The sequence below is a fragment of the Platalea leucorodia genome, assembly GCF_965183815.1.
Source record: "Platalea leucorodia genome assembly, chromosome: 1".
Lineage (NCBI taxonomy): Eukaryota > Metazoa > Chordata > Aves > Pelecaniformes > Threskiornithidae > Platalea > Platalea leucorodia.
In genome coordinates, this window is record NC_138823.1 from 66,972,490 (window position 1) to 67,033,437 (window position 60,948).

General features: G+C 46.0%; 1 protein-coding gene across 1 annotated transcript; it reads left to right on the forward strand.

Annotated features, from left to right (window-relative positions):
* Nucleotides 1-23,065: 23,065 nt before the first annotated feature.
* On the forward strand, nt 23,066-53,033 carry NR4A3 (nuclear receptor subfamily 4 group A member 3). Its single transcript, XM_082305653.1, has 8 exons — nt 23,066-23,454; nt 25,991-26,140; nt 28,776-29,662; nt 31,892-32,021; nt 32,984-33,156; nt 38,553-38,752; nt 39,960-40,138; nt 49,919-53,033. Exons 3-8 carry the CDS (start codon nt 28,778-28,780, stop codon nt 50,179-50,181), a joined length of 1,830 nt encoding a protein of 609 aa, XP_082161779.1. The 5' UTR covers nt 23,066-23,454; nt 25,991-26,140; nt 28,776-28,777; the 3' UTR covers nt 50,182-53,033.
* The last annotated feature ends 7,915 nt before the right edge of the window (nt 53,034-60,948 follow it).

The window sequence follows — 60,948 nt, forward strand, 5'->3', positions numbered from 1 at the left end:
ACAGAAATCACTTGATACGGTGCTCCCTAGAGACCTAGCAAGTATGGAAACAAAGGATGCCAGGCTTAGAGAATCACTCTTTGAGGGAAGGGGGAAGAGTAAGTGTTGCTATGAACAGGTGTTTATTACAGCTAAGTGGTAAGTTTATCTTACAGTAACCCATGGGCTATATTTGAGTCATCGCAAGGTATTTATTTTTTAAATTCTATTATCCAGGAAGAAAACTACTGAAAGTCTTGCCAGCACTCCCAGGTTTGCACTGAATGAAAACACCACAGAGAGATACAGCCTCAACAACCGCGCAGATCCATACAACCCTGGCCTACTGTTTGCTTGCCTCCGCCTGTGGCAAAGTCCATGGAAGAGCAAGCTTCTCCTACATTTTGATCTTAGTTTCCTTTGTAAACTGGCCATCTATTAAATGAACTTACAGATTCAGTGACAGTGACTAAGGCTGTACAAAATCAAGACAAGAATAAACTTAGTGGGGGAGCTCCACCTAGCTGGCAAAATTTCTTTATTTGGCCCAGTTTAGTTTCATACACGGTGAGAGATACCACTTCACTGGGCAAGTTGTTTCCATACAAAAGCTCCCTGCAGAACCCACAAAGCCAAACAGGCGTCCTCCAAACGCACAGGTGGGACATCATGCTATTGAGGCATCAGAGTCCTGAAGCAGAAGGTTCCTCTATCCAGAGGTCTTGTTCAGGAGACTATCAGGGAAATCCAATTCTGCTGAGCACGTTCTTCCTCTACCTTCCTGCCCTCTGGACTCCCACTCAGAACTGGAAAAAGAAAACATAAAGGAGCAAGCAGACCAAAGAGAAAGTGTTAGAAACACCAATGCCAAGTGCACATTGCCTCTTTGATCCTTTGCCCCTGTAGAAAGGACTTGGCAACTTCATAGTCCTTTGTGTTTCTGATTTCAAAAAAAAAAAAGTTTTAGATTGAGTTGCATGTGAAGGATCAGCAAAGGCAATTTTTATTGAAGACATCCATTTTACAGACAAGTACAGAACGCCATGAGGTTAATAAGCATTCTCCTTCCTCGACAGGCTGACTACTAGAATGAGGTCTACGAAAAAAGACCTGGGTCTTTTCTCACGAGCTCCCTAACCTTTGGGTTTATTTGTTGGTCTAGGATGTGGGTTTTTTACAGTATTTTAACTACAGTGTAATACAGCTATTGTCAGAAGTCATTTTTATCGGGGATGAAGAGGTTTATAAGGCCAGTGGAATCCGAATGCTAGGACAGAAACCTGGAGTCAGCTGAATCCTGTGTTATAACAGGTCAGGACAAAACTAGAAATGTAAAGGAACTTTTCCCCACATCACAAAACTATCATGTCTGTCATGTAACCTATCATTTCAATCCATTTCAGCTTCTGGAAATGTGAGATACTAAACATGAAAAATTTTTAATGGCTTGAAGAAGGATCCTAGGAGCCAAAGACCAGTACGTCTGACCTCCCTACCAACCAAACCAGTAAAAGCTACTACTAGAAGAGAATTGACTGAATTCTTAAAAGACAAGAAAGAAAGAGAGAGAGAGAGAGAGAGAGAGAGAGAGAGAGAGAGAGAGAGAGAGAGAGAGAGAGAGAGAGAGAGAGAGGGATAGTTCATCTGTTTTAATAATGAAGAATTGGTGACTCATGGAATAATATTTGAAGAGAAAACCAGCTTTCTTACCAGCTCATCACTTCCTTAGCATTGCAGGAAGGAAGACTTAAATGGATTCTATTGGTCCAGCATAATTAAATTTGACCAAATATATGCTAGCCAGTTTCTTGACAGAAAATCTCTAGTCGATGCATGAATAAATGTGCAAAGCAAGCTTTTGGCAAAGCCAGCAACATACTTGGGACAAATTGTTAGCTTCCATGCAAAGAATGGGTTTGGGATTTTTATTTATTTATTTAATATACATAATTTAAAGAGTCTCAATAAGTTGTTTCAAATTCTGGAGACCCCCAAAGCATTGGTGGGCTCAGGGACCACAAAACCACAAGACAACTCTCCCAGGCTTAAATTTGCTCTAACAGATATTCTTTCCATCACTGCACATTTTTCTGGGCCTTCAAACTGAAAGGTTGAAAATCACTTGCCTAACTGTAAAATGAATAGTTAAAGTCCTCAGCAAAGACCTAGCTACAGGAAAGAGTAACACTGTGTGTACACCAAAAATAAATTCCGTCCAGTAACTTGAAGAAATTACTCAAACCAGCATACATATACCAGATTTTTTTGTATTTTGAAGAGTTAAAAGCCACTTAGCATTGTTCATTAATTGTAAAAAGTGGAATATTTGCATGGACCATCTCTGCTCCTTGTACAGACTATTCTCCTAGTTACCTAATTATTGTGCTTTTTTTGAAGATGGGAGTTGGAACACCGAGACTCAGAACTTTGTCATAGGCAGACGTTTTAACCACAGAATCTCTATTATTGCCTTCAACCTGATTCAAGAGATACTTTCCATGGGGACACCTTGATATTTTCTATCAGATGCCGAGCAGACTGGCACTAGAAAACATGTATTTCAGCATTACCTCACTTGCTTTGTACAAGGTGTTATTTAAAACAAACAAACAAACAAACAACAAAAAAAACCACCCCAAAAAACCAACAAAAAACCCACAAACAAATATTGGAAAGAGTAGAGTTTTCTTTCACATCCAGTGTGAGTGATTCAGTCTTGAAGAGGTAATAAACAATAACTTTCTAAGTTTCATTTTCTATTATTAGACTGTAGTCCAGCAAATGCACCTGACATACTGTACATATATGTATTCATAAGACTGTCTTAGTTATGTTGTGCCTTGAGTCCATAAAGTTAACAAATACAGAAAGTTCAGTAAAAACAACTTCTTCATTCCTGTCTTGCTTTTTAAAGGCTTGAGGGATGAAAATAAGCCCTCTCCACCCCAGGACCCACTCTCATGGCTGTTATGACCAGCTGCTCTTCCATAGACAGAAGTGGCTTCTGTAAAGTGACTGGGAGAACTAGTCAGAGAGCTTTGGCTACAGTATCACCAAAACACAGGCAATACCCAACTTCTGAACTTCGCTACCTCAAATTTAGACAGCGCCATCTCCCGTGTCTCTAAATCTCTCAAAGAAATTGGTACCTGGTTGAAAAATATATCACTAAGACAAACTCAGGGAAAAAAAAGAGGCTTTGCAGCGAGAAATAAGAAACCGAAAAACATTCTTTCATACTACTAAGGTGCACCTGAGACTATGTGCCCTCAGACCACCCGCAGATCATCTTCCCCTAGCTGACTGAAAGCTTATAAACATTCTGATATTATAATCACCCATGAGATCAACGCATGACAGGGAACAGACCAGGCCATGGTTTTCTGTATGTTTTTTTACATTGAATTTCAATTATTTCCATCTTTTTATATTCGGGAACAAAGCCTTCCTTTTCTCAACTGTTACATGCACACACCACGTCCTGCGAACAAAACGTTTCACCCGCGGCTACAAGCCACAAGCCGCACTGCAGAGCATCGCAGCGACTACTCCCGACGGCAGGGCTGAGAACGTAAGGCACGCTCCCTGCGTCAGGCCGTAATTCCCCATCCCTGACAGTGGCCCACGCTGACTGCTTTGGGAAAAGCATACCGCCACCCCCCTTCGGCCGCAAGCAGTTCAAGGTCTTTCTAAACCAGAAGCAGCATCACCACCTTTGTGTTTCGTAATCCTTGGCGTACCTTTGTCCCACGAATTTGTCAGTCACTGCTTTAACCTATTTATTCAAACCACCTGCAGCAACAAATGCCACAATGTAATTATTTGCTTGGGGTTTTTTTCCTTTAAAAGTACCTCCTCTTGCTTGTTTTTAAGCTTTTATCCTGAAGACTTCATTTTCCTTTATGGTTTATTACTGAGAAAGGAATGATTTGCTCCATGTCCTCCCGTCCACCATTTATTCCTCTGCAGAGGACTATCATATTCAATCCCTCTCCCCTGAAATCTATTAAAGTGAAAAACTTTTCTGTCCTTATACGAAAACCATTCCAACGATCCTTGTCCCTTTGCTCAGTTTTTTTCCAAATTCTACTCTATCTTCCTTTTGATAAGGTGGCCCAAAATGCATGCAGTTTTCAAGATCTCCGTGGATTCATATAACAGCCTGATGGGTTTTTCTTTTTCTTTTTTTTTTTTCTCCTTTTTACTCTTTCTACCCCTTCCTAACATTGCTCTGCTTGCCTTTTTGACCCTCATTGAGTACCAAGCTGACATTTTCACAGAACTATTCACAATGAGTCCAGGATCCTTCCTGAGTGATAATAGGTAATTTAGAGCGCATCACTGTGTATGTATAATTAGTTGTTTTTCTCCATGTGCATTATTTTGCATTTATCAATTCTGAATTTCATCTGCCATTTTCTCACTCAGTCACACAGAACTGCAAGATCTTCTGCACTGCTTTACAGCCAGCTTTAGTTTTGATTTCTCTGTAAGCTTTGTCATTCCCTCCATTCTCCTCAGACTGCGTTTAAACATAAAAACACAGAGACAGCTGCACAGTGTCAGATCAGTGATCCCCCTAACCAAGCATTCTGTGCAACATTGACTAAAAAAGATGCTTAGGCAGCAGCGTCACAACACATCCCTGGAAGACTTTCCACTCTCAACCACTCCTGAGTTTGCACGCTGTGTCTTTACAGTTACTAGCTCTCGATGGCTTGCTTTTCCGTGCGGCTGTCTTCTTGGACCCAGGCGAACTTATAGTACTTGTCATATCCTCAGGCGAGGAATTTCAGAGCTTCGCCACACACTGTGCAAAGAACCACCTCCTCTTGTTCTGAACCTGACACCCACCAGCTTCCTTTGGCACCTCAGATGCTCGGTCTCTAGTCACCCTCTGATGACACCCATGATTCGGTGGACTTCTGTTTTTGAAAAACTGAGCCATTTGTTAGCTATTTCAGAACAGATTTACAGTTTCTTTAGGCTCAGGCCCAAAATTTAACTATCGAGCAAAAGGACTACAACAGCCAGATGAGCCATCAACATTGACCAATGCTTTTCCTGAAAAAAAATTGTAGTGGGTATTTTCTCACTGCTATTGCATCTCTTTACTCTCATTCAAACGCAAGCTACAACAGATCAGTGAGGTTCTCGTCCCAAGAACAGCTGCAACACTCCTGCAACAGTTAATAAATTTTACTGTTGCAGTTCAACAATAACACATCTGTAAATAAAAAGTGTCTTAAGAATAGATGTGCAGAGGAAAGAGGGAAGCAGAAAAAATGAAGCTAAAATTTTTAGAAACATTCTTCTGTGTTGCTTTTCTGCTTGGCTTTCTATTGTCTCCTCTTCGATTGGGATTTTTCCTCACCCAAAAACCAAGCCTAAGTAGCATTTTTACTGCTGGCCAGCAGAGTCAGAGTTCTGAGGACAGGAGTCATGAGGAAGACTACCAAAAACTGCACAGGAATAGTGGACAAAATTTACACCGTTTTTTCTATACTTTTGTATACATTGTTATTTGGGCTTTTTAAAAAGAAACTGAGATCATCCCTGTCTACACCCTAGGGATTTTTTTTCCCTGGTCATTGTGGAAAGTCAAGACTGAAGCAAGTGAATTTTACACTTAATTCCGAGGACAGGGAGGTTTATAGTCACTCTGATGTGTTCCAGGAATGAATCCCTCAGTTGTGGGCTAGCTGCAGAAGCAGTTTGTCTCTCCCATTCATCCCCCATTTCGCCAACAATGCCATTGTTCCAGTGGAATGCAGCTGTCATGAGCAGCCGTGACTGCAGAAGGTGTTCCCTCAGGCAGCTTGGGCCATCGCCATCATGCATTGTAAAGTCTAAGACCAAAACCAAAACCTCGAACTTGTCTTGGTACTCAGCGGGGTTACAGTGCAATGAGCAGAGCTTCAGGGTGATATGCTTTCAGCAGCCTGTATTATGGAGGAGATGAATTGCTCCATTTTGCGTCAGCTTTGCAAATCCATACCATATGACTGGCTACTAAAAGTCAGTAGCCAACTAGAGCACAAGGATTCGCAGCTTCTAACGTTATTGTGAAATTATGGGGGGAGGGAGTGGTTCAGTATTTATACAAGCGAGAGGCACAATTTGAATTCAGGAAACTGTTTAAATATAAATAAATCTGTACAATTATGCATCCATGACTCTACTGAATCCCACACACTGTTCAGCCAAGAATTTATTTTAGCTTAATACTTAACATAACTCCTTTCTTCAGTTTTAAGAAACAATTAGGACAGTTTTCAAAAAGAAAACATTTACGGTTCATGTGAAAGCGTACATGCAAGCTCACATCTTTACATCTATACAATTTTTTTACAAGGAGAATTCAGGCATCACTCAGAAGCAAAGATTAACATAGCCAGTTTTTGTCTACACTGCAGAAACTTGCAAAAACAAGCTCTAAATCAAAGTCTTTATTCTTGAGTTACAGAACTTCAGTATGACATTTCCCGTATTTTCTTCAGGTTCCTCAAAACCAAAAGTCTGCCATGCAATTATTCCAGCCTTTACAACTTGTAAGAGATCTTATTAAATATTAACAAGACTTCTTACCTTCCATTCCTCCTGTTTTATCAGTCCTACCAAGTTCTATCAACAATGATTTCCAAATCATTTATCTTCTTCAGCCACACTTCCCCTACCCAACCATCTCCACCAATAACTGGCCCAATGTCCAAATGATCACAGCCAAGAAAATCACTTGAACCCCCAATCACCCATTTTCTAGCTTTTCCCTGTCATTGACTGAGGAGATTCAAATTAAATTAAAACATACTGCAGATGGCTGCACTGGTTATTTCTACCTTTCATTATTTTTACAGCACTGCTTCCACAACTAAAGCACAAGCAGTGTTAATTAGTGCATCATACCCTTTTAAAGTATCAGATTAATTAAAAGAGAGCAATAAACTTATCCAAGTACGTGTCTGTAAATAAATTACTGAGAATGTAAATAGTATCAAATCACTTAGACACACAGGATTACAAGGGCTAACATGATAGTAACCAGTGCCCCTCCCACAAAGAAAGACCACATTGCCTTTCCTCACATCTCTACAAGCAAAATAGAGGGGATTAGTCTTTCTCCAAATACTTCCGATCACCTTGGGGGAATGGGAAATGGAAAGCAGTCGCCACTCCTCCATGACTACTTACTGCTCTATGACTCTAGAGGCCTTAATAATATTAAAGGCAGACTGATTCTTATCCTCAGAGAAGAGGGATCATGTCTCAGGCTTGCGTCTCTTTCCCAGTGCAAAAGTCTTGGCTTTGCCATGGAAGACTGAGCAAGTTGCAGACCAATTAAGGGAAGGAAGGAAGATCTACTCACTAGTAGAAAAGACCACCATAAGGAAAGGCATACACATATTTCATCGTACGTAAGTAGTTCTGTCTCCGTTACATGCCAGATCTCAGAGCAGAACTCCTTTCTAGTTTCTATTCATGACCGAAGTCAGTTCTGAACGACAAAGTCAATAGCACAAGAGTGCCTAATGAAAACCACATGTCAAAAAAATGTTTAGAAAAAGGCTGAATGTAGCACAAGAAAAAGCCGCATGCTTTAGACATTAACAGGTTTCATTAGCACTTCTTCCACAAGGAGACCAGCTTGAAAAAAAAAGTAAATAAGTTTTACTAAAACCCTAGAAAGCTAACATGAAATCACTCATTTTTAATACATAAATGAACAAAACTAGTCAATTAGGGAAATGTGAAGCGGGAAAGTCCAGAACTGGCCTATTGTGGAAGGAAGGAGACCCAAAACACAGACTGGAAACTCTAGAGGTGTAAGGCAGACGAGAGATTAGAGTGAAAAGAAGAACAGAAGGCAGAGAAACCAAGAAGGGCATTTTTAAGTGTGACCACAGACGTAAGCCGAAGGCTGACATTAACAAACCACATTATCTTGTGCTCTTCTGCTTACAATGTCCCACTCAAATCATGAAGTTAGCCCATTTTTGCTTCTCATGAAAAGAAAAACAAGGGAACAAGGAAAACAATGCCAATTAAAACGTTTTTAGAACATGGAACCCCCGCACACAGGATTGTTACAATCATATTCAAGAACTGTACCAAGCCACACTTTTTATAATTCAAATACCAAACTGGATGTTAATACAATCATGCGCATTGTTATATTCCATCCAAACATGTTTTTCTAACTTAAGTTTCTTCACTTCAACAAATGAAACATTTCTGGAAAAGAAGCAACAAGAATTTGCCCAAGATAAACGTTAGCAAATTTGCTCCTAGACATACATCACAGAAGTAATAGAATGCTTTTCTTTTTCTTATTAAAAAAATATATCCAACACACTCAATTCTGTAAAACAGACTGGAGTGGCTTCACTGACAAAAGTATCTCAGTCTACCTGAAGTTACAGAGCAAACCTTTCAAAAAAAAAAGATATCCCCCAAAAGTATGATTTTTTTTTTATAAAGTACTAAAAGAGTGTATAATATCGTCACATTAATATCAGATTTTCTTATGATCAAGTGTTGTTGCAACAATATTTTTACTGCTTACCATCTGCAATGACAGAAACACAAGCAATTAGCCCGATCACAGACAGCATCACTATAGAGGACGTTTACTCCCAGCACTGAGAATTAAGAGATGTCTGAGCCTGGGGAGACAACTATAAAGGAGACTAGGTTTTTTTGCTTCGTTACTGCACCCGACAAAGCCATTATGGCTTTGTGTCATAGTCATCTTTCTCTGCTTTCCCCTAAGCTCTACCTTTGTTCTGTTTTAACTTGTCTTCTATTCAAACAAGTCACTGCACTGGTAGCATTACTGCCCATGCATGTGAACTGAAAGAGTCACTACTATTTTTTTGGTTTAGGTTAAGCCCCACCAAGATTACCTTTAACTTCCCACCTTTTTCATCCTCCTTAATTGAAGGTCTTGGGACCCAGCACTGAGAAGTGACACAGCGTTGAAGTCAGTTTTCCTGGGACCACTGTCAAGTGTCCCAACTCTATTCTTTCTCTAGGAAGAGAGTTCACTGCACACATAAGTGCTTTTGCTATCAAAAAACCTTTAAATGGCCAACTAGTAAAACACTTGAACCCTGCAGGAGACTTTTAGGCACCAAATGGCACAAGGTCCATTAACAAAAAGCTCACGATCAAACTGATCTTCAATGGAACCTTGCTAACACTGTTTTTGTTCAAATACACCTGAAGATCTCATTTTGCCCACCACTGGCACTGTAAGCTACCTCTCCGCAAAGTTCTCTCCGAAGTATCACAGGGTGGCAACACGAAGGCAACTTTCCCTGGAAAGACAGTGCTGTGACTTGACTCCACCACTTTCAGAGAGGCAGGTTAGTACGAGGGCTTGTTCCTAACTAGATCCTTTCATCCTCTTATCCTCTTCACCTGCCTCTAGACAGCCGCCAATGGCTTGGAATTCATACTTTGGGGATGACTAGGTAGAGGCAAAGATACCAGCCGTCCCACTGATGATGCCGTCCCACTGATAACGTTGCAGGTAATCTATCTTATTGCAACAGTGGAAAACATCAGAGGAAATATGTCACAGATAACTGAGCTGCTGCTAGTTTCAGCTCACCTGTGCAGCCATGTGTCCTGCCTTGGAAAATTCTCCAGCAAACTACAACCTTACAGATAAAGAAACTGCAGAACCACCAAGGTTTCTCTCCAAGAATGCAATTACGGCAGAAGCAAACCATTTTCCATGAGAACTGAAGCTGATATTACCATCAAATCCGAACTCCCAGAAGGCTGACATAGTCTCTGTATGACATTCCAACAGACCATGTACATCAGAGAAAGGTATACCTCCAAAAAACTGCAAGACTAAGAAATGCTCCAACATCTCTAAGAAATTACTATGTCCAATATGCCCTAGAAAGCTGACCAGAGGTTAGAAATTACAAGTACCACTATTCAACCCACTCTTAGTTGTAAAATTGTCACTTTATCTGCGGAGAGACAGAAATGAATCTGTCTACTCAACCAGGGCTAGAAAATACATATGAAACTCCCCAAATGCACAGAACTCAGTGGAAACCCTGAATCACTGAAATGGCTAATTGTCTTAATGGGAGAAGTTATTTTTTAAATTCCATTGATATAAAAGCACAAGACAAGGAAAGTGTAACATCAAGCCATTTATAACCCATAATTCAAGCAAACCAATCAAGTTTCACATGTTGACCTACAAAATGAAGCACAAAAATACCATGCATGAGAAAGCAATTAAGCAGGCTGGATTTCCTGAAACCCCAAGCACTGTAAGAGCCACATTAAGTAAATCTGCTATTTACACTTACTTTGTTACGGCTTTGCAAAGACTCTTAGGAAAAGAAAAAAACACACCTTGGTGTAAGCAATAAGAGGCATGAGATGGCCAATAACTGTCATGCTCCCCTGCCTAGAAAGCTTACCATCAAAAATAGGTAATAATTTAATTACCAGGCTATTTAGCAATAGTTTAAGTACTAGAATTGGATTTCTTGTTCCAGATTGTTTTTTCAATAGGTTGTTCAGCCAGTTGAGCAGGCCTATCTTTGAACCTGGCCCTATACATTCAGGATGCAAGTGAGATGCCCGGACACGAGAGCCAAACACGCTGCCTACGCTTTCACCAGAAGAGGTTACTCAGGCATCTAGCACTGCTGTGAACAGACCCGGAGATATCACCATCCAGACTGACCCGAGCACTCGTCTACCCACCTTAAGCCCAGAGATACCAAGCACTCACAAGAAAGCTGTCCCAATGCCTACAACAAGAGGCAGGTACCTTCTTTCAAATCTCACCGTGTTAGGTGAATGTATTATTGCCATATGATGCTGTCATCATCTATGTGCCATAGATAACCAAGGCCAAACCTCTCCCAGCAAGAGATCGTAGGAATCCTCCCTAGTGTGCTTCAGGCAAAATTAGTACAGTTCACCCAGCTGCTCACTTATCCAACATTAACTCAACAGCTGTGGGGGCGGTAACTCTGGCAGAGGAAAGGCAGCGCATCACTGGGGGAGAGTTGCATCTTCAGCCAGCACAGCTGCTTGCAAAATGAATTATCTTGCTACACCCCTAGCCCTGAGGGGCCCAATACGTACTGACGACATCAGGACCAGCCATCGCAGCCACTTTTACACAGCAGACAAGTGGTTAGAGCACTTGCCCAGGCTGTGAGAGAGCTATGTTTGCTTCCCTCCTCCACCTAAAGGGATCCAAAAAAGCATTGCCTACTTCCTAGGAGTTTGTTGCAGCTAAGCCTATGAGATACCTGTTGTGTAGCAAGAAGCACATCACCGCTATTTCTACCAACCAGCTAAAATATATATGGATTCCCTGAAACGCTACCTGGGATCTGGATCTCAGACTAGAAGGAATACAGCAGGACCACTGAAGTTACCGTTTCTGCTATGCACTCCATCTCTACCGCACATGGACTCGGGCCAACTGCAGAGCAACTACTGAACTACTAATTCACAGCCAACACTTGAAGACAATGATTTAAAACACATGGCTGCAGACTGCCGCAGCTTGGGACTTGCTATGCAGCCGGGTGAGAGGAGAAGGGGGGGAAAAGGGCTGCATCACCTGCTGTGCCAATGCAGGCCACCCCTCCCAAGAGGCGGGCTGCCCTTCGGCACGCAGCAACCCTGCTCAGCGGGGCTGAGAGAGGGGCGCGGGCGGACAGGCCCTGCGGCTGCTCCCCTTCCCGGCCGAGAGGAACCTCACACACCACCGCGGACCCAGCACCGTGCCTCCGCCCCGGCCTGCCCCAAAAAACCTCCTGCCCTGGCAGCAGGGAAGTAATTAGAAGCAGGTAATCAAGACGTGCACAGCGAGCCGCGCCGCACCATCACCTCAGCAAGAGGCGGGGGCGGCAGCTACAAAGCGCGACCCAGGTGCGCCGGCAGGGCCGGCCCGGCCCGAGGCCGGGGCAGGCCCACAGCCCCCGCCCGAGGCCGGGGCCTGCCCGCAGCCCCCCGGGCGCTGCTCCCCGTCCAGCCCGCGGGGCCCGGCGGAGCGAGGCCTGCCGAGGCGAAGGCAGCTCCGGGCCCGGGCCCGGGCCCCCGCCCCCCCCGCGGCGCCGCCCAGCAGCCGCTCGAGGAAACGAGGCTGCGGTCGCCACGGCAACGGGGCCGGCCGCTCCCCGGGGAGCGGCAGCAGCGGCAGCAGCGCCGCCGCGGCCCGCGCCCGCCCCTGGCACCCGCCGCCGGAAGTTTATTTATAGATTGGCCGGATACGTGCTGACGTCACGGAGCGCACCGCCCCCGTGCGTCAGCGTAAGGCGTACGTAATGGGAACGTGACACACGCACGGCGCGAGCTATTTATAGCCGGAGAAGGCGGAGGGGGGGGAGGGGGGAAAAAAAAAATAAAGAGGTGCGCGGAGCTCCGGCCGTTTGTTTGTCGTCCGCACGCGCTGGGGGGCGGGGCTCCGCGCGCGCGCGCGCGACGTAGGCGCCGTCAGGTGAGGGGCCGGCCCCGCCCCCGCGGAGAACGGGGGAAGCCGGGCGGCGCGCGCCCTGGCCGGCGGCAGCGGCGCGTGCGGGGCGGGCGGTGGCGCCCTTCCCCGGCGGCGCGAGGCCGGGGCCGGGGCGCCGAGCGGGGGATTCCCCCTCCTACCGCCCCCCCCCACCCCCCATCCCGGGGAAAAACCCCACGGAAAATAAAAGCGTAAGACCCGGCCCCGGGCTTCCGGGAAGCGGAGTCGCCGCCCGGGGCCCGGCGGTGCCGTTCTGCACCCAGAGCCGGGGCTGGGCCCGCTGCTCCCGCGGGGTGCGTGGGCCGAGCAGCGGGGCCCCGCGGCAGCTCCGAAACGCTTCTCCCTTCCCCCCGGCGGCCCCACGCGTGGGAGGAGCGGGTCCCCGCCGCGGAGGGTGGCGCGCGGTCAGCGGGCCCCCCGTGGAAACGGTGCCGAGGAGGCGCCGTAACGAACGGCGGCCGCCCGGTTGCGAGCCGAGCCGAGCCTCCTTCCCTTCCCCCGGGAGTGGCAAAGCGGCTTCTCCGAGTCCCCCCCCGCTCTGAGGACGAGGAAGACGCAGGCGAGCCCGGTGCCCGGGCCGGCGCTGCTGCTGCAGCGGGCGGCCGCCGCGCGGCAATGCCCGTTAAGAGCGGGGAGGCGGAGCGGCGGGGGAACCTCTGCCTTGCAGCGCAGCCGTCCCCGCCTCGGAGCCGGGCCAGGGGCCGCCCGGGGTCACCGGCCCGGGGAGGGGGGGGTGCGGGGGTGCCCCGGCGGCCCCGGCAGCGGCGCGCGGGGACACCTGTTGGCGCCGCCGCCGCAGTCACGCGGCGCTCAGCTGCGGCGGGCGCGCGGCGGGACGGGCTCAGAGCCCGCCACTATCACGGGACCGGGCGCGCGTGCCGCGCCGCACCCCTCGCGCCCCCCCCCCCCCCCCCCCCGGCTCCGTCACCTGCCCGCGGCGCGCGCTGCCTGCCGGCGGCGGGACCCCCTCCCGCCGGGCGTCTTCACCCCCGGGGGGGAAACGGCGCCACGAAGTTTCTCGACCAGGCCCGCGCCAAACGGGGCCGGGGGGCGGGGGGGTTGGCGGGAGTGGTCGCACCTGGCGGGCCGCCGCTGCCGGCCCGGGAGTAACCGGTTCCTTAATCCCGGCTGGATCTCGCCGCTGGCGAAGAGGAGCGCGGGGAGCCGCTTGGCAGCTGGTGCAGCGGCCGCAGCCCCGCCGGGGAGGTTCACAAATCCGCAAGCGGCGCCTTCCCCGCACGCTTACCGGCACAAGGGAAAACTGAATGCCGTTTAATAGACTATCCTGTCGCGACACACCGCCTGCAGGTAACGTGGGGCCCTCTAGAAATGTCCGCAATAGAGCGAAGCGATTAAGAAGTCAACTGAGCAGGTAGAAAGGAAGCGATCGGGAAATGACATAATCCTTAATAAAAGCCTGTTTACGATACTGTTTCGTGTTCCTGTCATTAGAAAAGAAAATACCACGCTAGGAAGAGGTATAATGAACGGTAAAAAGGTGAAGCTCAGAGGTGCGATCCATCTCCTGCAAACAGGCTGCTGTGTCTTTCTCTTAATTTAAGGAGAGCAGCATGGAAAATAAAGGGAATTGCCTGAACTCTTAAGGGTACAAGTACTGCAAATTTAAGTTACTATTTCATAACAACAAAAACAATAAAGCGGGGAAATAGAATAGGAAAAGCTATCTAATTCAGAACAGATGGCAGGAAGCTTTTTTCCCCCCTTGCATGGAACCACAAATGCGCAGAATGATCAGTGGGGAGTTTTGGTAGGGTGAAAGCACCAGAGTTATTCTGGCACTCAGCACATAAAAGCTTTGGTGAAGGGAAAATGGGAATGAAATTTGTTCATTAAATTGCCCGGAACTTCTAATTATGCTTTGGTTTTTATTGCCAAATTTAACTGCAACATGACAAAGCTTTTGCCTCATCATCCTCAACAAATTTCTTATAAAAATACAAAACATAACCTAGTAAAAAATGTTCAAACATTCATTCTCTTGCTGCACGATGTTCCATTCGCTTCCTGCAAGGCAGAGTATGGCGATCCACCAAAACTACGCAGAACGATGCCGACTAAATAGTCTTTGCGAAGACATTTGCTGGTCTTTTCTTTCAGAGTCACAGGAACGTACAGAGAATCTATTACGACTTCGCTACTTTGAAAATGGGGAGGTCCTTTTACTAGAAAAAGACCTGCACCTAGTGCCACAGCGGCGAGCAGCTCCGCTGATTTTCAGTTCCACTGCGGTGCTTCCCGTTTGCCTTTGCGAAGCTCCCACGCTCAAGGGAAGATCACTTAAGCAAGCAGAAGACGAGGCGCGGAATCTCTCTTCTCTGTCATTCTCCCCCTCGTCTCCATCACTGAGACACGTAGCTTTTCTACAATCTGGGATCCCTGCACTAGGTGCCCCAGAAGCAGCGATGGTTGTTTTCTAAAGCTGTATTTAGATGGTCTTGACTTTCACTTCTTGGTGTTTTGAATTTTTGCTATTTGAACCACATCACCGTCTCATATAGCGCTCCACCTGTAAGTTTTTGCATAGTGTACAATTATAATCAGGTGAGACTGTGTTCCCTCTTTGACACGGGAGGGAACAAAGTGAGGAATTCAGCTTCTTTTTTGATTTAGCTTTCAAGATGCACTTTCCAAGACACATTTCAAAGCTCAAATGCTTTCCTGAAGAGTGTGAGGCAATAGCATCCTCTCTTGCCTTTCTCACAGCTTCTCCTGCAGAAACGGCAGCAGGCTCCTCCTCTTCAGTAGAAGAGGAACGGCCCGGCTTCCCTAAGCTGGTCCGACAGCAGCACACCTGCGCTCAGCGCACTTTGCTCCTTTTGTTTGTACGTTTGTTTTGGCAGTGCTCGCTCCCGCTGTCTCCAGAGGGGTGCACAGGGGAGCACGCGTAACGCAGCTCCAGGTATGACATTTCCAGCACGCTATGGGCTCGGGCAGCCATCACTTGCCAGCTTCACTCAAGTTTGGATTTCAAGATGATTTTCACAACCCCGAAGACTAGGCTCTGAGCTCATCACCCTACTCCCGGAGCTGGGGCCGTTAAGTTCAGGCCTAGAGTGCATACACCACGGTCTGGTCCTTCATATACAGTGCGGGGAGGGGAAATGGAACTGATTTCATCAGCTCGCTCTAACAGTGTGTCTCAGCTGATTCAGAGATGCCAGAAGTTTTAGTCATAATTGAAGAAAGCTGATGCTGAAACCTGTGACATGATACTAGAGCCCGCTTCTGATCTTTAAGATGTGATAAGCTTGAAAGAAACAGCCCAGGTCTTCTCAGGTAAATTATTCATTTCTTTCTATAAGGAAAAAAAGGAATTATTGCCATTGAGGAGTCTGAGGCCTTGTGCGTTAGTAAGACATAAACAATAATAGTAATTAGTTTTCATTTCTGTGCCTTTATTTCTTAAGTCCCCTGTTGTAATTTTACAGATGGGGAATCAAAGCATGCAGAGGTAAATGGGAGTTGTGCAAAGGCACAGGCCAGGACAGAGACAAAGCAAAAAGCAGAACCTGGACAGTCGGCTGCCTTGGCAGCTGGACTCTCCCACTGTCCTCTCCTCGAACCCTTCGTCCTGCCCCAGCTGAGGAACTGCTGCCCGATGGCTCTTGGAAATGGGTGGTTTGGGTAGCACAGTAGTGAGAAGGGAGAGAAACGGACAGGGAAATAGTAGGAAGGAAAGAAAATGCAGTCCAAGAAGAGGTGAGAGAGTCGGTAAATAAAACACAATGCCCAGTAACATAGGTAAATGGTTTAGGGATCAGTAGGAGTAAAACAAACAGGGTAACCGGAAAGATGAGGTAATAAGAACAGATGGAATTTAAAAGGTTCTGCTCATAGAAAGATGTTAGGAAAAGTAAATAAATAACAAGTTGATGCTTTTGAGGAGCTATCCTTTGTCAACAGGAACAGAAGGTATTAGTCTGCCAGCACGAAAATGCCTGCTGAACAAGCCTAAATGATTACCTAGTATAAATGGCTGTTTTCTTTACAATGATACAGTTGCATTTGTGTAGTACTCCATGAGGTAAGTAAAGAGACTCCCTCTTAGGAGTAAAGATTGACAATCCAGTCAAGAATTAAATTTAGAAATTAAGGGCTCAGAAGGAAGCCATGGGAAAAGAACTTACAAAATAATAATGATAATTTCTATTATTTTATTAATTATAAGGTAGAGGGGAAAGAAATACTAACTTTTGGGGTTTATAAACCAACCCCACGGCCTTGATCCTTCGTTAAAATCCATCTCTCCGTCATAAACAACATTACGCTCTTCAAGACCTTTGCCCAGGATACAATGAGCTTGAGCTCCCCCCCCCCCCCCTTTTTCTTTAAGTGAACACAATCAAATAAGATTGTCCTTCTGAAAGAATCAAGGCCAATGCGAAATGTAGTTCTTGTGTATCCATGATAAATCCAGTTTAAAGCTGCTTCATTATTACATAATTAATATACTTAAGATCCCTCTGAATGCTTCTTCATCTCCTTATTTAATAATCTGCTATGCTTGCATGTCTGAACCTTGTCGGGTCCTGACTTCTCCCATTCCTAATCAGCTCTTACGTGGGCAGTAGGAATTATGCTCTCAACAGCCCCTCTGCTTAATATGATCACCGTTCGGTCTGTGGGTTTGTCTGAAAGGCAGTCGTTCTTTTCATTAATATGCAACCTCCTTTACTTTTAATTTTGGATCTCCACGAGCAAGAAAGAATCGCCTATTGTCTTACAAGCCAGGCAAAGTGAACAGGCTGAGTCAGTCCAGGAATATTCAAGCCTCCCCATCTGTGGTATTGCAGAATTCCAGGGCAATTCCACCAGTTGGTGGAGCTTCTGTCTGGGAAAACAGAGCTACTGTGAACAAAGCATACTGTGCATATTTCTAACATTCATAAAAGACTGGGTTTGAATCATTTGAATCTTTCTCAAAATTTCTTCCTTTGGGGCACAAATTTCCAATGCATGGCCTCGATCCAGCGATAGTCATTTGGAAAATCTGAGCATAAACCACCCGACCATTTCTTTAACTAGTTGGGAAAAGAAAATATAAACTTTTGACTGTAAAAGTATGACAGCGGACTAGATTAGACTGGGACTTAATTTAGCCAAGACTAGGACTCAGTTTTGTCAGGGTCGACACACCTGCCAAACATACCGCCAAAGGCTAAGCTAGGGCTTTCCCTCTTCCCCATCACAACCTCTGTATGACACGGACACCTTTCTTTCCCACTGGGAGAAGCCAAGTAGGCGGGATGAGTTCCTCTTTGACTTTGGAATCACAGTGGTGATAAACTGGGTGCCCTGAGCACCTATTGTAGCATGCTGCCTCACATATAGAGACTTGCTGGCCTAGCCATGTAAGGCAGCCGAGGCAGAGCTGCTGTCCCAGGCTCTCCAGAGTCAGCTGGGTGTCATTTTGACCAGGATCACATCCTGTTTTCAAGACTTTGGTCACCTTGATCAGCACCAGAACCCGTTACATTTATTTTCTGAACGGCAGGATACCTCTGAAGGGTAGGACTCTGCCTCAGACCTAAATCTGACAAGGTTTTGGGTGACCAAATTAAAAACTGCAGTGTTTTCTTTAGTGCCCCATCCCCAGAAAGAAATCCAGAAATCCAAATGAATCACCTAAGTCTTTGCATGCTTGCAGGGAGAGAAAAGGGTACAAAACAGACTACCTGCAACAAAATGATAGGGCCACACCCCAAATGCCACCCCTCTGGAGCAAGGCTACGTAGCTTAGGACTGCAGGAAATTTCAGAACCCTGTCTTGAAGATGCACAGCTATGAGCTTTTTCAAAGGCACAGCTGGAAGAAGATGGGTGCTACCCTCTGTTAACTCCGTAACTTTGGCAATTACAGCACTCCCTAGAAAACAGAAGGTCTGGGATGCAGCTCCTGTCTCTGCTCAAAAAGATTCAAATCCACATGGACTGTTACCTGAGAGAATGGCCTCATCACCCAGGTGTTGGCTATCTAGGAAGGTATGGAGGGGAAAGGGAGCTTTTACTATAGAAATCACGCCTGATAGGAAGGGATTAATCAGGCAAGGAAGAAAGTTCGCGTAAGGCCATGGCAGTATTTTAATACTATAGGTGTTTAACATAAAATACAGAAGCCGTCCTTGGAGCAGGAATGGATAGGCAGGTCTCCTCCATTCCAGCAGACAGCCTGAAGCACTAGACTACGGTGCCTGCACACAAGCCTGAAAGCGGTTTCACCACTTCAAACGGGTGGGTGAGATGCCACCCAGAATGATGCAGGGATTGCAGCAATCTCCTGGGAGGTGGGGAATGCAGGTTGGCTCTCCCCATCCCCACCCTTGCCCCCCTGCCCCAGACAAACTACGTGAATGTGGATGTCCTATTTTCGGTGCGAGTGCTGAAACGACCAAGCTATCGTGCAATTTGGGTGCACCAACGGACTCCTCTTTTGGGGTTTTCCTACAAGGCGGCATTTAGGCAGAGGAACACTTGGTTTCTACATCCTCGAGGAAGATAGGGAAATTTGTAGGTAATTCTCAGAGGGATACTCTTTGAGTAGGAGGTTGGAGTAGGCGACCTGCCAAAAAGCGCCTCTATAGCGTTATTGAATGTAGGTGCCTCCAGATAGATGGCAGCTGGTCAGCCTTTCTGGGTCGTGTTTTTTGACTTGGGTGTTTAAATTCTGCAGTAAAAGCCTAAAAATAGTGACATTTTCATTGCTTTGGTCCCAGAAGTTTGCAGCCTAAAGACTGGCCTGGACTGCGCAAGTTCTGGTCTTGGAGAAGTCAACTGCAAATTCTGATAAGGAGTTGCCATCAAGTTATTTGGCCATAAATGCAAACGCAAGGGGTGGGCACTGGAGGCCCCTCAGCCTCTCCACATTGTTTGCTCCCAGTGCCCCTGTGTAACCTTCAGCCTCCCCAACTCTGGCATCACCCAGCAAATGTCCCTGGACAACCTTCCCCACCTCCTGGAGCTTTATTTCTCCCAAGGCCTCCCTCACATTCCCACAGGCTTTCTTCCCTCCTTGCACAGCCTCTAGTGCCTGGTTTAATTATCCTGAGTTATCCAGTAAGCGCTGGGAACGCCATTCTTCTGGCCCTCGCTCCTGCACCGCTTCCTCCAGCAAATCAAGCCGGCGTGCACGCACCAGTTGGACAATTCGCCTCGTGTTGTTCCTGTCTCCTTATCTCTCCCTCCACCCCCGTGTTTGTCCTTAGACTGGGAGCTCCTTGCACGAAGGACTTCCTTTTCGCCGCTTGGGAAGCACGCAGCGTATAGCGAGTGACCTCTCGGTTCATAAATAACTGCGAAATAGCGAGCCGTGCTCTCCCCGGAGGAAAACTGCTGCCTTCGGGCGGGCGGCGAGGAAGCCCCTGGCTCCCTGCGCAGCGCCCGCGTCGCCCCGAAGCGCGCAGCGCTCTCAACGCCGCTTTCTAACCATTTTCTCCAAACACCCCGTTTCCTGTGGAGCGGTTCTCTAAATAGCACCTCCAAGATGATTTTAAAGACTTTCAAAACACTCTTGCCGCTGGTTTTGGGTTTGAGGTGGATATATATATATATGTATTTTTTATCCTCCTTGCATGACGATATTTTCACGTCGTGGGAGACAGGAACAGCTCGAGGAAGCTGCGAAGTTGCACGGAGTACACGGCGGGGGAGGGTAACGGGGGGGGGGGGGCAATACGATTTCTAGGACCGTCCACGCGGTACGGACGTTTTCTGCTCGCACAGGCTCTCCGTGGGGAGCTGGGAGTTTGGGGATGACGGGGGTGTACCCCGGGGGGTATCTGCCCGCCGGAGGGGGCGAGGGGGCCGGCCCGGGGCGGCGGCCGCGCTCCGCGGAGTCCCTTTCCCAGCAGAGAGGCCGAGATGCAAAGGCGAAATGACAGCATGGAAAGCGGAGTATTTTTATCAGGGCCGGTGCCCGGGGCGAGCGGCGGGCGGAAAGTGCCACCCTCTCTCCTCCCCTGCCCTCCGCCGCCCACGCCGGCAGCGGCATCAAAGGGAATCTCCCCTCTCGCGGCGTGTCAGCACCGGGGATGAGCGCACCGGCCCGTCATGGCATTTTCACTTCTCCCGGCGCTTACTCAACAGGCTGGGGGGGGAGGGGGGTGGTGGTTTGGGGGGGGGGGGGCGGGGGGAGGACTCCCAACCAGCCGCCGCTTCTGCCATGAGGTCACCGCCGCGCTATGCGCGCCCGCCGCCGCCCCTGCTCCGCTCCGTTGCGTCAGGCAGGGGGTATCCCCGCCGCGGCCGAGCGGGGCATCCCCGCCGCGGAAACACCCCGCGCTTCCACGCGTGTCCCTCAGTAGCGGGGCGGGGGGGATCCCGGCCCCGGCCCCTCCGCCGCCCTCCCGCTCGGCCGCCGCTCGGCAATGTCAGTGGTTCGCCGGGGGCGGGCAGGGACGGGACGGGACGGGGAGGGAAAGCAGCGCAGGCTGCGGCGAGGGAATCGCCCCGGACAGGCGGGGCGGGCAGACGGGGTGCCCGGCCACCCAGCGCAGCGGGACGCAGCTTTTTTGGGGGGGGGGGGGGGGGGGGGGAAGAGCCAGGGCCGGCGCCCCCCGCCAGCGGCCGGCTGCGGCTCTCCCCCTGCGGAGAGTCGCGGGGGGCAGCCGGGGGGGGGGGGGAGGGATACCCACGGGGCGGGGGGGCTGCGTGGGCGCGCCGGGGTCCCCGCGGGCGGGCGGTCCCCGCACTCCACCCCCTGCGCAGAGGAAGCCGGGCGCGGGCGGGGGCGCGGCCCCACGACAATGGGACTCGCCGGCGCTATAAATACCCGCCCGCGTCTATATTTGGTTTGGCCGGATCACAACCGGGGGGCCCAAAAATAGCCCCAAGCGCGCGCGAGCGAGCGAGCGAGCGAGCGCGCGCGCGCCCGCCCCGCCGCCGCCGCCGCCGCTCAATGGGCTCCGGCTCCGCCCCCTCCCCCGCGCGATCCCGATCGCCCTGCACGGGGCCCGGCGGCTAAATTTAGCAACGCCGCTTGCGTCAAGGACGCGGCTGCCGTGCGTCAGCCCGCTACGCCCCGCCCCTCGGAACGGGGCCCGCCGCGTCCTGTGCGTGGATTGGCCGCGGCGGCACGAGCACGGCGTTCCGCCGTGACGTGGAGGCGCTGATTGGCCCCGCCGGGGGCTGGCTGCCTCCGGAGGGGAAGTGTCGCCGCGCGGGGAGCCCGGCGGCCGGCGGGTTCCCCCGCGGGGGGAGCGGGGGCCTGGCAGCCGCGCCGGCCCGGGAGGGAGGCCCCGGCGCCCGCGGGGGGGGGGGCGGCGCGCACCGCCGGCCCCGCCGCCCCGGGAAGGGGATCCCGGGCCCGGGGGCGGCCCCCGCGCCGCGCCCCCGGTCCGCGGCGTCCGCCGGGGCCCGCGCCGGCCCCCGGCCTCCCCTCCCCGCCGCCCGGGGCGGCAGCGGGCTCTGCGGCGGTGCCGGCGCCAGGCTGGTGGGGCGAGAGGCGGCGGGCACCGAGCGGGCGAAGCGAAAGCGCCGCCTCCGCCCTCCCGTCCCCGTCCCCGTCCCCGCAGCGTCCCGGCCCCCGTCCGTGGAACTGGTGCGGCGGAGCCCCTCCGTAGGAAGCACAAGCACAGCAACGGCCGTAACGGCCGCAATGGCAATGGCCAACGGCCCGGCTGCCGGCAGCGGAAGTCAGCGCAGCAGCGGGGACGGCGGCGGGCGGCCGCCGCCGGCGGAGGCGGCGGGGGAGCCAGCCGCCGCAGGCTGCGTGCCCCAGGCAGGCAGGCAGGCAGACAGACAGAGACAGACAGACAGCCAGACACACGCCCGGGCCGCTCAGCTCGAGCGCCGGCTCAGAGCGGCACCTTCCACAACCTGCTCTTGGCTCCGGCGCGCTGGAAAGTTTCGAAAGAAATGAAAAGGACGGGGGGTGGGGGGAGAACAACAAGAAGAAAAAGAAAAAAGGAGAAAAGACGAAAAAAAAAAAAGAAAAATTAAAAAGAGAAAAAGAAAAGAAAAACGGAAAAAGAGGGGAAAAAAGTAAAAGGGGAAAAGAGGGAAAAAAGTAAAAGAAAAAAGAAAGTTAATAAATCCTCCTGAAAGTGCCACTAATTAACCAAGCAAAGCTCTTTTTCCCTTGAACCACTCCAGTAAAGTGTTGCTGCCTTTGCCCAACAACACAACACGATGGCTGTTGTTGTTCTTAATAATAATAATAATAGTAATAATAATGATTTTAATCTGTCTTGGGAGCGACTCGCCAGGCTGCGGCGGGCAGCCAGCCCCGAGGCGGCCGCCCGGCCCCCCCGTCCCGCTGCCGGCGGCGCGGAGCGGCCGCTTCACCCGCGCCGCACGGCTCGGCCCGGCGCGGCCCGGCGCTGCACGGCGCGGCTCGGTGCTGCACGGCTCTGCACGGCGCGGCTGGGCTCTGCACGGCGCGGCGCGGTGCGGCGGGAGCGCGGCGCACACACTGGGGCGGAGGGGGGGGGGGTCAGTAGCGTCAGGCTGCCATGGCGTCACTATTGACGTTTCGCATTCCAGCCGCTCTATGGAGAGGCCGCTAGGGCTCCTCTCACATAAATGACGTTCAGAGAGAGGGAGCGGGAGAGCAGCGCAGAGAGGCGCCTCCGTCCCCTCTCTCCGCGCAGGCACAGGCGCACCCCGGGGCACTCGCACTCGCCGCGGGGACGCGGGCGCAGGTCCCGGCCCGGCTCCCGCCGCACACACGCACAAAGGCACAGCGCGGCGGCGGCGGCGGCGGCTCGGCATCCCTCGCCCGCCCGGCCGCTCCCTCCCTCCCGCCCTCCGCCCGGGGACGGGCTCCTGGCTCCTCGGGCTTTTGCAATCCTTTTCCATGCCTCGGGATAACGCACCCTCCGGACCTGCAGCCGCCGGGAGTCGCCGGGGTTTTGTGTCTCGGGTCCTGCCGCTGGACAGCGCCTACATGCGCCTTTAAGGAAGCGGGCACCTACAAACTAGATGTAAAGACGGAACCTCCACAGCAACCGAGTACGTATACGAGCGAGCGGGAGCGGCCGAGAGAGAGGGACGAGGCGACGCGTCCCCGCTCCCCGAAAGTTGCGCCGCCGGGGTAGATGCTCGGGAGATGCCGGCGGCGGCCGGCGCGGCTCAGCGACGCGCTGCCCCGCCGGGCTCCGGCTGAAACTTTTCCCTCTCCTTCCCCCCCGCCCCGCCACCCCTGGATGCTCGTTTTGCCGCTCGGCTTCCGAGCCTCCCTGCCGGCTCAGCAACCCCCGCCGTGCCCGGGGCACCGCAGCCCCTGCCCGAACGGGAGGGCTGTGGCGGAGAGGAGCGGGAGCCGGAGCCGGTGGTACTAAGGTATTTCTGCTAGTTGTTGTCATGGAAATGATGCTGCCGGCGGCGGCGGCGGCGGGGAGTTCACAGCGCCGGTGATGAATGGCAGTAATTTGTCTCCTTCCTTTAACCGCGCTTGGGAAATAGGTGGGTTTGTTTGCCCAAGTTCGAGTCGTCTAACGGGGACGGCGGGGCAGGTCGGTCCCATCTCACTTTGGGAGAGAGCAGCCCCCTCGGCAGCCCGAAAGAGCTCGCCCCGAGAGGTAATTGCTGGAACGTGGCATGTTGTATTGAAATGAGCCGGGATCTTTGCTCGGCACGTCTGCCCGGCATCTGCTCCTCGGAAATGTGCGCTTTTCCCTTCGGAGGTCAGAACCGGTAACGAGGGGCTGCGGTGCCCGGGCACGGGCGGTGCGGTGCGGGGAGGCTGGGCTGCGCCGCCGCTGCCCCGCTCCCTGCCCCCGCCGCGACCCTCGCTTTTTTCCCTTCTTGCCTTGGGAGCTGCGGAAGAAGTTTCGGTCTTGGAAAGAGGAGAGAAAGCGCGGGCGCCGGGTTGTGATAGTATGTCGGGGGCCGGTTATCGGGACGCCATTATCGCGATACTCCGTCCCGGGCGGAGATGCGGCTCACCTTAGCGAGGCTGGTTAATAACGCTGCTATTTAACTTGCGATTTTTGGAGACGGTGGATCCCTTGCGAGGACATTTCCCAGGGAAAGGGCGGAAAACGCTGTTTTCTGTAGGGGGGGTGGCGTGTTGGGGATCGGATTTTTTTTCTCTAGGGGAAGGAGGAAAAAAAAAAAAAGTTTGGGAATGAATCGCTAACTTTTATCCAAGCCGCTTCAGTCGATTACATTCTTCGCCCTATTTTTCTCTCCTCCGTGGAGACCGTTGTATGCTGGAGTCAAGCCCCGGTAAAAAACAATGGACTAAAGCAGACCAGGCGGTTTCTTCGGAGGTGAATCTCACGCGAGCTCGTGGATATTTGCTGGAGTGACCGTGCGGCTCGGGGCGATCCCTTCCCTCTTCCCCCCCCAGACAAAAAAAATCGCGACCTAACCGGCGGTGGAAATCGAGCTCGAAACTTTTTAATTCAATGGAGCTTCCCCCTCCGCGGTCCCTCCCGGGTAAATGAAGGTTTCGAAACTCGCCTGAAGAAGTCACAATCACAATGGAGTATTTCACGGTTTCCTCCTCGTATTACAGGGTGGGGAGGGGTGTCACTCGGGGCTGAATGTAAAGTGCACGGAGGAAGAAAAGAGCTTTGACAAGGGTAGTTATTTCCTCCTAATTTACAGCCCTTACGGCTCTGCGCTCCTGGCTCGGGCGGCTGCGGGCCGGGGGGGTGGTGCATGGTTAAAAGCCCGGCGAGTGTCTCTAGGTAACCGGCGGCCCGGGGGGCGGGGGGGAGAGGAGCCCCGGGGCGCTCCGCGCCGAGCGGGAAGCCGCCTCGCCGGAGCTCGGGAGGGAACAAAACCCTCGGGAGAGAAAGGGATGAGCTGACAGTCACTTCACATCCCAGGAGCTGGGGAAGGGGGGGGGGGATCAAAGGCGAGGGGCGCGGGGAAGGCAAAAGAAGAACCGAGGAGCGGGCGGAGGAGCCGCCGGGGAGCGGCTCCCGTGGGCAGGGGCCGGCGCCGCCGCGCATCCCCCGCGCTGCCGCCGAGCCCCCGGCCGTGCTGGCGGCGGCGGGCGGGCCGGGGCAGAGCCGCTCCCCCGGGGCCGCGGCAGGCTAACCGGGCGGGCCGGGTACCCCTCAAGTCCGGCCGCTACCTTGCATAGAAACTTCCAGCCCGCCGCTGGCCGCCTCCCCTCCCCAAAAAGCAAGAAAGTTCCCGCGGGGAAGTGGACGCACGGGGATGCCGCCCCGCTTCTTGTAGGCACCCCGCCGGGGGGGTCTCCGCTTGCCTTCCCCAGGCTCCTTGCTCGGAGCACAAACCGGCGGCTCCGTTGTCCCAGCCCGCTGCTTTCTGCCTTTTGTGCGATGAGGCAGCGGGAGCCGGCAGAAAGGCGCTCCCCACGCCGGCTCCCCCTTCCCACCCGCGGGGCGAGGCGGGGGCTCGCCGTGCGAGCGCGGGGGAAGGTCCCCCCGCCCCCGGTCCCCCCCGAGGTGCTCCGCCGGGTGTAGCTGGGGCGGGGGGGGTGGGCTGGGGGCCGCCCCTCCGGGCACCGCCGCCCCTCCGGGCACCGCCGCCCCTGACTCTGCCTTCTCCTCCCGCCGCCGGCGTACAGAGCCCGGGTCGGAAGAGCGCCCCCCGCCGAGGCCAGGCCCCGGACCCGCCTCCGCAGAGAGGTCCCAGCCGGCACCCACCCCGCCGCCGCCCGCCGCCGCCTCCGTCCGCACCTCCAGCCCCACCATTCAGCGCGCAAGATACCCGCCAGGTAAGCTGCCGCTCCCCGCCCCCTCCCGGGCCAGGAGGAGGAGGAGGAGGAGGGGGGAGGGTGTGCGAGAGCTCCCGCCACGGCCCCTACCCTGCCCAAATCCCTTTGGCATCATCGGTCCCCGGCGTCCCGTAGCGGGGCGTTTAAATCCCACAAGGATCTGGGCAGCGCCCGCGTTTCTCGGGGCTTTTAGGGATGCGCTGCCCGGGCAGGTGGGGGTGCGAGCCCCCGGCCAGAGCCGTGCCGGGCTCCAGGGGCAAACGGGTGGGATGTCAGCGTCCCGGCGAGGAGCGCGGCTCGCCTGGCGTTACACGGGGCAGCCCTCACGGCAAGCTCTGGCAAAGACCGCGGAAGAATAAGGTCGTAGCTCTTGAATGTCCCTACCCTGATTTTTTTTACCCATTCATTTGGGCTTTGATGACAGGTTGCTCTTCAATGCGCCTCCTGTGGGGCTTTTTTTTCAATACTGTTGGGTAAAGAAGAAAAAATCCCAGGTTATTTACTTTGCTGGGTAATTAATATTGGTGCCCTAAGTGGAAAAGTAGGGGTTAGAATTAGTCAGTCAAGTGCGCTGGCAAAGGGCGAGGTAGGAGGAGTCCCGCAGAGCCAGGAGAGACCAGACCTTTAGCTTAGGGATTTTTTTTTCTGTCCTCAGGTCGGACTTATTTTAGACTTCTGTTTTCTTATTCTACTTTGCACAGAATTCAGTGACATAACCCTGTTTTGCTCAGAAAAAAAAAAAAAGCAGAAAAAAAGCATAACGAGCTGTTTCCCTGAACTCCTGCTCATTTTCTGAGCTAGCAAAAAAAGCCTTTTTCCTTCGTAGGGTTGTCTATCGACACATCCACTCGTGACATTATCTGTCCGCTCATTCAGTTGTGTTCCTCAGGCAGTTCTCAGCAGAGGTGCAGGGAAGGAATTTCTTTCCCTTTTTATTTGATTAAGCACTGATCACCGCGTTTTAACAGACGGTCCTTAAACCAACAAATGATAGCAGTAGGACTTGCCATAAAATGTGTGTGCGTGGAATGGCATGGACAGAAATTGACAGGAAAAAAAGAGAACGGTAGAAAAATACATAAATAACATTGGGAGGCAAGGCTTGTGAAAGGGTTGTCCTGCTTTTTTCTTTAAGCAAGTAAGATTTACAAGCAGGAAGGTCTTAATTTCAGAAAACAGCACTATTTTTTTCTCAGTTTTTAGTGTTTTCTCGAGGAGAATGAGCTGAATGGTTTGTGACAGTACCATAATTGAAATCTGGTGCTTAGTTTAAATATGTTTATCTATCTGCAAAGCAGGCAGGAAAGAATTAAAAGTTGATTTAACACAAATTATTTGGATTCCTGCATGCCAGGCTCAAGTGAATATTTTAAAATTTTAAGTGAAGGGAGTTCTTAAAACACTGAGGAAACCCCCATTATTTTCAAGGCAGCTTTTTTTTTCCTATGAATTGTTTCTCAAGTGCTTTTGGAATATAAGTTACCGCAATTAAGAAGAGATGAACTGCACTTAATTTTGATGTACATTTTCTCCATATTTACTTTTTTTTTTTCTCTTTACAAGAGAATATATACTGCTTGATGCATTTTATTCCTCTACTGTGGAACCGAAATACAGCACGCGCTTTTAGCTTGGGTTGCAAATTTTGGGCTAGAATCTCACAGTGTTTAGTCAGGCAAACCTCAAATGGGTTGCAGAATTGGGTCCATTATTTCCCGAGAGCAAGAAAGGAAACAGCAGACTGGTATGAAATGTAAAAGAAAAAAAAAAATCAAATCTTTATAGCCAGGCACTGTGTTGCTTCAACCATCGCAGCTATCGGTGAACCACATTAACTTTTACAACTAATGGATACAAACAATTATATTAGCAGCCTCAACCTTGCTTTCCTATAAAAACCGAAACAGAAATACCTGGTACTTTTCCTCTTACATGTTTGCAAATTTAGGGATATGTTCTACCACCCACTTTTTTTAGCAGCATGTTCTACCACAGGTAAGCCTTAAAACTACCAGTTAGACAGCAAGCTTAAATTATTAGCTGACCAGAAGTATGCTTCAAAGGCCCAGAGTTGAATAAGCAAAATTGATGTTTGCAAGCCCTAAGTAGCAAACGCTGTGATTTGAGTCGTTCCTCTGACATGCAGTGCAGGTGCTGTTTATTTTAAAATAAATATAATTTTTAATATTATTCATTTGATAATCTTGTTTACCCTTCATGAAAATTTTATGGCACGGTTGCACGCATACAGAGATAGATTTAGAGCCATAAACTGTTTTCATTCTGCTTATCTAATTCTCATTGACACCTATGTATATTAAGCAGCAGATGTAGGGCAGCTTGAGATGGCTTCTTCTCTCACTGACACTAGTATAAATTTGAGTCGCTCCCACGACTAGATGAGAGCAGGCTCCCTAATACCTAATGCTTAGTCGATCCCCGATGCATATTTCTTGTTGAAAGGCAAAGACTCGAGGCTAATTTATATGTCCCCTGTCCAGGCGAGAATGGGAGTCAGGTGTCTAACGGAGCTCTGTGAAATGTGGGAAAGCTTTTAGGAGGGAAGTTCGCGAGGGCCTGGGCCGCGGCCTCGACACGCTGGGCTGCTTGTTAACCTTCCCCTTTGCCCTTGCAGATATGCCCTGTGTGCAAGCGCAGTATAGTCCTTCACCGCCCGGTTCAAATTATGCAGCTCAGACCTACGCGTATGGCTCGGAGTACAGCTCGGAGATCATGAACCCTGACTATGCCAAGCTGACCATGGACCTGAGCAGTACTGAAATCACTGCCACTGCCACCACCTCCCTGCCCAGCTTCAGCACCTTTATGGAGGGTTACTCTGGCAGCTACGAGCTCAAGCCTTCCTGCCTCTACCAAATGCAATCTGCCTCCTCCGGCCAGAGGCCCCTCATAAAGATGGAAGACACCCGGCTCTCCTCGTACCAGCCCTCGCTGCCACCCTCCACGGACGAGGGGATGCCCAGCACTTCCATGTACTTCAAGCAATCTCCGCCCTCCACGCCCACCACGCCCGGCTTCCCCTCTCACCAGAGCCTGTGGGACGAGCCCCCGCTGCAGCCCACGCAGACCTGCCTGCCGCCCGGCCACCTGATGGACACTGCCCCCATGAAGACCGTGCCTCCGCGCTTCCCCCTCTTCCACTTCAAGCACTCGCCCCCCCACACGCCGGCCGCGGCCGCCCACATGTGCTACGACCCTGCCTCCCTGAGCCTGCCCCTGGGCTCCGACAGACCCGCCGCCAGCCAGACACCCATGGAGAGCCATTCCTACGGGCTTCACCTGGCCAAAAGACCAGCCACCTTAGCCTTCTCACCGCTCGGCCTCAACGCAGCCACCTCCAGCCTGATAGGTGAGAGCAGCGGCAGCGGCAGCAGCGGCCTCCCATCTCCACCCAGCAGGAGCTCCTCGTCCGGGGAAGGCACCTGCGCCGTCTGTGGGGATAATGCCGCCTGCCAGCACTATGGAGTACGGACGTGCGAGGGCTGCAAGGGCTTTTTCAAGGTGAGAGCTCTGAGGTTTGCTCCCCTCCCCGCTTCCCCCAGCCTCCCCTCCCTCCCTGCCTGCCCCAGTACGCTCCTGGTCCTCGCCTGGGGGCTCAGGGGCGTTGTGTTAGAGCTCAGAGCCCCCCAGCAGGGTGTGATGGACACCCACCAAAGCTTTTGAAGAAGGCCAAAGCAAGCCCTCCGTAGGATAAAAGGATCAGCCGGTGTCGGCTGAGAAAGGGCCGTGGCAGCGAGCTGGGCAAACCGCGTCCCCGGTCTGCCAGCATCCCTCAACGGAGCACGGGTCATGCCTCTCTGAGCTATAAACTGCATTTGTTCCATAGCAAAACTCACCTGGAATACATCCAACCTGGGTTTTACTCAGTCGCGCGTTCCAATTAGACCTCATTTTTAAGTGAGGAAAGAAATCCAGAAATCGTAAAGTCCGCTATTTTAGTTGATTGCAGGAGTGCCATTTGTTGTCCTGGGGCGGTTGGGGTGAGGAGGGCCGGAGGGTCGGTGCCCGGAGGAAACCGGTTTCATGGATGGGATAAACCCAAGCCCTTCTGGTTTTATTTGGTTGCTGCCGCGTCGTTACTCTTCAGTTCAGGAGCCCAGTGAGTCCCCACCAGTGGAAAGCTGCTTGCAGAGCAGTGACTAAGCACTGCACGGGGTCCCGGTGCCCTCTCTGTAACGGAGAAGGCTTTGCAGCTGAAGAGCAACACAAATAACTTACACACGTCAGTTTCTCAGTGGAAACTTTGTGCTTATGTCTTTAAGATTTGAATACCTTCTTTTCGCTCTTAGATTTGGGCGCTTCATAATTTCCTCTCAAGAGACTGAGTTCAGATTCCAGTATTATTTTCAGATTTAGCTTGTTTGAGTGAAGAACTTGGGGCAGACTTTTAGGGGGATGGGTCTGGGCAGCAGGTTTAAGATTTGATGCCTTTGGGGTTGATATGGTATATTCCTTCCTGCAAAGACAGCAGTCGTGCCCCTGTTCTGGTAAAAGATACGATGGGAACAAAAATAGTCCAAAAATAGTTAGGGGGGAGGGCTCACAACACTTTTTTTATTGTACACAGAGCTGCTGATTTTACTTAATAATAATCCTTTGACAACATGGTGAAATACACCTCTCCTGTAAAACTCATTTGTTATTTAAATATCATTAGAAAAGGAAACACAAATAACCTGAAAATAGCAGCTCTTACAGGCCTGATCCTGCCCCTGTGGAAATCAATAGCATATCCTTGACTGGGAGCAGTATCTAGAGCTTATTCTGCAAAATTAAACAGATTTCAGCTCTAAAGCACGATGAACAATATTTGCTGTGTTTCTTATATTTAGTACATTGAGGCTGTTATTTCAAAAGGAACACAAATTATGAAATAACATTTTTCCATTAATTTAATTGCAGTGAAAGATTTAATGATGTTGAATGTTGAGCTGATGAATTTGTTCCTGTTCTGATGTCTTTCCTATTAATGTCTTTTTTTTTTTTTTTTTTTTTGGTGCTGTGTTATTTATTGATGTATCTTTGATTTTAAGCATGGAAACACATAATACATTTTTTCATCAATATTTGTTACATTCTGCCAAGGCTTACCAGGTTTTTACAAATTTTAAATTTATTGTATAGTTTGAAGATCATTTGAGAGTTAATTAAATGTATATAACTACAGTATAATTCTGTCTATTTTTTTCCCAGGTCAGGTTGGCTTTCCCAGAATATTTAACTAAACATATTTTGTAGGGGTTTCTGGTATTTTTATTTTTCTCCCTGATGATTTTAATGGCTAACCAAACCAGTTATTGTGGTATTTGACTAACAATAGCGATAGCAAGAGAAGTACATCGCAGATCATTTTGATTTTATTTTAATAAGGTCAGCAATAATCAAGGGAATGAACCAAGTAGAAAATTGTTCCCAAAGGGATATTAAAAGCGGAGATAATCTAATCCCCAAAGGTAGATGCGATGACCTGGTAATTTCAGATATGATTTTATCATTCAAAGTTGCCTGTCTCCAGAGACTTGCTTCAGAACAATCCTAGATGATTTTCATTGTCAGCAGCTAACACTAATAAAATTGTTTTTCCTGGAGGCTAGTGTGTTAGGAAATTAATTTTATCTAATTATATGAATTGCACTGTCGCTTTTCATGTTGTAATTAAAACACATTTTGTCAGGTTCTAAGTTGTTCAAGAAATGATCAGTTTACTATTTTTGTGTTGCATTTTCACAGAGAACAGTTCAGAAAAATGCAAAATATGTTTGTCTGGCAAATAAAAACTGTCCAGTGGACAAGAGACGTCGTAACAGATGCCAATACTGCCGGTTTCAGAAGTGTCTCAGCGTCGGCATGGTTAAAGAAGGTAAGCACTATTGCTATTATTATCCCAGACAGTGAAATATTACGTTTAATGAACCTGTGTGTGTGTGTGCGTGTGGACATGGATGTCTTTACAATGAATTTTACAGTGATGGGATTGATAACTCTACCCCAAAATATGTGCATTTGTGTAAGAATGTATTGATTTTCTTCTTTTCACCCATATTATCATATCCAGACTTTAGACCCCAGAGTTCAAGAACAGCAAGGTCACGAGAGGATAATTTGACTCTGGCCAAAATGTCTCCTTTATTAACTTTGAGCGTTGCTCGATAATGCTGTTGGCTTCCCCCTGTTATCTCACCGGGGGCTGCACTGGATTGTGTGCATTTTGACATAGGATCTTGTCTCATTCCCATAAGCTGATTGTAAATTTGCAATTAATTTAAATGGAAACAGGATCAACTCATTAGTCTCAATTCTGCAAATATTTAAGTATGTGAGTAATGCTGTGTGAGCAGTCCCATTGCAAATACTGACGTGGATAACAGAACCTATATAGCGTGACCATCTTTTTTCAAATCCTTCAAGAAAGCTAAAATTACTTTGAATTTGCCATTTAAAAGGTGCACCAGTAGTAGGAACATTAGAATTTGTGTTTCACATCCAGTTTTCTTTCAGCAGTAGAGTGTCTCTATGTGCGTGTGTGTGTGCATGGGCACACATAGACGGGCGCACAGATGTGCTGCAAACAAAGTATGAACACTAGGAACACAGCTGGGCTTTAAGTAAGCAGCTACATCCCTGCTTATGATCATAGGTCTGACAATTTTGGTATCATTTGTGTTCCTTTCCAACCAAAGGCATTTTCAGCATATGCTGAAAATAGAGAATGCTCTTATTTTTGCCGGGCTGGCCACCATAAGAAAAGCAGATGTTCGTTCTGATCCGTCGTTTGCTGGTATCTTCACAACTGATTCCCTTTTTTTTTTTTTTTTAACCTAGTTGTCCGTACCGACAGCCTGAAAGGGAGAAGAGGTCGGCTGCCTTCCAAACCAAAGAGCCCCTTACAGCAAGAACCCTCTCAGCCCTCCCCGCCTTCTCCTCCCATCAGCATGATGAACGCCCTCGTACGAGCTTTAACCGACTCCACGCCCAGGGAGCTTGACTATTCAAGAGTAAGCCTCACTTTTCTTTGCCTGTTTGTTTTCCACATAGAAATGATTTGTGAACTGCATTTCTATTTACCAGCTGGTTTGCTAAAATGAAGTTAAATGTGAAATTTGGATGAGGGTAGAATTTTGTCCAGCCAGCCATGTCTTTTCATGGTAGGTGGACAATGAGGGGAAAGGAGGTGCAGTAGAAATTAGTGTTAGTAACTATTCTTCGTGAGGATCACAATCACAAAGTTACCTGCAGTATATTCCATGGTTGAGTGAAAGCAAAAACGCGTGGGTAAATAGAGCATTCTTCTTGCAAAAGGCTGTCCCAAAACACTAGCAATTACAATACAATCGAATAATCTACCATACTCAGGAGCAGTACTTATATGTCCAGTATCTTAATTTCCAGGTTCTGAAGGCTAAAATCTAATAGCACTTCCCTAGTATTCAGATATAAGGGTTGTGGAAAGTAACACTGGATGGATAGGGCCATTTCTATTGAAATCAATAGGAATTTTGCCGTTGTTTAAATGGGACCAGGGTCTGGCTTTGGATACCCCAGCCTGAACATTTCTTCAGTAAAATTCACATTTGTAAAACAAACCTTTTAAAATCAAAATTCTAAAAAATTATCTCAGCAAAGATTTACCAGAGATTATATATTTTTGTAACCTTGTTCTTTAATGTATCATATTCACCATTTAATATTCATGGCCTATTTTGAAAGGTTAAAAAACTGTTTCATAGTTATTAAAATACAGCATTGAAATGGTTTGTTAAATACATTTTTAGGCAGGTTGATATAGGAAAAGAAAAAAAATACAGCTAAGGAAAAACAAGATCAAATTCCTTCCCCTTAATGAAATATGATTAAATCTGAGGCTGTAAAAAATACAGCTGTACTCAGACAACATCTACATTGGCCATTTATCACTTGTTGCTAAGTAATATTTAATACTAAAACATATTTGATAGTAATTATATAAAAATGACATTATTCTGTTTTAGAATATACTTACATATATCATTTAGCAATTTTAAGCATGCTGTAACATCTTTTCTTCAAGCTAATCTGTAAGTATACAGTCATGTAATTTTCCAAATTGTTATTAAGAATCTAGCTGTTCAGCATCTGATAGCCTTTGGGGGGAGAATGCATTAGCCATATTTACATGTATTTTAACTTACCCAGAATGTCTCAGGGGGTCATTCTGCAAATACCGAGGTGTGTGACGAGCTGTGCTCTTTGACAGAAATCTGCTGGGTTCCTCAGAATTACAGGGCGTATAATAGCCCAGGCCATGAAAGCAGTATCTAACCATATGTATTTATTTATTTATAGATATAAAGTTCTTTTGCATTTACAAAAAACTGAATGAAAACTGTGTATTTTGATGTGACTTTTTTCTTTGTCCTGCAGTAATGATTTCTCTTTTAATGAAAACAGCCCATAGATCTAATTGTTGAACAATTCGGTTGGACATTACAGGAAGCATATGATTGACAGTAAATTAATTTAGTCTTGGTAGCTAAAAGATTAAGTATGATTGTCTGTTAGGACATATTAATATCCAAGTTTTTCTTTACAATAAAATATATAATAGTCTGTTATGCTCAGCAGTACTGAAAAGACAAAAACATGCTGAAAGAAATTAATAGATTCTTATGTTCTTCACAAACCTTATACTTATTTTGAAAAGTTAAGGGAGATCAGAAATAAATGCTGTGTAAAAACAGATTAACTAAACGAAATATGCAGTAAACACACTGCAAGGCTAAAAAATCCGTTTGAAGGATTATCCCGTACCTGTACAGACTAATTCATGGCACGTTCAGTTAGGCCGTGACCCGGCCGTGCACCACAAATGGGTAGATCTGGAAACCTGGCTTTGGAGTCAGTCCTAAAATTTCTGCAGACACGACCTTAATGTTTAGCATGGTCTTCATGTTTACAAGCCATAACATCTTGACGGTCTTAAAGATACTGGTAAGAGTTTCAGAGAGGAACGTGTACCCCTTCCCTCCAAAAAAACCTACACACACGCACAAAAAAACCCAAAACAAAACCAAAAATCAATTACATAAGCTATGAATTTTAAACCAAAACAGATTGGAACTGGTTCTGTTCAAAACATGGCTACTTTTCATTTCAGCACTGGTTTTAACTTACCAGTCCGCAGCAATGGTATATTTAGGTACTTGGTTTCAAAAAGCAATTGCTAGGAAGAGAATTTGGTTTATGAACTCTTTAAAGGCCAAGGGCCGCAGTCCGGTCTCACACCTGTTTTACTGGTACAATTCCACGAGTTTACACTTCTAAGTAAGTGAGATGAGAAACAGACCCTATATCTTGCCGTCCTTATTCATGCAGAATAGCCACCAACTTAAATAGAAATGTTGCCTTTTTGGAGGGAGAGAGCAGCATTTAGGTAATAATCCCCCCCTTCCCCAGCCACAAAATTAAGCAAATATCGGGGCTTTTGGAAAAACAATCAGCACTTCTCCTCTGTGCAGAGAAGTTATTGTTAGGCTTTTGCAGCTGTAGCAGTTGATGAAGGTCTGATGCAAGCAGGCAAAGGGTAGAGCCAGGTCATGCTATCAGGCTTTCCGAATCACTTTAGATATACCATACAAGTTAATGTTGTCTGCTACATGTGCAAGCCCCTCCTTGAGTAACAGTCGGGTTTCATTTAATTCCCAAAGGAGCTCTGAGGAAGGGAGTAAGGCAGAGCTTTGTCTTCTGGCTTTCTCCCGGCGTGCCTCCAGTTTGCACAGGGCAGATTAAGAAATGCATATCCGAGCCCTTCTGTACCGTGGCCTCCTGACCAAGGGCAGGCTTACCAGCTGTCTTGGTCAGAATTTAGGTCAAATATCACCTCTTCTCAATGAAATAATCATGGAAAAAACCCACAGATTTTGGTGCATAAAACAGAGCCATACATATTGTTTGGGGTTACTTATATACTTATATACTTACATACTTATATACTTACATACTCATAAGTCTGTTACAAGTAAATAATATTTTATTTCAGCTATTCTTTGTCAGTGCTAACTCTTTGTAGCAGGCAGCTAAAAATTACACAATTCCATATAATTTTTTATCTTTCTTCTAAAATTGGTCTCATGGGCTAGACTATAGCAACAAATACAGGTTACAATTTTTTAGATGCATTTAATTCAATTAAGTGTCCCACGTGGGGTATACCGTACTGTAGCACTCATAGTTATGTGACATAATGCAGCATTCAGCTTCATTAGAAAATGTTAAAACTTTGCCTTACTTTGCCAAAGGAATGTTGGATAAATATTGGGAGCAAATGAATACCTGACATAATTACGCTGACTTGTGATGAGTTATATTTAGAATGAACTTAGGGTAGTATCTTTTTTCTTTTCCTTTTCTTTTCCTTCCTCTTCACTGATCAAAGGATCAAGAATGTGTCTTACCTTAACAGTACCTGTGGTGAGGCAGGAGTTTCCATCAGCCTTTTCCATTTCCCCATGTAGAAAGGAGGAGTCGTAGCTCAGCCCCTGTGCAGCAAAGCACATCTCCCAGAGCCTTCAGAAGCTGAAGGCCATGAATGGGAAAAGCCCATCTACTCACATTCACGCTGTCTTGGCTTTCTCCCCAGATTCATTTTAAGAGGGTCCAGAACATGCAAGGTCTCTGGAAAAGCATACAATCCTTTTCTACCCACTAATCACCCTGGTGCATCTTGCTGCAGTCCAGTGCCGGTAGTAGTTGTTTCATGCTGCTTGAGCATCCTCAACTGCTCCCTTCAGTTGGGGGACTGAACACATAAATGGTGCAGCATACAGATTTTTCTACCACTGCTCCCCATCCTCTCTGTATTTTGGCCTCTACTTGCTTCACTGTCACAGGATCCTTGGGAGTAGCTGGGGCAGAATTTGCCTCCACATGAACTTTATCAGAGAGATTGCGTGTGTTTGACTAGCTGAATAGGGATGTGAGCTGGAGCTTACCATGAGAAACTCATGCAGTTAGTGTTGGGTAAGCAGAACAGAGTCATTCAGGGCTAGCACTGGTACCCCAGATATGGCCAGAGGTCTCTAGGATTGCTATGGTTCTCCAATCAATCAGCAACTCTGACACTGTCCCATTCATCCCTTACCTACCAGCACCAACCAGCTCCAGCTAGGACAGGCAGCGATCAGGACACCTCCCTGAGAAGTTCTGCTTGCTGCCACTGCTCTTTTCTGCACAGAGGTGTCTTTTGGGTTACAGTAAGCAACGTGGGTGATATCTGCAGCCCAAGTGGCACGCCCGTAATAAGGTCCTCCCAGCCCGCTGTTACCAATTGGGAAAGAGATGTGGCTCTTTCTGCTTCCACTCTGGCTTGGGCAGTTGCTAGGGAGACCTTTAGGCTGACAGACTCAAGCCCTAACTGCATGTGGAAAGTCGTTTCCAAAGGGCATGCACACTTTTTTCAGCCATGGAGACCACCCCAACCCTTCCTTGGCTGAGTCCCAGAGAGAGTGAGCATGAAGTCTCTCCCAGAAATAACCCACAAGATGCCTGATGGGGAGGATGTTGTTACAATAAATCCCAAATCATTCAGTTCCTGCTCAGAAAACCAGCAGCGCTCTCCAAGCACAGAATCGGACTAAGCCACGAAAGCTCCTGTTGTATTTTCTGCCAAGAGAGAGAGAGCAGCGTCATGGGAGTGACAGGGATCCACTGCTGGGGAAGTAGGAGATATCAGGGAGGGAGCTGTCAGAGGGTCACGGGGAAGCTGAGCAAGCTGAGCCTGTCGAGTGGGTGTCTGGAAGAGTTATGGCTGCATCAGCAGGATAATAGGTTCTCCTGAACCTTAAATGCTTCTATTTGAAGGATAAGAGGTGATATGGGGCAGCTGTTTTACTTTGAACCAATTCTGTATTCAAACGAAGCAATGCTGCATGTGTCAGATAAAAGATGATTTATCTTATGTGTCTCCATCACTGTCAGATAAAATGCAGTTTGAGAGGTTTTGAAAGAAATCTGCATTTTGGACATACTGAGACAAATTCATCAATGGGAAGTGTTTAATTGTAGCAAGTTAAATAATACTCCTTTTCTAGTGTGATAGAAATTATCCTACCCACCAGGTTTCTGTTTCTGTTTACTAATAGCATACAGGTACTTGTAAACTGTGATATGTATTATAGTTTATTTATAAATTTTAAACGATTTTTGTACATGTGGAAATATTTTTGCACTATACCTCTGAACAGTAAAATGCCTGTAGGTAGCCAAATAGGTAGATAGATGTAGACCTACTTATTATGCCTTTGATAATAATACCAGCTTTGCCACAGAAGGAAATATTGTCGGGCAGGTAATGCCGTGTGTTTCGCAGAATGCCCTTAAATGCATGTAACATTGCTTTCTGTGGCTTTCATTTTAGTACTGTTCCACTGATCAGGCTGCTGCAGGCACAGATGCAGAACATGTACAACAGTTCTATAATCTTCTGACTGCCTCCATTGACATAACTAGAGGCTGGGCAGAAAAAATCCCAGGATTTACTGACCTCCCAAAAGAAGATCAGACATTACTCATAGAATCAGCTTTTTTGGAGCTGTTTGTACTAAGACTCTCCATCAGGTAACTATTTATTTCATTTCTTCTTAAGCTGATGTGAAAAATTATCCATCTAAATATATTTAAGGAATAAATATGGTGCTATCTTTGAACATTGTCAGTTGTACCAAAAAAACCACAAAACATCAGCAATGTCTGAATCCACAGGATATGGTGTTTAATTTGTTTTACGCTGCAGAAAAACAAGAAAGTGATTTAAAAAGAGAGCATAGGTCTCGCTGATGTGCTTCTTTTTATTTGATATACCCCATCCTCCTCTTCCATAGCACTCAAAATTGATCCTCGGGTACTATTTGAGCAAGATTGCTTCATACTCATCAGCATAAACTATAGAAAAGTACCTTCAGTATGAAAGCTTTTCCTTTTTCTCTCTTCTTTTGCGCATGCACATCTTTGTCATCTGTTTTTGAAAGGGATAAAGAAGCTTTAAAATCTTGTTCAGATTGTTTTTCTTCTTAATACCAAGTCAGTTAATAGAGAGAGATGCTATTTGTCAGTCTGGCACTAGTTAAGACACTTTACCAAAACCACTTTCAGGGACTGGGGAAATTCCAAACTGGTGGTTTGAATTATGCCCTTGTTTCTTTAGCTTGAAAATGACCCTTGCATGTGGTTTTTAACAGGGATATTGGCAATAGGGAGGGGAAGGAGTGGAGAGCTTGGCTGTAATCTCTCTCTTACAGACAGGTTTTCACATAAAAGAGTTTATGATGTTATGTGTATTGTGGTGCATTATTGCATGCATTTCTTTCCATTGTTTTCCCTTAGCAATTTTTACAGTATGAAAAACGCAGATGAGACTAAGTAAATGCTGAGAGTTGCAGAATCTGTTCTTTCTCCGGTTTTTATTTGTTTTGTATTTCAAAATGCACTCACTTAGTATTCCTTTGGTTCAAACATACAGTATTTAATGTAAAATGTCTTCTCTGTTTATGCCTTTGGGCAGGACCAAAATCTTAACTAATTAGACAGTCTACACCACATGCTACAGCTAACCTCAGGCTTATAACTCTACCAAGTAAGCAATCATAGAAGCTTGTTTGTTGTACTTTGGCCCCAAGGGAGAAACATATTGTCAAACGTGAATGTCCACATATGTCTCAGGATAATATGCCTTGGATTTTAAATGACAGACACTTCAATACTGGTTATGCATTTTGCTGTAAAGTAGAAAATGCATTTCTAATTTTTTCAATGATTTTTATTTGAGGTCTGATACTGCTGAGGATAAGTTTGTATTCTGCAATGGACTTGTGCTTCATAGACTTCAGTGCCTTCGTGGATTTGGGGAGTGGCTCGACTCTATTAAAGACTTTTCCTTAAACTTAAAGAGCCTTAACCTTGATATCCCAGCCTTAGCAAGTTTATCAGCTCTAACTATGATTACAGGTAAGTGCTCCTTTGTTAAGAGAAAGCTTCAGACTCTAGTGCTTTGCTTTAATGTGGATTCGAGCAATTTCAGTTAACTTAGCTATATTCAGGGTAAAGTGAATATGATTTTTAAGCATTGTAATGACTGTACGGAAATTGTGGACTGACATTAGGCCATCAGATACCCTTGTTAAAATGTAATCTAACGCTCTTATTTCTTCATGGTTTCATTGTTTTCTTGGAATAGTCTCTAAAAAGCAAACTGCTTCCAAGCAAATTGTGTAGCTCCTACAAAAACATTCAAAATACTTGCTGAATTCACAGAAAAGCCTAATGAAATGACCAGAGCTAGGTCTTCTCTGTAGGAATACTAATATCAGGGTAGCTCAAGGGCTAGAAGCCATGCAGCTAGTATAACTCACCTCTCAGCAAGACAGCTAGACCAGAAAGAGTGCTTCACAAGGGCAGGCAGGCTGCTTTTGGTAGCCAAGCTACTGTAGGTATTCCATGTACTGCTTTTTTTGAGAGAGAAAATTGGAGAATAATAAGAAAAAAATCCTCGTCTGCAGTTGTACGAAAGGTTTTGGGCGTGCATGTGACCATATCACCCCTTCTGCCTGCTGGGCCGAATAGCAGGAAACTAATGTCAGAATCTGCCAAATGTGGCCAGTAAGTACAAAACAGGGGAGCATAACCTTATAGAGTGTGATTTTTCTCATTCCTGAAACAACAAAGCCCCTTGAAGTACACACTGCATGCCTTGGGCTTCTTGCAGTTGAAGAGGCATGGCAGATGGAAGCAGGAAGGCTTGGGAGGAAGGGTGTCTGACAACCATACAGCAGAAGTCAGAGCAGCAGTCGTCTCTGCTGAGAGCCTCACACTCATTTCAGAAAAGCTGGTAGTACGAAAGTGCAACTGTGTCACCAGTGTGAGACAGGGCTTCAGCGTGCCTTGAGCTGGATCTTCCCAGGGATGCTATAAGCTCCACTGGGATGGATATTGATTTCCTCCTGCATTTCAGGCATCCACCAGTTTGCAGGCGGTGGCCTCAACAATATCAGCTGCAGTCTTCGTTTTACCTAGGATGACGTGATGCTAGGGAAACACTGAGATAAAACGCTCAATGGCAAATGTAAAAACTGTAAATTGGCCAATTCCTGCTGACATTTGTGGGGCCAAGACTTTGGCTTCAGAGTTTGCATGGTACGTTTCCTTCCTGCGCGTGGGTGAAGGGTTAGCGTATACATGTTCTAGCATTAACTCTCTGCTTCTTAAGAAGATTATTTTCTGTTTTTTAATGAATTTCTGTTCATTTTTTCTGTAGTTGGAAAGGGTGCATTAAGGTCCAGATTCTGGTTTCTTTGATAAAACACTTAAGTCCAGAATAACTCATTGGAGTTGCTTTGTTCTGTATGAAAAAATTTCAAAATGAGTGATATGTTAAAGTGAGAAAGAACATTCCCAATTTATTTTTTTACTCCTATATATAAATGTCCACTGACATGTGTTCATGCATGCTTACATATATGTATTATAAATACATATATGTGTGTATGTATATACATACCTAATACATACACAATGTATACATGTATGTGTATGCATTTAGATATCTATAAATCAAGGACAGGTGCTGTCTCTCTCCATATATATTTACATACAGGCATATATGTTCACATATATATAGCACATATCATTGATTTAGATTATTTACTAGATATTAGATATGTCTTTTTGAGGTATTCTTGATGAGCTTCCTGGAGACTGAGAGGATGCAGGTCGTTGAACAGGATCCCCAGCAAGCTGTCTAAGTGAATGTAGAAAAAGCTATTGTACAGGAAGAAAAGTTTTTCTCCTTGCAAACCCATGCCCTGTTTTAACATGATAATTCTTTGTTCAGTTAGACACTGTTTGCTTGCCCTTCCATAAAGAGTCAAAGTTCTCCAGTGGCTGGCTCAGGTCACCCTAAGAGGTTTAATAGAAATAGGTTTTAACTGATAACACCCCACATTTCTTCCTTTCCTTGATAACAACCCTTTCAGGAGTCGGCTATGTTGTGCTGGTCTTCCCAAAGTTTCTAAACAAATGGAACTAACTGTTGCCTTTAAAAGGAGAGCATTTCTGTCCATAAAAGCTTCAAGGTTTTCTGTATTTGTCAAGCTTTTCTTGATTTTCTCATCTGTATGAGATGGTGCTTAAAATTAATGTTGTTTTCTGCTTATTCTTTTATTTTATGAGGCCAATATATCTCTGCCAATTTGCTCTTAAGGACAGAATATACTTTCGTGTGATCTAAATCAGACCGAAGCTCCTGTGTCTAGTGATTTATATTCACAGGTTTCAGATCTCCAAGGGCAGCTAGCTAACTTAGGGACTCAGCCAGAAATTTGGCCACCTGAAAATGGATAGTATTGTATAATGATGAACGATATTAAAAAAAACTTGAAAGAGGAAATCAGGTAATTATGGCTAAGAGAGCACTACAGCACAAAATGCTGGTGGGCAGGGTTCTTTTGAGACTTTCTCAGTGACAGTATATTGAAATTTTATATTCAGGAAAGCCTTCAGATTTGCCTCTGGTATTGCATGCCATGAGAAGTGGCTTCTTGTCTTCTCCCTGCAGTTTGAGTATGACAAGCCATGTGCTAGTTTTCAGCTAGTCCCACCAAAAGAGAAAAAATCATAAAGCTAAATTTTGGAAATCTGAAATCTGTTGAACATTTTTAAGCATTGTTTCGAGGCTTGGCTTAGATTTAGGTGGGTCTTTTAGGTGCCACTCTTTATCTCTGGAGAGGGTACTCTTCTCTCCTGTAATGGACTGTCAGAGGCAATGGGTAGTCAGCAGACCCTGGTTCAAGCCTTTTTTTTGGGTCAGAGCAATGGAGAGTGACCTTTTCCAGGAACATAGGATATCCGACTATTGAGTATCACTGTCTTTTGTGCTGAGGCCATTTGACATATTTCACAGGCTGGAGGATGGCTGTTGTGTTGATGACTGGGGGACAAGCTGGTGCTCAGAGGGACACCCAAGGCCCAGTCTCAGGTCTGATTCCAACAGGAAGGGAATCTGACCATGCATCTCCCGTGTCCTAGATGGATATCCATGTCATTGGGCTGCAAGATAGGAAGGAGCAGGAAAGCTTTGTTTTGTGAATCTAGTTGTTTGCTTTTATTAGCAATGCTGCAAAACTGAAATGATGGCTTGAGCAAAATTTTCTTCATTGTTACACAAATTGCTCCAGTTCTTAGTTTGCATTGATCAACTTTTCATGACTTGATGGTTCAACCAAGAAAAGAAAAAGACAACAACCCAGTGTTGTATAATAGTCATAGCTTGTTTTAATACTGTACAGCATCTTAGGTAGCACCAAATTCAAGAATTGTCTCTCTGGGTAAAGAAAAATGCTACTGGGAATAATGACCTGTTTGTTCTTCTTGATTTCATGAATGCTCTTCATAGCCCAAACAAAGACATGCTCTTAGAAAACGAACCCTCTCGTATACTAGTCATTGGCAGTTTAGTGGTGGACTTGGCAGTGATAGGTTAATGGTTGAACTCAATGATCTTAAGGGTCTTTTCCAACCTTAATTATTCTATGATTCTATGATTCTATTGCTGAAGGCGAAAATTAAGAGAAGTCGCTACTCTGTTTCGCATGTTCTCTCTCTGGTCTCCAAGAGTGATGGGGAGAACTATCATCTCTCTACCAGTGAAGGAAGAGGAAATAAATGTAAAAATTAGTGCTGGAGGCTAAAAGACATTCCCCTGTTCCCAGTGTCCCAAGATACTGAAGGCTGTTCTCTCATTTTGGGATGTCAAATCGTCTCCCCAGTAAGAGCCTCAGTAGTTCCAGTGCCCTTTAACTAACCCTGCTGACTTGTTTGGAGCTGCAAAGCTCCTATCTCAACCACAGCTGCAGGTCACAGCATAGGTTGCGTGGTTGTAGGCACATATGACCCTTAGTTCTGTTTAGTAATTTTGAAGAGAATGACAGGAGACCTAGTGAGTATCACAATACTCGCTAATTCACTGCTTGCTTTGAGTAAAACTAAAGGTATGTGCAACATAAAATAAACAGGAAAAGATTTTGTAATATTTTGCACTGTATAATCCATTAGAAAGTCCATATATTTGTGCTTTTGCTGTTTATTTTATGTTTCCTGGGAATTTGCAGTATGTTGCCTAGAAGGAAAAGCATCATGTTGGATTGCTGCTGAATTTTCAAGTCCCTTCAGATAGGACATCAGCTTGAAAGAGCACCCAGGATGAAAGAAGTGATATCTGGTTTATTGTGGGTGGCTTGCAAACAGTTAACTTAAACTCTGCAATGCCAAAGCACATCTTTTTTCTTTAAGGTACTCCTTTAGGATCTTCCTCTCTCTGTCTCTCTTCTCTTTTTTTACTTCCTTCGGTTGGTTAAGAAGGGCTGGACACAACTTCCTCCAGAGCAGATCAGCGGCGCTCTGAGCATCAGACAGAAGAAAGTAGTTAGGAAACAACATACAACACTGACCCCACATCCCCATGAAAGCAAGAAATGAGTTCTGTCCTGTTCTTTTTCTTTGGATCATTTATTCTGTTGGGATGTAGGATCTAATGAGCTGAAGAAGAGTGCCAACATGGAAAGAAAATGCTGGTCATCTTGGGACCAGTTCTGTCCTTTGTTCCACATGGACGACTTCTATCAGTTTAGTGTGTTGCATGGATCACCAGTGTTCCTGCACAACCACTCCATGCTGGACTGGATAGTGTTGATGATGACGCCTTGCAGAGTAGACCAGATATTAGCTCAGCTTGTTCTTGAAAATGCTTCCTTAACTTCCCAAATGACCATTTCTAATGCTCTGCTTTACAGTTTTTCTAGCTGTCAAAATATAAAGACTGAGACTCATCTCAAGGGCACACTCTAACTTAGCATCAAATTTCTGCCTGCTCTGAAACAGCTAGTGTTCTCTCTCTCTCTCTCTCTCTCGTTGATTCTCTTTTCCTCTCTGCCTCTTTCTTTCTCTATCCACATCAAAATATTATTGTTTTGCCCACTTGACACTCCCAGCGGGATGCTGCCGAGTACAGAGCATTCTAGCCCTCATTCAGCCAAGCTATTTCGGCATATGTTTTATTTTAAGTGTGTTACAGACCAGCCCAGAGCCACTGTATATATTGGGCTTATTCACACTCTTAATGCTTTGTTAGACTGGCACCAGAACATGGAAGAATATTGTGAGGTTTCAATTAATTACAAGTTTGTGTTTGCCTTCCTGCTGTTGGGCTTTCTGTTCCAGTTTACAAACACAATTTTTAGCACCATCAGTCATACCAAGAAATAGTAAGGAGTCCGGTCTGGCTAAAAAGGGTCTGGCTGCCGCAGTTCCCTTCTGAACATGAATTTGCCCAACTTCCCTACGGAAGGGAGGCTCACCTACTCTTCAGCAGCAGATATCCTTCAGTCCTGTTGCCAGGATCCTCCAGAGTGGGTGCTTCGTGTGCTGGGTCTACATACGAGCAGGTGGCAGACTGGAGGAGTGTAGGAGAGCCAGTTATAAAAAAAAAAAAAAAAAAAAACTCTCCAGATTGCATTGTCTGCCTTCCCCCCGCCACTTTGCCGAGGGAAACACTGTCAGCATCAAAGTGAAGTACTCATTCCTCCTTCTCCCCTCCCACCCTTTTGCTGAGGCAAGAACTCTTTCCTCCTACAGCAACCAGCAGTCTGTGTGTTATGTTGTGGTTTTCTTAAAGGAGGGAGCAAACTATGATGTCCTGTGTGGTCATTCAGCTCATCTGACTTTAGGTACCTTGCACAGCTGATGGAGAATACAGGGCACCTCCAGAAGATGATTCATCCACCTAAAATCTTAATTATCTTCTAAAAATGCCCATCCTTCCACTGACGTTAGAAGGAGCTCGAGAAGTCTGCGCTTCTCACTTGGGCACCCCTGTGAAGTGCCTGAGAGTTAGGCAGGATGAATATGGGCCAGATTGCAAGAGGAGACTCTTGGATCTGCCGAGTTGCAATCTTGCTGTGTAACAGCGTGCACGAGACGAGCAGAAAGCTGCAGGCAACTGAGCCTTGTGTTTATTTGAGTTATAGAAGGGGAAGAGGATTGTGAAGGGGGAAGAGAAAATCAGATAACTATATTGAAACCGAGACAATCAAAAGGCCTATTTTAAGTCTGCAGCGTAAATCTGTTGCATTTCTGATTGGACTGACACCTCAGAATGAATTAAGGCTAAAACTGACCCACCCTGACACAGAGCACAGAGCTCAAGGGTCTTTGAGATACTCAAGGTCTTTGAAATACTTGCACTCCTGGAGAGATGTTTCTCATAAAGGTAGCACTCCGTCTGCCTAGCCCTGGCATAACCTACCCCGTGTCAGAGATTAGGGAAAGAAGGACTAGCACAGCTGGTGACAGGTTTTCCTGCTCTTTTACTTTCTTCCTATCAAGTTTTTGCTGATCAGCGTAATTATAGCACAGAATCGTGTTGAGATTCCTGGGAAAAGGAGAAAGGTGTAAAAAACTTGCTGCCTTCAGTTTGCCAGGATGAGCTGCTAAGTTTGCAGAGCTTTAGAGGCAAGACTTCCGATGAATCATTTTGACAGGCTTATGGAGAGCATCTTTGCCATAAATCACCATTTTTCTTGCAAAAATCAATGGTATCCTAAAACACAAGGCTGAGAAATCCTATATTCACTTTACCCGGTGCCTTTTTAATTGTCATTATAAGAAAGTCTGAATACAATAATATTTACACACCTCCTCAATCAGTTAGAGAAAATCTATGGGTTTTGACTAGCTGTCCTTCTTGGGATAAATCTTGGCCTTATCATTCCCATGTGCATAAGAACGTCCTGTGGAAGACGGCAAATGATTAGAGGCCATCAGCTTCAGCGCCAGTGCACATACTTACCACAGGTGCCTTGTGCTGCTGTCTTTAGGTTGAGTGAGAAAGACTGTGGGTCTTTCTTTGCCCAAATGAGCCTGGTCGTCTGGAAAAGGCAAGAAAATGTTTCCTGCTATTTGAACCCTAACTATTAAATTTAAATCTTTGAGTAAATTAGACCCAAGACTCCTCAGGTCTACCTAAGAGATGAGTTGTTTCTTATACTAGTACATTCCCCACAAACTAGTTGGATGCTAACACCAGAGACTGTGATGGCAGTGCCAGTGCATATGCTGCCCATTATTAGTGGAAGAGCTTCCACATAGATGGCTTTGACTTTCTATGGGTCCACAAGGGATGCCTTAGGGACTGGAGACTGAGAACCCCTTCTTCCAGCGAGGCAGTTCCAGTCATGAGGAATTACCTTTGTAGAGGTTTGCAAGTAGCAAAGGCCATTGCATGGCAATTGATGCAGGAGAGGACAGCCTGGTTTATCAGAGACTGCTTTAATATTGTAGCACCAGAGAGCGGCTTAAGGACGGAGTATGTCTTAATACTGAATTTTCATTATTTTGTTATTTAAAGCAAGACTACTAATATTACAATCTCTGCGCATATTGTGTTTTGCATCAGTATGTTTCACGGCTAGCCACCAAAGACATGATTTGTTCATGAAACCCTCTGAACTTGTCAGTGTGAGACAACGACTGTTTAGTTCTGGCTGGAAATGTTAACAACGTTGCTGCGTGCTCCAGAGCCAGAGATAATTTTCCATGCTCTGCAGCAAGGTATACACCTACTGAGGCATTGGTTTAAAAATGTGCTCTGCTAATTTGTAGTCAGGTTTTGGATCCTTTCTAGTATTTCAGCTCCCTAGGTCTATAAAGATATCTTCACTTACACAGCCAGGAAACAACCTCAAAACAGATTAAAAGATGGGAACTCTTCAAAGACTGCAAGATTAATTTAATGTCCTGCAGATTCTCTCAGTAGGCTAGTGGTAAAAAAAAAAAAAACAACCAAAAACCTACAGCTTTTCAAATCTGTATAAAATATTTATCCGCCAAGATTTTTAATGGCAGAATCTGCCTAAGTATTTACTCTCAGTGACCTGTATAGTTAAGGCTTACATAATTACACTATACACCATTTACTGGAAAGGCTTTAAATATTCATCGACTCCTCGTGTTTTAATGTAAACAAGGCACTTGGAATACCTAGGGTTTTTAATTCCTGCAAGGTGAAAAAGATGTCTGAAGCAGATGTTACTGCTTGGATGAGTGTTGCTCTGAAGCAACAGGGCAGATTGATGGTACTTAAATGATAGAGCACAGTAGCTTCTGGCCAGAGATGTACACGTCTGCACATCTCTGATTCTGATCCCAAACTAGTGTTCTTCAGGAGCTGGCTCTGCCTCAGTAAATAAAGTTGAAAAAAGTGTAAAGTGGGTGAATATCAGTGGAAAAATCAGACCTTTACACTTCTGACTGCCTTCATTGAATACCATCTGTTTTATTGGTTTGTCAAGAACATCTAGCGGTAAGGGAAGGCAGTGAGGAGTTTATATACACATGCCTGGGTAAGGCACCACTGCACCTTGCGCAGACACCACGCCTGCTTCTGGAAGTAAAGAAAACTCTACTCTTTTCCCTGTTTGTTAGGGGACGGACAGAGAAAGTATCTATCGCCCACTCCTCCTGGAGCAGAGGAACAAGAGCTGGGGGCAGTGGACACAATATGGCACGTGGCTGCCAGGGGTGGGGGAGAGGGCCAGGGAAGGCAGACAACTTCAAATGCATCAAAGACGAGAACTGCCAGAATTAATCCTTGTCCCCTGCTGTCACTGGTTTTATATGTCTAGTCGGTTAAAATTCATTTAACCTGCATTTTCTTAGACCGTCCTATCCGGTATTATTCTATTTCATGTCTAAATGATTATAACTTTGCCATTGAGCAAGTTCTTACCTGTGAATTTCAAAGTCAAAGGCAAATCAAAACATCACAAAATCATTTGTTCTGAAATGTTATATGAATTTATCCCCACTCAATCTTGATAGCAAAAAGCACAAAATTGTCTTTCCCCAGGTACCAGTAAAGAGCCTGCTTTTAACGAATCACAAATCTGATTCATTCTGCTTACGCTTCAAGAACTGTGGATGCATTTAACATGGTTGTAGCCTTTTAAAAGGCTATTCAAAGGGGGGCAAACCCCAGCTCCCCTTCCTTCTAGGAATGCTGAGGTTTTGGTGATGGATAACAGCTGCCTTCTCACTTTAGGCATTGCTCGCTCAAAGCAAAATAGTTAACTTCCAGGCTTCTTTTGTCTTAGACCTTTTAAAGATTAATAAACTAAAAAGCAGCAGCTGATCAAAATAACAAAGGGTGGTAAGGTGCCTTTAGTTTCTTATAAGAGTGTCTGTGAATTCCTGGTGGAATTCTAGGCCCAGCGCTGATGGAGCTGGCTAAGGATATCGATCGCCACTTGAATTCACTGAATAAATAATGGTTGCCATAGTTATTGAGCATTCACAACTGGTGGGGAAGCACGGAAATCTCCAAAACACCTCCTGTGATAGTTTTGCTGGAAAATCACCCAATTAATTCTGTCTCATATCATGAAAATTATGCGAGATACGGAGGATGTTTGGAGTCCTTGTACTAGAATTTCAATCATAATTGAGCATCTCTGCTGCCTCTTTTAGCAGCTAAAGAGAAAAGGGCACTTGCCATCTCTTATTTTGTGTGGCAGAAAGGTTAACTGACAGCATAGAACCCCAACTGTTCTGAGAAATGTTATACTTTCAAAGCATTTTTCGCTTTGAGTGCCAGAGTATGGATTTGGGTTACACCGAAGAAAACGAGCTCTCTCAATTTGGGGTAGGGAGGCTGATGTGTTTTTTCCTCTCGCTTTGCAGAACGACATGGATTAAAAGAACCAAAGAAAGTGGAAGAGCTATGCAACAAGATCACAAGCAGTTTGAAAGATCACTTAACTTTCAGTTGCCAAAACAAAGGACAACCGCTTGAGTCTGCAGAGCCGAAGGTACTGGGTGTTCTGGCTGACTTGCGTTCTCTCTGCACACTGGGACTGCAGCGCATCTTTTACCTGAAACTGGAAGATTTGGTGCCAGCCCCTTCCGTTATCGACAGGCTGTTTCTGGACACCTTACCCTTCTGAGTCAAACCACCCTCCTGAAAGGCAAACGCCCACCAGAGCAGGCAAACGGATCGTGACTTACAGCTAACATTTCTGCCCTCACTTAACAGAAAAGCAGCTCCGAGTCTAAAATGAGGTCTTTTCTGGCGCTTTGTCCTTACAACCTGAGGCCTGAAACGTACTGGCTTACTGGTTTGGGGTTGTGTTCTTTGTTTTCTTTTGTGTGATTTGGGTTTTTTTAAATGGCTAATATGGCACTTTTGGACAATGCTATCCCAGCAGCAGTAAAAGGTTAACATGACTGTTTTAAATCTGTTGTTTAACACCTCATGGCATATGAGGAATAAAATTGTAGAAGCTGTGTTTGAAAACAAGAATAGCAAACGGTTGTTTGCCAGGGTAGTATGTGTTTCGTGAGGATACCTTTAGCATACTTCCTGCACCAAGGGCACATACTTCAGCACAATCGAAACAAAAATTCACTTTTTTAGCAAAGTACATTCAATTGAACGTTTCATACAAATCAAATATAGCAAAATGACAATGGCTGTTAGCTCCCATGTTCAAGTGCAATTTTTTAAAGTGCTGTCTTACTAAGTCTCGTTTATTAACTAATTTATTTTACTATGAAAACAAACGGAAGAAATCAAGTGAGAAAATTACATGCACTAACTTACCTGACAGAGTTTTCCAAACTTGATTCCATGTAGCGCAACTTATTGATAAATGTATGTGGAAGACACGGGAGCAATTGTGGCTCAGTTGTTCCTCAGCTAAGGAAATCCGAGTAAGTAGTGATTGGAGCATACAGGGTCAGCATCAGGGATAGTTCGGTTTTAGACTTCTAACATAAGCGACGAGTTAGTAAACGGACAGAAGATGGTTTTCAAGAACAAGCAAGTCTTGTAAAATAGTATGAATGTAAGTGCTAGGAAGGATATAGCGGGCTGCGTTTAAACATTCCGTGTTCGTACTCCTTTTTGTATGTTTATACTGTTGATGCCATATTAATATGAAATAATTTGTTGCATAGTGTCTTTATTTGTATAAATGTTTGTATGCATGGTATATTGTAATGGCTTTGCCTGTATTTATTGCAATGACTGCCAGCTCATGGGAGCCCTGTTACACACGATAACTAAATGGGGTGTTCACACTGACTCAGATACACCAGTTGGAAAACTATATACATATATATAATGTGTATATATATATATGTATATACCTATATTTGTGTGCGTGTGTGTGTGCGCGCGTGTCTTTTTATTAACCATTTGTATATAAAATATCTGTCAAATCACAAGCAGAGTTATTTTACAGTTTATTTGCAGTGACTTCTAAGGCAGTACTGTTTAGCACTTTGATATTAAAATCTTGCTCATGTTTTGCTAAATTCAAATAATATTTAAAAAGTTTAGTTCTAAAAAACTTTATATGCACTGTATTAAGTCAAAATTTTGTTGGTCATTTTGCTAAGGAAATTTTTGAATGTCAACCTGATGTCACTGTATCTTTTGTTAGCTTTAAACATTCTAGCTTTTGTCTTTTTTTAAACTATGCTGTTTATATGGAAATTAAATTATACAATCAAACAGATGCCAAATGAATTGCCTAATTGCTGCAAAGGATAACCCTGATATCGAGTCACTGTATGGTTTTCAAATAGTAATCTGGTATTTTATCACTTACTATGTTTGGATGTGCTTTTATGAAAAAATTATTCTTATATCAAGATTTATAGTAGTGTCAATAAGGAAACAGACTTCTAATCACTATAGTTAATATTTCCGGTTTACCTGCAGATAATATTTGGAAAAGTATTGCTTTTTGTATTGACTTTTAAGCTTATGTGCAAACATAATAGCATAATTAAATATCAGAGAAGCTAATGTTTCTTGTAGGTTGCTGTAACAAGCCTGACCAGCAAGACAAATATATTTTGACTGATTTTGCTTTTGTATATACTAAATATATATATATACGTATATATATATACACTCACACACATGTGCGCATACAAAAACATACAGACACAAAATCCAGAAGTGTGTTTACTTTTGTCTCCTTGTGTAAGACACAAGGTCCCTTGAGAAATGACTTTTATCTAGGGACAAATCCTGCCAGGTGCTGAGCACCAGCCAGATGAGGGCTTGCAGGCGCTTCTTGCGAGTGGGCCCTTACAAAGAATTTTCAGGCGAATCAGCATAGTACAGTAAAATTGCTTTTTTGTTGAGCAAGGTTTATTTATTAAGTGGAATGTGAGTGGGAGGTAGCAGGTCCAGAGCCCCGTGTGAGATTTCACGTAGCCGGTGTCCTCCAGTCTTCCATAGATAGTCTTAACTGTGATACTCTCCCAGGTCCCATCCTCTGTGGAATTGTCCTTCATGTCAACTTCAATACATGGATTCATCCTAGAGTACAACAAGTGACAGGTCACAGTGGTAAAAGAAACAGGTAACGCAGAATAAATCTACTACTTTTCTTAGAGCTCTCTCAGTGTGAACATGCCTTTGCCTAGGCAGAATTCAGGAATATATCAGGTGTTAAGGGAGAGTGCCTTGCTTTTATTTCAGACAACAGTGTTTCAAGAGTTTCTTCACTCCGCTAACCGCAGTAGGTTTTTTCTTTTTTCTTTCTTTTTTTTTTTCTTTTTTTTTTTTTTTTGTGGTGTTAACCTGTGGGTTGAAAGAAATGCTCTTGTACATATACAATGTAAATTAAAATTATTAAATTGAATAACATTTTTTTCAGAGGCCCCATGTGTGTTGAATAAGTATGCTTAATTCTGTTAAAATCTGATGTGAATTTTTTATCGTTTATAAAACATTAAAAAAATTGTCTATTTGAGTCTTAAAAGTGGAAAAATTGGTGAAGCATGCTTAAGAACACTGGCAATTTAATGGCTAGTCTTTTGATTAAAATAGCTTTTATATAAATACAACAAGACCTGCAGTATCTGGTTATGCAATCTCAAGAGAGCTGGACCATGGTTGTCCCAGAGGTTGAACTACATATGGACCAGAGCAGAGAGGCTGCCTGCCCCAGACTGTACTTCTCCTCCATGCCGGGAAGGGATTGTAATTAACTCACAAATGACGCCAGCCACGAGGGAGGGAGGGAGGGGATGGCTATAGGGCTCATGGTCCCCTATAGCGGCTATATCTGGCTGGAAAGAGCTCTGATCCCATCTTCTGCCCCTTTTGTGTCAGTAAATCCTGGTAAGACATCGCTCCAGCAAGCACCTGAAGCACTTTCTTTAAATGTGCGTCCAGTTCCTTTCCTCACCGTGCCTTTGCTTTGTAGGAGGGATCACTTACCCCCTGCCAGAGAAAACTGGTTGGCTACAAATGCATTTTCTACAAATGCAGTTCTGAGAGGCATCTGCCACTATTCCGGGTATTGCCATAAGTACCGATGGCTCCGGCACACTTCCATGAGAGCTGTTCTCCTGCAGGAACTGCTCGGCTGGAGGTTACATCAAATGGGTGTGCTGTGGCGGGCTGCGGGACTGGCAGCTCCTTCTTTGGAAATGTGACGAAACAAAAGGTTGCTCAAACTCTTCCAAATTATTTGTTCCTTTTCCCCTATGCCTTATTTTTAAAATTAATCTAAAAATCTTAAAATCCTTAATGAGAATGGCAATGCGTTTTGCGTAATAGTCCCCTGTTAGGCAAAACATGCAGATCTTATGACCAACCCGCACCACGGTCCGAATTTTCACCCTACAAGAAAAAGCTTATCCTCACTAAACTCACAAGTCTCTCAATTTGTAATTACTTTAGGGGCCATAAGTTGTGTCCTTAGACATGGGAAGAGAACTGTGTCCTGATCTAGATCACCTGCATTTGTGTCCTTACGTGCGCCTTACGTGCACTCCTAAGCCACATCAGTGGCAGAGTCCTTGCAATGGATGCGATGCCCAATGATTGACTGGCACTGAAAGGTTGGGCTGGGTCAGGAATATGATAATGGCTTCCTCTAGTAGAGACCATCCTTGGACAGGAGGCTTGCACCAAGGCACCCCAAAATGAGCAACTTTAACTAGAGGTGAGTCGAATCTCTTTGTACAGCTTCCCTACCTTTACTTTTCACATTCAGGTTCATTTGTCCAATATACAAAGCTAAAATTTCAGCTATGTTGCAGAGAGGAGGGAGATAGAGAGAGGTTTAATTGTATAAAATTAAGCATGGCTCTGAGAAAAATTGGCAACTCCCTCTATGGATGCTATGAAACATGTCTTTTCATTAATTATTTGTATTATAGCAACACCTAGAGGCCATAACAGAGATCAGGACCCCACTTTGCTAGCTATCCTAATTAGCACCTCCAGTACCCACCCGGGAGAAGCTCCAGTTCAAACAGACAAAAGAAAAAGAAAGAGGAGCAACACAGGAAAAAAGGAGTAGAGTGCCATGCCCAAGGGCATATAACAGTGCGGTCACAGAGTTAGGAATAAAAACTTTTATTTATTCAGCTAGTGTCCAGTGAATGCTCTTCTTTTGTTTTCCTTTTCTTTCCCTTGGCAATTTATGCTGCCACCGTATCAAATTTCATGCAAACACGATAAAAGCATTGACAAATTCAAAATAACCCATGTATTCAAACTGATCTTGTTTATCCTGCGTATACAAGTCATCCATGAGACTATTCAAAATCCTGGTCAATCACATGTTTGGAACTAAGCTGGGATACAAACTACGTAGTATTTAGAAAAGAGATATTTTGCTGTTCTTTATTAAATTAATGAAACCGACCATTAGGAATATTTCAAGATATGGATTAAACAATAATTATTAATGGATAAAAAAGATTAACTTTTAAAAATGCCAAACTATTAATGCAGTAATTGAATAAATGAGGAGTCAATTAATCAAATTCTTAGCAGTGGATGACATATTTGAGAACTGTATTCCAGACCTAGATTTGTGGCAATTACCAATACAGTGATTTGTCAAATAAAAGAAAAAGAAACTTGTTTGCCACATGGAAACACTTTCAGCAATTTTTCTTCTGTTTTCTTTCTTAACATTAGCCGCTTTTACATTTATATTCATAATACAGAATGTTCTGGCTGCATTGGTTACAGAAGAAGTTTGAATACATGAAGTTGTGACATGGCTGTGAAAGTTGGATGAGATCAAGAATCTGACCTAAACTCACAAAAGCAAGGATTTTCTTTAAAGAGAAGGCTGGGAGTCCAGCTGTAATTATATATTATGTATATTGCAAGCTACTTATCTGTGTATAATGGAAATACTTTGTTGTCAAATACAAGATTCTGAAGTCATGCAAGAGACAAGACCATGGGGGAAAAAACGCTATTTTTTCCCATTGTTTAATATTTTCATAGAATCATAGAATAATTTAGGTTGGAAAAGACCTTTAAGATCACCCAGTCCGACAGTAAACCTACCACTGCCAAGTCCACCACTAAACCATGTCCCTAAGTACCACATCTACCCATCTTTTAAACACCTGCAGGGATGGGGACTCAACCACTTCCCTGGGCAGCCTGTTCCAGTGCCTGACCACCCTTTCAGTGAAGAAATTTTTCCTAATATCCAATCTAAACCTCCCCTGGTGCAACTTGAGGCCATTTGCTCTTGTCCTATCCCTTGTTACTTGGGAGAAGAGACCAACCCCCACCTCGCTACAACCTCCTTTCAGGTAGTTGTAGAGAGCAATAAGGTCTCCCCTCAGCCTCCTCTTCTCCAAACTAAACAACGCCAGTTCCCTCAGCCGCTCCTCATAAGACTTGTGCTCCAGACCCTTCACCAGCTTCGTTGCCCTTCTCTGGACACGCTGCAGCACCTCCATGTCCTTCTTGGAGTGAGGGCCCCAAAACTGAACACAGGACTCGAGGTGAGGCCTCACCAGTGCCGAGTACAGGGGCACTATCACCTCCCTGGTCCTGCTGGCCACACTATTCCCGATACAAGTCGGGATGCCATTGGGCCTCTTGGCCACCTGGGCACACTGCTGGCTCATGTTCAGCCGGCTGTTGACCAACACTCCCAGGTCCTTTTCTGCCAGGCAGCTCTCCAGCCACTCCTCCCCCAGCCTGTAGCGTTGCATGGGGTTGTTGTGACCCAAGTGCAGGACCCGGCACTCAGCCTTGTTGAATCTCATACAGTTGGCCTCGGCCCATCGATCCAGCCTGTCCAGGTCCCTCTGTAGGGCCTTCCTGCCCTCCAGCAGATCAACCCTCCCGCCCAACTTGGTGTTGTCTGCAAACTTACTGAGGGTGCACTTGATCCCCTCGTCCAGATCATTGATAAAGATATTAAACAGAACTGGCCCCAACACTGAGCCCTGGGGAACACCACTTGTGGCCAGCCGCCAGCTGGATTTAACTCCATTCACCACCACTCTCTGGGCCCGGCCATCCAGGTGGTTTTTTACCCAGCGAAGAGTACGCCCGTCCAAGCCATGAGCAGCCAGCTTCTCCAGGTGAATGCTGTGGGAAGCTGTGTCAAAGGCTTTACTAAAGTCCAGGCAGACAACATCCACAGCCTTCCCCTCATCCACTAAGCAGGTCCCCTTGTCATAGAAGGAGATCAGGTGAGTGAAGCAGGACCTGCCTTTCATAAACCCATGCTGGCTGGGCCTGATCACCTGCCATGTGATGGCACTCAAGATGATGTGCTCCAATTCAGGTTGTTTATCATTTTTTCTTAAAAGAACAGAGAACTCTGGGTTTGTTTAGGTGGAATTTTATCTCAAATAAATAAATAAACAAGCTAAGTGACATTTAAAGAAAGAAATGTGTTTAAGTAGCTGAAATATCTCAAATAACCCAAAGCCTTTAACCTGCTAAGTAATGTATTAAAAAACTCCCTCCACAATAACTTCCACTGTGGTCTGTGATTAAGCACTACTGTAGAAGCGAAAGTGAATTACAGAGATGGTTTGATACTGGGGAAACTTTCAAACATAGCAGAGAGAAAACAGAAATTAATTTACCTTTCATGGGGTCTTATTATTTATCTTGCTGTGTTTCCTAATTAATTGACAATATTGATGTTTACACAGGGATTTGCTCCTTTCCAACTTCTCTTGATCCTGTGAAGAAGTCAGAATGCTGCATTTGTAGTATCACATTTATTGCCATGGCAACAGTCAGGGATTTCACAAACACTAATTAGGGCTGGCAACTTGGAATGTTTTCAGTACGGTCCCATATAATTTTCCCTCTTTTATCCATTTCTCGTTATACCTTCCTTTAACAATTGACTTCTTCAGTATCTATACAAGTTTTTCCCCCCATGTCCTCAGGATTCAGTTAATACCTTCTCTGATTTACAGCCACCTTTCTTGCACCTCCACGCACACCCAGTTAAGAAGTAACTGCAGTTCCTACCTGCATTTGTGTTAAGCTCCATTTCTTACACTTCAAATTAATCCAAGTTTCAGTACAGCCAGCTGGTTTCTATGCCAGCATGCGCAAAAGTAGTAAGGAAAGGTACAGAGGCTTAGCTGCATCTTCCCAGGCAAGCTACTTTTAAAGGTAGATGCTAAATCTTGCTCAAGGCGGAGTACAAGCCTTCTGTTTGTGGAAGCTTAAATTCTGTGTGAACGTCCGAAGCTCATGTGAAGTATTTTAATTCAAGCACATCAAGAACATTTATAGACATTTAATTTACTATGTGACAATATGGAGCGGTGGGCCTGTGAGAACCTCATGAAGTTCAACAAGGCCAAATGTGAGGTCTTGCACCTGGGTCAGGAAAATCCTAAACATGGATACAGGCTGGATGATGAGTTGACTGAGAGCAGCCCTGTGGAGAAGGACTTGGGGGTACTGGTGGATGAAAAACTGGATATGACCCGGCAATGTGCGCTCACAGCCCAGAAAGCCAACCGTATCCTGGGCTGCATCAAAAGAAGCGTGGCCAGCAGGTCAAGGGAGGTGATTCTGCCCCTCTGCTCTGCTCTGGTGAGACCCCACTTGGAGTACTGCGTTTAGCTCTGGGGCAGCCAGCATAAGAAAGACACGGACCTGTTGGAGCAGGTTCAGAGGAGGGCGATGAAGATGATCAGGGGGCTGGAGCACCTCCCCTATGAGGACAGGCTGAGAGAGTTGGGATTTTTTAGCCTAGAGAAGAGAAGGCTCTGGGGAGACCTTATTGTCGCCTTCCAGTACTTTAAGGGAGTCTACAGGAAAGATGGGGAGGGACTCTTTATCAGGTAGTGTAGTGATAGGACAAGGGTTAAGAGTTTTAAACTGAAAGAAGGTAAATTTAGATCAGACATTAGGAAGAAATTCTTTACTGTGAGGGTGGTGAGACACTGTGACACGTTGCCCAGAGAAGTTGTGGATGCCCCATCACTGGAAGTGTTCAAGGCCAGGTTGGATAGGGCTTTGAGAAACCTGATCTAGTGGAAGGTATCCCTGCCCATAGCAGGTGGGTTGGACTAGATGACCTTTAAAGGTCTCTTCCAGCCCAAAGCATTCTATGATTCTATGATTCTATGATTCTATACTAATCATGTATTACAGTTGTCCAGTTGAGTTAGTGCCCTAATTTACTCAGAAGCCTTATCAAACCCCATGTTGGTAGTGAACTTTTGAGCCTCTCTAAAAGCAAAATGTATTAATTTGTTAATAAAGAAAGAAGGCAAATTTATGATGGCATCACCAGCAAGAGGGGACGTTTTACTTCATCGGGCATGCCCACAGTAAGAAAGAGATGTGTCTACTGAGCAAAGTAAAAGATTCCCATTCTGCAGCTCACTTGAGAATGAGTCCCAGCTGGTTGTCAAACCACCCCCCCAATAACAAAGATATCCAAATAAAACCAAGTAGAGAAGATATGCCAGTATTGCCCTAATTTGGAAAGGAAGATGATAAATCAGACCTGTTAAAGCCACCGTAAATGACTAGAAGAAAAGAACAATGGAACCACCTGGAGCCTCCTTTTTTGGTTACAGGTGAAATCATATTGTTTGTTTCTAATTTAGAAAGGATTTTGTACATTATTAACAGAAAACTAGTGTTTGAATAATAAATTCTGAGGCTGACCACCATCTTCTTTCCCTACATGATGGGGAAGCAAGAGGCCTCTTAAATGATGGAAAAATGTCTCCTAAGGTAGGAAGGAATTGAGAGTTCGTCTTGACAGTAAATTACTGAATCTTTTTAGGAGATTTGAATCGAAACCAGAGCAGAATTACTGTACTTGATAAGCAGAGCTTATTGAAATAAGCAATATAATGTGTAAAAAAAGCAAACAAAGGATTTAGATTAGACATTCAAGTCAAAAGTGAACTGTTGGAAGATGCCCTGTATTCCAACAAATGCTGAGACAAGCTAACATGAACATCTAACGAAAGCCTTTATTGAAAAAAACTGTTGCCTCCTAAGTGTACATCTTGCCTCCCTTTTTTTGAGGAGAGACTGAACTGTGCCTGCTTGCCCAATTTTTGACGACATTTCCCGCTGCTGTTCACTCCAAGGATCAGTCCTAATGCTTTTGAGAAATTTGAACCCAGAGCCCTCCAGCCTTTGGGACTTTACTTTTATGAATTTGCTTTGTTCCCCCTACCCTTAATTTCACAAGGCGTAATCAGAGTCATGGCAGGGCTCTTCGGAAGTTTTGTGAACTGGGCCACAGTCAAGAATTTCCACACTGAGTAATTTTATTACATGAAGTTTCCCGCCTGCTGTACAGAGCTGTGCAATATTCAGCACAGACATCTGCTTTTCATCTGATTTCTAAAGGAAAGCCTGGTGGATTGCTGCCCCTTTGAAATTAAGGAATCAGGGAACAAACTTAAGTTGTGAAAATAAAATGCCGAAGCTGGAGGGCTCTGGGTTCAAATCTTACAGAAGTACCGATGTTCTGTTTTAAGCTGATCTCTTGAGGGAAGCGCAATGGAAAGTATTTCCATCGACTGGGCAAGCTGACACAGTCCAGTCTTTCGGAAAAAGAATCAGGATCCATTACACGTTCAGACACAGAATTACATCCACTTTAGACCTAAGTGATAGCTTTCAGTGAAAGACTTTTCAAGGTAAGTTATCAAGGATGGCGGAACCAGAGAAACGAAAAAATAGATGTCATGAACTTAACTGAAATCTTCAAATTCTCTTACAAAACATGAGATTTTCGTTAAAAAGCTTGTTTTACTCCATGCCTTCAAAGCAGCCTCTCTTCCCACGAGATGGAGTTGTTAACGCAACATGAAAAGGCTGCAGAATGGTGCTGCTGGCCTCTCAGGCGCAGAAACAATCACAGAAATCTAATAAATATGGTGGGAAATGCTATTTGGTGTTAGCTTTTTCGAGTTCTCCACAGTGCGTTATTCTTACAGCTCAAGTAAAACACAAAGACTGGTTCAGTCTGGGCTGCCATGTTGTTTAGGCTGCAGCTTTGCAGACGTGACTAGCTGGCATAAGGCAGGACTTTTGTCAGCAGCAGTCACGCCATGCCCACCTGCTTCTTCCCTCTGCGGTGCCTTCCCTTCCTTGGACCGGTGGTAGGGATCGTGTGGATGGGAGGAGAAACAGGGCAAGAAACTCATCTGGGTTAAAACTAACCTGGCTTTCCCAGGTGGGCTCTCGTCTCTGCTCCTGTGAAACCCCACCTGGAGTCCTGCATCCAGCTCTGGGGTCCCCCGTATAAGAAAGACATGGACCTGCTGGAGCAGGTCCAGAGGAGGGCCACAAAAATGATCAGAGGGCTGGAACACCTCTCCTACGAGGAAAGGTTGAAAGAGTTGGGGTTGTTCAGCCTGGAGAAGAGAAGGCTCCGGGGAGATCTGATTGCAGCCTTTCAGTACTTAAA

What these genes read in the sequence shown, in the direction of transcription:
- NR4A3 (XM_082305653.1), top strand. Translation starts at nt 28,778, where the DNA reads ATGCCCTGTGTGCAAGCGCAGTATAGTCCTTCACCGCCCGGTTCAAAT. An exon ending in GGGAGCTTGACTATTCAAGA is followed by an intron (nt 33,157 to 38,552) that starts GTAAGCCTCACT and finishes CTTTCATTTTAG; the next exon opens with TACTGTTCCACTGATCAGGC. An exon ending in AGCTCTAACTATGATTACAG is followed by an intron (nt 40,139 to 49,918) that starts GTAAGTGCTCCT and finishes CTCGCTTTGCAG; the next exon opens with AACGACATGGATTAAAAGAA.